We start from the raw sequence: 53,665 nt of genomic DNA, 5'->3' as shown, positions 1-53,665 counted from the left end.
TTTGGAAAGACGTGTCTCTTGGAAGAATTCTCCTTCATATGTGTCTGGGTTAACTTGAGGTTCATAATCCTCTTCCTTTGGGGGAGAAAGTCTAGCACGTGGCGGCACTTCATAAACGACATCCCAACCTTTCAGATTTGGATTAGTTTGGCAGGCCCACGGTAGATAGAATACTTGGGTCGCCTGTTGAGCCATAATATAGACATCAGGAACATCTAAATGAGTGCTTTGGTTGATTTCAACTAGCCCTATATGTTCATGAGTCCTTCTAGTCTCCTTCGGCTGAAACCAATAACATTTGAAGACTACGACATTCGGTGGGTTTTCACCATAGAACAGAAGTTCATAAATTGCTTCAACTCTCCCATAATACTCGGTACCTCCTTCGCCGATAGCAAATACACAACAATTTGTAGACTTTCGGTCGGCCATAGATAGCTCTTTGCCATAGGTACGAAAGCGATACCCGTTGATGTCGTACTTGTCAAATGAACAGACCTTATAGTCAAAACCATTAGTGACTTGTCTCAATTCGGCGTCCATAGACTCTGAATTAGCCTACAAGATTAATATGAAAGGATTGTTGCATTATGCACAAATTAGCGAATGAAATGAAATTGTCTAATAGAAATTACCGTTTGTTTGAACCAAGAGATGAAACCGGGATAGCCACCTCCTTGCTTTGCGAGAAGCTCATACTCTTCGACGGAATCCTTTTGGATCTCCGCTCCATACGAGAATATGGCGACGTATCGATTGTATGACATATCCAGGAATAAGAGTAGTTCAAAGGAAATAGAAGTTGCGAAACAATGTACCGAGAACTTACTCGATGTACGGCCGCACTTCTATCAGGTTGTTGAAGATATACAACGAAATGGTCCGCCATTCTTCGTTATCCAAAGATACTGGATGTGAAACACTAGCTGGTGCGAGATTCCCTTTGAATAGGCTGAGGTTGGATCCACCATTTTTAGGCTCGTCAGCATTGTACCGAGGCTTCGGATTATGCAAATGACGATTTTTGGCATCGTAGTGCGCTGTTACGAAGTTTGCCGCCTCCTCTGTGATGAATGCCTCAGCCATCGATGCTTCAATTCTACGTTTATTTTTACATTTTTCTCGAAGCGTCTTCTGCATCCTCTCAGTTGGGTAGCACCAACGATTTTGCACGCCCCCCCCCCAATCTTGCCTCGGTCGGGAGATGCAAAATCAAATGTTGCATTGGATTAAAGAAGCCCGGTGGAAAGATCTTCTCTAACTTGCAGATCAACTCCGGCGCCAACTCTTCCATTTCTTCTAGCACGCCAGGCGATAGTTCTTTCGCACAAAGAACACGGAAGAAATAGCTGAGTTCTGCTAGTACTAGCCATTCATCCTCAGGGATGAAGCCACGCAACATCACCGGCATTACCCGCTCAATCCATATGTGCCAATCATGACTCTTGAGACCAAATATCTTCAGTTTATCAAGATTCGCTCCCCTCTTTAGATTCGCTGCATACCCATCGGGGAACATCAACTGCTGTTGCACCCACAAGAGAATTTCCCTCATAGCTGGCCTTCCAAGATTGAACCATGCCTTTGTCTTCGTCCAGTTCTGCTTTCCTTTCGGTTCTTTCATGTTTTGTAACGGCCTATCACATAGTGCCTCCAAATCGACTCTAGCCTTAGTATTATCCTTTGACTTCCCATCTATGCCGAACAATGTACCAAAAAGTGCCTGGGCGATATTCTTCTCAGTGTGCATCACGTCGATGTTGTGTGGGCAAAGGAGGTCTTTGAAGTAAGGCAGATCCCATAAGCATGTTTTGTGAGTCCACGCGTGCTTAGTATTATACCCCTTGAAGTACCCTGGACGTTGTGGATCTGGCTCAAGAGCGTTTAACTAATCCAGGGTCTGTTGGCCTGTCAATGCAGGTGGTGCAGAATTTTTGACAACTCTACCCCTGATGAAGTTCTTCTTGTCTTTCCTGAACTTATGGCGAGGATCCAGGAACTGTCTATGCATGTCGAAGCAAGAAAACTTGCGACCGGCCTGAAGCCAACAAAACTCAAGAGCTCCCTTGCATGTGGGGCACGGGAACCTTCCATGCACACACCAGCCAACGAAGAGCGCATACGCCGGCAAGTCATGCGTCGAGTACATGTACCAGACACGCATTATGAAGTTCCGTTTGCTAAAGGCGTCGTATGTCTTGAACCCATTATCCCAGGCTTCTTGCAATTCGTCCTTAAGCGGCTGCATGTACACATTCATATTTTTGCCCGGATAGTTGGGTCCTGGAATTATCAACGTCAGGAAAATGTTCTTTCTTTGCATAATCTGTCCGGGGGGAGATTGAGTGGAAAGACAAATACGGGCCAACAACTGTATTGGGCTGCCGTCATACCAAACACACTGAACCCATCCGTGCTGATGCCGACTCGAGGATGCTTCGGATCTGCCGCTTTGTCAGCATGTAATTCATCAAACTTTTTCCACGCAACACCATCCGATGTGTGTACCATCATCAGATTCCCATCTGCATCTAGTTCGGTTCTTTTGCCTGTTTTGTGCCATGTCATCTGTCTGGCCGTCTCTTCGACCATGAAAAGACGTTGAAGTCTTGGTACGATTGGCATATACCGAAGAACACTAACGGGGATTTTGGTCTGTGTCTTCTCACCCATACCGTTGTCTACCACAATATACCTGGAAGACTTGCAAATGGGACAATAGTTCAAGTCCGCATAGTCAAGCCTAAATAAGGCACATCCTTTCTCACAGGCATGTATCTTCTCATAGGGCATCTTCAGTGCACGGAGGATTTTGTTCGACTGGTACAGGTTTGCAGGCATTACATGGCCTTTGGGTAGAAAGCGTCCAAATACTGTCATAATTGCGTCATAGCATTCTCTGCCCAAGTTGAACTGAGCCTTCAGAGCCATTACTTGTGAGATGGCATCCAACTGACAAAGCTCAGTGTGCTCGTGGAGCGGACGTTTCGAAGACTCCAACATTTCATTGAAGGCCTTTGCAGATTCCTCCATCTCCTCGTCCAAATCCCGAGCATCATCATAGCCTTGCACCATGTTTTCCATCCCGGTACCATGCTCGTCGGTGCGACGATGATCCACCTCAGCTCGGTCACGTTGGGCAGACTCACCATGAAATGTCCACACCGTATAATCGGGCGTAAAACCACTCTTCTGCAGGTGTTTGCCCATTTCAGCCTCTGTCTTCTTTTCCCAATTGCCGCACCGGAAACAGGGGCACCAGGTTTTCTTTTGGCCATTTGCAAATGCGGCTTGCACAAACCCCTTAGTTTTTGTGAACCATTCAGCGCTCCATTTGTTCTGACCAGTGTGACTGGTATACATCCACGCACGGTCACTCATCTTGACTTTCAGAGCTACTGGACACACAACAATTATATATGTAATTCACCATGTATATATTCATCAGTTGATCTACTTTGTCAATTTTATTACGTCCATGCAACCTACACTCTAATAGGTAATGATAGGTCCTAATCCCACCCGTGTATGTGTAGATTGGGTTCATTTTCCCATGCTATGCTCCGGATCCGACGCAAAATTTCGGCAGCACCTCCCCGCTGTTCTCCTGATACACGTCTCTGCAATAAACAGAGAGGATGTGTACCCGGAGAACAACAGGGGAGGCACTGACGAAATATATGCGTCGGATCCGGAGCAAAGCATATGGGAAAACGAACCCAATCTACACATACTCGGGCTGTCCATGGATAGCGTTGGACAATTCGAAAGAATCAAGGTTATAAATATGCAAATGCATGCATATTTATAACTATGACGCTTTCGAACGGGAGACACATATTGGTTACGCATACTGATGATTCAAGACACATATATAGCTAGCTATCAAGTTTCGTGGGAATAGATCAAATAATTAATGGGGGAGGAGGACTTGTCATTTGTGCTCACCCACGAACGAAGGGGCAGACCTCGTCAAACGCACGGTGAGGTCGTCGAACACCAAACCTCGCAGCGATGAAACAACTGCACATTTAAAACTACACGATCAACACAATTATATATGATGCTTTTCATAACAAAATCGAAAAATATATGACCTAACTAATAATTCACAAATATATGACCCCGTCGGCCTCTGGAAGGCCAAAGAACACCTTTTCGGGAGGTGTTGGGGGTCGGGGTGTCCTGTTGGTGTCGGGGTGCCGTGTCGGGGTCGGGGGGTCGGGGTGTCGTGTCGATGTCGGGGTAGTGCCGTGTCGGTGTCGGGGTGTTGTTTCAGGGTCGGGGTGTGGTGTCGGGGTCGGGGTGTCGGGTCAGGCTCGGGGTCGGGGTGTCGGGTCAGGCTCGGGGTCGGGGTGTCGGGTCAGGCTCGGGGGGTCGGGGTGTCGGGGTCGGGGTCGGGGTGTAGGGGTCGGGGTGTCGGGGTCGGGGTCGGGGTCGGGGTGTCGGGGTCGGGGTCTCGGGGTCGGGGTCGGGGTCTCGGGGTCGGGATGTCGTGTCGGGGTGCCGGGTCGGGGTCTGGGTACCGTGTTGGGTCGGGTTTTTTTCCTTTTCTTCTTCTTCCTCTTCTTCCTTTTCTTCCTTTTTTCCTTGTTCTTCTTCTTCTTCCTCCTCCTTTCCTTTTTCCTCTTCTTCTTCTCCTCCTCTCCTCTTTTTTCTTCTTCTTCTTCCTCTTCTTCTTTTTTCTTCTCCTCCTCCTCTTCTTCTTCTTCTCCTCTCCTCTTTTTCTCTTCTTCTTTCCTAAAAACTAACTAAACCTAAACCTAAAACTAAAAAAACAGAAAAAGGAAAAAACTAAATCTAAACCTAAAACTAAACTAAAACTAAACCTATAAACCTAAAACTAATCCTAAAACTAAAACTAAATCTAAACTAAACATAAACCTAAAACTAAAAAAACAGAAAAAAGGAAAAAAAGGAAGCAGAGACTCACCTGGGTGGAGGAGGGGGGCGGTGCGGCCTGGGGTGGCGGAGGAGCGGGGCGGGGCGGCCTGGGGGGGCGGAGGAGGGGGCGGGGCGGCCTGGGGCGGCGGCGCCGGGCCCGGCCGGGGCGGCGGGGCGCGGAGGTGCCGGGGCGCCGGGGCGTGGTGGCGCCCAGACGGCAGGGCAGCGGGGGCGGCGGGGGCGACGGGGCGGGGGGCGCCGGGGCAGCGGCGGGGTGGTGGGGCGACGGGGCGGGGGGCGCTGGGGCGGCGGCGGGGTGGTGCAACGAGGCGGTGGCGAGAGGTGGGAGAGAAAGAGAGAGAGAGGAGGGTGTGGGGCGCGGCCGTTAACGTTACGTGGGGCCCTCCCTCTTTGCCGTCCGCCACCCTTTGCCGTCCGCCTTCTTGCTCTTTGCCGTCCGCTAGCGGACGGCAAAGAGGGGGGCCGTTAGGTTTTTTTTTTGCAGCTCATCAGTGGGGCCCCTCCCTCTTTGCCGTCCGCTAGCCGACGGCAAAGAACTGGCTGATGCTAAATTTGGTCTTTGCCATCAGCCAGTTCTTTGCCGTCTGCTTTTTGGAAGCTGATGGCAAAGAGATTCTTTGCCGTCTGCTAGCGGACGGCAAAGAACTGGCAGATGGCAAAGTAGCTGATTCCAGTAGTGATTGTCAAAAACAATAAATGAAGCAAATAGTTATAAAAAGATAATATATACCACATATGAATCATAGACAGGACGAGGGCCGACGGGGGCGGATAACAAAACCATCGCACTATATAATAACAAGTTATAATAAAAGTTAGAAAATTAGACAAGTATCTATCTAAAGTAAGAATTATTTTCTTTCAGAAAGAAGATAAGAACAAGAGGCTCACCACGGTGGTGCCGGCGAAGAGATCGGCGCGGGCGATCGACGGCGGTGAAGACGGGGACGGGACATGACAGACCGCTAAACCTATGCAAATCTCGGGGAAAATGGAGCTTGGAGGTCGAGCTTCGAGAGGAGAAAGCTTAACTAGCGTGGCTCGGGCATTTCATCGAACACCTCATGTGCATAGGAGGTGAGCTAGAGCACCCAAATGCCTTCTCCTCGCCGGCCAGAAAAAACAGAGCACTGTGGAGTGCTCTGCTGCGGCGACGGGGTATATATAGGCAACTCATTTGTCCCGGTTCGTGGCTGAAACCGGGACTAAAGCCCAGCCTTCTGTCCTGATTTGAGCCAATAACCGGGACCAATGTTTGTGGGCCAGGAGCGAGGCCCATTGGTCCTGGTTCGTGCCTAGAACCGGGACAAATGGGTCCATACGAACCGGGACCAATGCCCACGAGGCCCCGGCCGGCCCCCTGGGCTAAAGAACCGGGACAAATGCCCCCATGGGTCCTGGTTCGTGACTGAACCGGGACTAATGGGCTTGCCCTGCCCGAACCAAAGCCCTGTTTTCTACTAGTGCTAGAATCCCAACAAAAAAACTGGTTGGGCTTCTAGGATAAGCTGGGTAGGGGGCGCTTATTCTAGAAGCCATAACTCATGTTGTGGATGAATGCAACTGGGTAAATGTGGTTTAGTGCATTACAAAGGTATCTATAACTTTCGAAGTTTTCATGACAATTTATACTATTACATATCAATATTTCATATTTACTAGACTAACCTACTAATTATCAGCCAAAAGCCATAATTGCATTTTTTTTCTCTACCCGTGGTTCCAGGAAACGTCAGGATTGAAAAATAAATCTATAAAAAAGTCAAGTGATCTTAACTTTCGGCAGATGAAGGCTTGTGAAAGGGAGCCAGTGGGCCCCATGCGCCCTAGAGCTGTTGCGTGCACCATCGTGTGTGTGTCACCAGGAGCTCTGATGCCCTCCTTTAGGTCGCTTGCCTATAAGTACCTGAAGCTCAAAAAATTATGAGGGATTTTTTGTCTCCACAATGTCATGATATTCATGATCTGAGATGGAGCCATATTGTAGTTCTTCTCAAGTATCCTGCCTGAGGGGGACTTCACTACCATTTCATAAAAAATGCCTCCCCCCTCCCCAGGTGTGAGTAGTCCATTTGCTTGGACTACAGGTTTGAGTAATTGCTATGTAGCAAGATCTCTTTTGTGCTTTCATGATCACATCACATGAGCTACCCTACAGAATTGCGTCATCTATACATTATTCTCGCAATGAAAATTTTGATATGTGTGATGAATAATTACTTTATGATTCAACTTTTGATGGTTGCAAAATATAATTTATAGATGTACGTTGCTCTTTATTATATTAATCTACCCAATTTAGCCAGTTTAACGAACAAACGATAGATGTTTTTGTGTGCATTATGTCTAGTACTCCCTCCGTAAACTAATATAAGAGCGTTTAGAATACTAAAATAATGATCTAAACACTCTTATATTAGTTTACAGAGGGAGTAGATCCCTATTTGCGAAGCATTTCAGATGAAAGTAAGAGAAGAAAAGTATAGACAGTCTTGCCTCACTAAGGACTAAAAGATTGCTTCATTTTTCAGCATATATACAACATGCGGTGAGAGGAATATGACTTTCAACTATATGTCATCATGCTCATGATGTTTCATGCAATGATATGTTTTATTACTATAAATACTTGGGGTGTATATGAGGGTTCGATTACCTTGGTGAGTATTAGCCATTAGGTTTTTTGTGTTTCAATCTACTGAAATTATGAACCTACTACATTTATAACGCAATCCTATCACCATCTGGGGACCAACGCCAAAACTAAAACCCTTAGCCTACCCTGATCGGTCCGAAATAGCAGGGTCCTCATTACCTCCCGACGTGGAAGGAGGAAGAAGAGTAAGTTGACTTGAGTGGAGCCTAAGTTGAGTCTTTCGACGGGTCGAGATAACAAAGGATATGTGCCTATAGATTCCATGCGATTGGACACTTATGGTGGTTGCAGTAATTGATTACTATTTTTAGTTGCTTCGATTACTAAAATTAACAACAAGCAACTATATTGGGCAAAATATTTGAACGGCATGTATGAATTCTTCCATCTATCCAATGTAATATCACACAGGCTTCTTTGGCAGGTTAGTTCTATCATGTAGCATCACCTTTTCAGTTGATCGCTTATAAGGGGTGAATGTAACTAAATTAGTAAAAACACACTTAAGTTGACATATTAGTAGCAATTAGCTAATTGCTCGTGCGTTGCAATGGGGACATACATAGATTTGTAAGATTTGATTTGATTTAAGTATGTGTAGGGGAAGACAAAGAAATTTTATTTAGTTGAGACTTGGTAAGATTTGATTTAATCTGGGTAAGGGTAGGGGAAGACAGGAGTCACTACTAGGGAAAAGCCTATACACAGAATTTTACCAGTAACGCTGTACAAAATCAAGCGCTGCTGCTACTTAGTAGCAGCGCGCGTAAATAAACCGCGCTACTGCTATGACTTTAGCAGTAGCGCGTACTAGCGAAAAGCGCTGCTGCTACGTTTGAACTGGGCGCACATGGCTAGCCCAACCTAGCAGTAGCGCGTATAATGGCCCAGCGCTACTGCTAATCTCCTTAGCTCCAGCGCGCTTACGTGTAAAGCGCTGCTGCTAACGGAAATAAAATGTAAAGAAAAAAGGAGAAAGGAATAGCAGTAGTGGGTTTCAGTAAACGCGCTATAGCTAACTTAGCTATAGCGCGTTTCCGGAAACGCGCTACCGTTACTTTCACTTAAACAGCGGTTTCCCCCCACCCCGCCCCCCGGCCACCAATTCTTCCCCAAATCGTCCCTCGCCCTCGCCGCCGTCTCCTCACCGCCGCCGCCCGAGGCCGCCCTCAGCCTCACCGCCATCGCCCGAGGCTGCCCTCAGCCTCACCGCCGCCGCCCAAGGCCGCCCTCCACGTCACCGTCGGTGCCCTCCACCTCACCGCCGCCCGAGCCCGCCCAGGACCGCCCTTGCCCGTGCCCGAGCCCGCCCTCTCCGCCCCTGCCTCCGTCACCGAGCACCTCCCCGCCACCGTCTCTCCCCTCTCTGTAAGTCCCCCACCCCTCCCCCTCACTCATCTCTCTCTGTATTTTAGAGAAAAAATTAGATGTTAATTAGATGTTTTTCAGTTAGGGCACTAGAGTTTTGCTAGGTTAATTAGGTTAGTAGTGCTGCTAGTAGTATTGGTACAGTAGGTTAATTAGGTGATGTTAAATGAATAACCTAAATGAATGAAATTAGTAGTTAACTGAATTTTTTTTCCTTTCATCATTATAGAGCACTAAAGTTAACTGAAGTTTGTTCTATTAGTAGTTAAATGAATTTTCTTCTACACTGTTTGCACATGTGGTTGCTCGTGTATATTTGGACACTGTTTGCAGGGAATGATGCTTAGTGGCCTATGTTTTGCCAGAATGTTGATTCATTTCTTTTCTGGCAAATTTCAGGTTCTCAATTTGTCCACTTTTTAGCAAAGCTCATGCCAAAATTTTCCGTGAATTTTGGCATGACTTGTGCTACAAACTAGGACATATCGAGTGCCCGTGATTTGCCGCACCAGGAAGGAGTCAACATTCCTGCAAAACAATAGGCCTTTTTTATGTCATTATTCATTTTATTAGGTCTAGAATTAATTGACTAGATTTAATCATAGGAAACATGGCTAGCAACGATGAAGGACAAGGTTCTGGTGATTGCGACGACGCCTACCGGGCGGCAGACGAATTTTTTAGCCTTACCGATGATCAACCGATGTTATTGCTGGGCCCACCGATGGCATCAGGGACTGAGACCGACACACAGACCGGTGCTGAGACTGAGACCGGCGCTCAGACTCAGACCGGCGCTGAGACTGAGACCGGCGCTGCCTCGGGGAGCAGAGCCGGTGTAGAACCGAAAGCAAAGAGGCAACGGGTTCCTAACAAACTCAGGACTACTAGAGTGGTGGTCACGGAGGTGGACGACAGCAATTTTGAGCCAACGGCGCCCGAGGAAGCGCGTCGATGCTACGGCAATCAAATAGGCTGCATCGTACGGACAACCGCCACCATCTACGATGAGAAACTACAGAAGATAGAAAATATGAGGAGCTCCCTCGTAAAGAAGTTTCACCAGATATTCTTGTTCCCGGGCCGGAATGAGAAGGATTATAAAGATCCAGATGAGGACCCAACAATGAAGAAGATAAACAAACACCCCATGACCAAGTTTAGCGACGCGTTGGCCGCCTGGAAAAATCGAGTGAAAGCAAGGATCATCGACAAGAAGGAACCCTACTCCGAGATTGTAAAGGATAATCCGACAATCACGGAAGAGAAGTTTCAAATATTCAAGGAGGCTTGCGAGGCCGAAGATGCCAAAAATAGTCTAAGTACATGAAGGGGCTTCAAGACAGGAACATTGGGAGCCACCACCTCGGAAGCCATGGTTACGGCGGAAAGAGGTCCAAATGGGCCAAGGAGGACGCGGAAGCCGCGAGTCTGGGCATCCCAGACCCCTTGGCGGAGTTCACCGTCCTGCAGGAGCGTGACGTCCTCAGGGCCCGGCACCGTTGGGACCCGGTGAAAAAGGTTTACGAGACAACACCGGTCATTACGGAGTTCATGAGACTGCTGGTAATTTTAGTTTCTGATCAATTCGACTGCACACGTTAGTCATATTTGTAAACGATCGTTGTGCCTTTTGCAGAGAGAGCGGCACAGGATTGCGGCCGAAAGCGACTCGCCGTCTGAGGCATTGGCGAGGCCCAAGTGGGACACTCCATTCAACCGGGCGTTGAACATATTGAAACAACAACCGGTGGATACTCGACCGTCGTATGGACACGTGCACGGTGCGGAGACGGCGACACGTGGAAGAAGTACTACCGTGAGACCACGGAGGAGAGAAAGGAAAAACGGAGGTTAAATGAAGAAAACATCGACAAGAGGGTTGAGATTGCGGTTGAGAAGAAATCAACTGAGACAGTCGCAACAGCGGTAGCTGCCGCAAAACAGGTGGCTTTAGATATTTCTACTACCTTGGTTCCGGCCGTTTTCAATTGGAGCAGACAAAATCCAAAAAAAGATGCAGCGGACTTTCCCCTTGCTGACTTCTTGGCGGGGAGCAGCTCGACTAGCGTTGCACTAGCACCTGCAGCTGCACCTGCTCCCGCACCGGCTCCCGCACCGGACGTGCTAGGCGGTGCTTCGTCTTTGGCTGAGCTCGACGCCCTCACGGTATCTGTCACACCGGCCCCCTTCAATATAAATGTATAATCTCCCGTTTTCGTTGCCTTTCGGATGTCTCACGTCGCAGACTTTTCTTTGCAGGCCGACGAAACCCCGTGCACCATATTGTCCACCATCGGCGACCAGAAGGTGGACGTGGGGAAGGCGACGATAATGGAGCCGAAGGAACCATTGGTCCACAGCCGGCCGATCCCCCAGAACGTCTTCAAGGTTTCCGTGGCCAGTGTCAAACCGGGCCACGAGAATTTGCCTCCTCCAGTACTAATGGGGGATGACGACGAGACACCACAGCGGCTTGGTGATTGTTGCAATGCTGGGTGGGTCCTGTTGTGGCCAAAGAGTCTGCTTCGTCTGGAGGCGGCCGGGAGCACACCCACGAGCACGCAGCCTCAGCAAGGTATAAACATCAACACCCCACGTACCCAATTATCGTCGGGTGTCGGGTTGGGTGATAGCGGACGGGGTAAGGAGGAGGCTCCATTAGTCGCTGATGACGTCGCCATGGATGAGGATGAGGACGACGATGGCGCTGCTGAACAGTATGTCTATACTAATGCCTCCTCAGGGTTTGAGCGTCATGAGTCGGTGCCTGAATTGCCGTCTCAACATATTATGGACGACCTTCCGGTAGTAAAGAAGTTTAGGAAGAGAGCGAGGAAAGGCAAAAAAGCTATTTCTATGATCTAGCCGCCTCAGCAGCCTCGGCTTCAGGACCGTATAGATATCCCCGGTGCGGATAAATGGCATATCCCCGGTCAACCAATCCTACCTGCAACAGCGCTACGGGCCAGATTCGGCGATCTAAAGAGACTTCATGACGATGTGCTGCGGGTAGAGAAAGACCTCATCGCCTCGAAAGATCCAGGATACCCACTCTACGTGGTTAACGTTCCGCGGCAAATGTCGTACGTCGACAGCTTCCCCGCGGATAAGTTCTTCCTCCGATTCGATTACATATTCGACATGTTTCACGTGAAGAAGCTGGATTTTACGTTTGTCCGCCTTTATGCCTTGCACATGAACTACATCATCGGGGTTGAGCAGATATCTCATATCTATGTCGCTGACCCGTACTACATACACGAGGGCTTCTTGGGAGTCTGCGCAAATCATCGTGAATACGCGAGGGATTACATCGTCAGTTTCATGCTCACCAATAAGGACAAGGGGGCGATTCTCGTGCCTTATCATCCCGTGTAAGTCATCCGCGCTGCTATCCTTCCTTCGATTTCAATCATTCATTTGCACGGTGGAGGCTAATTAATTTGAGGACTTATTTTGCGCAGCGGCGGGCGCGCCGTCCTCATCATCCTCTACCCCTGATTCTCCTACGCTCTTTACTTGGACACGTCGAAGAACATTCACAAAAAGGATTACACCCACATCAAGGATGTTCTCGACAGTGCTATGTATCACTACCAATCACTGGGTGGAGAGGTCAGGGACAAGAAGATGAGGGGCGGCAGGGTCGCCTTCGGCCATAAGACCAACTTCTGCTGCATACAGCAACCGGACGATTCTCTTAATGATGGATTCTATGTCCTACACCACATGCTGGAGTACAGACGGGATCACCAGAACCTTCGCATGGCACCTTCTTCCGGCGATGCCCATATTCTGCAATGGGCAAAGGAGATAGGAGATATCGAGGATCATCGACTTCGGGCTGAGTTCTATAACATCCAGCGCGAACTTGCCCAAATCATCATGAAGGAGGTCGTCGGAAAAATAGGGATGTTCTACGGAGAAGGACAAATGTCGCGGGAAGACGTTCGAACATGGATAGCCTCTCAGCGTCTCGACCTGAAGCCTTTCACTAGGCTCGGGGACTATCTCCCTGACTTGGATGGATGGAACGACATGTTGGAGTGATTGTCGATATATGACAATGTGTCCGTTTAGTCCATACTTTCTGTATGACAAAACTTTGAGTTATGCACGGTGAAACTTTATTTGTGATGTAATTAAACCGTCCTCCTCCTCGACAAGCGAAAATCACTCTAGTTAGGGCATTTTGGGGTACGATAAACTTTGTTATTTACGCTTATGATATGTTGTTTTTATTTTTGCCAAGTCTGTCTCTTTCTGTTGCTCAACTATATATGTTGCATATCATCGACTCATGTGATGATGCAGGTGCATAGATCATAGATGGCGAAGAAGTGCTATGCCAGGAGTATATATACGACAAGTGGCCGGAGTGTCAGGCCCTTCCGGTTTCCGAACGACAGGCAGTAGTTAGTTTAGAGGTTCACGCTAATGCAAAAGAGGGATACGAACTCATGTTCTCAAAGTGATAGCTCTTCTCGCGTATATCATTGTTTAGATGGATGACGATGTATTTGCATATCATTCAAGACTTGTATCGCTATTTTCGAGATGATGACGAGAGACCACTTTGTGTTGGATGATGATTATGATGATGACATGATTTGATGAGACTAATTGTATGTATATGCTATGATTACATTTGTATGTGTATGATATGCTAAAGATTATTGTATAAAGCCTATTCAAATACAAAACAAATATGCAGGAAAAAAACTAATAAATAAACTAGTAGTAGCGAGGGGGGAAATTTAGCAGTAGCGCCACATTGTCAGTAGCGCGTCCCAGCAAACAGCGCTGCAGATAATATCAGTAGCGCCCTTTCCCAAAGAGCGCTACAGCTATTCATGTATAGCAGTAGCGTGGGATAACCGGCGCTACTGCTATACGTTAGCTGTAGCGCCTTATTAGTAGCGCCGGTGCTCGCGCTACTGAGAGGCCCAAAACCCTCGCTGCTGGTAGGCTTTTCCCTAGTAGTGAGTTTTCATGATTTAGTTAAGATTTTTTGTAAAATTTGATTTTATTTGATTGAACTAATGCATGATGAGGGAGGCGGAGTTGGACGTACCGCCATACAATCGCCAACTCCCCTTTAATATATAGTAGAGGTTAGCGCTATATATGAAGTTAACTAATAATACATAGCTTAGTCGTAGTCAAGTGGCATCAAGCATAATCGGTAGAGGTACAGTGCGTATAAATTTGTACTTCTTTCATTAATAAAGAAACATTGTATGTGCTGCTTAGTCCTTAACTGCATTCGACTGGGTCTAACTACACCTGGAGACCAGGCCATTTGATTAAGAAAATACAGTCTGGATTTTCGTCTCTTCCCAACAGACTAAAACCTTCTCCACTTGTGAACATGTATCACTGAGCATATCCGTATTATAGCTACGTGATGACGTGGGGTGTTGTGGATATTGTTCTAAACAAGGAGACGGTGCTGTTCAGCTTAGTCGTTGCACTCCAGCTGGTTTAAATTACGCTAGGTGGTCCGGCCATTATGATATCACAAGATAATCTTGCAATTTTGTCTGTTCCAAATAACAATGGGTTATGCTTTCTTTGCAGGGGCGCATGTGACATAGCCATACATAGGTGTAGATCTTATCTGGCCAAGCTAACGAACCAATAAAGAAGGAAAGGAGCAGGACTTCATTGAGGAAATGATTTTTGGTTCTTGAAATTCAAGTGATTCTCCATTTTTTTCTCTCTAAAAAGTCTTGAAGGGGTCCAGTGATCGTTGCTTGGAACGGCGGTCTGCGTAGTGGGTTTTTTTAGAGAGTTTTTTAGTTGTTGTTTTTTTTTTGAGAGATGGTCTGCGTAGTGGTGGAACTACTCAAAGGTGAAAGCAGGCCAGCATTGTAAAAAGAAATAGTCTTGAACCTTGGAGCCCACCAACTTAGCAGACTAACCCATGTACTACTAGTTAGTCAGCCCAGTGTTGCAGACACACAACCAGCTTGGTCCTACAAGCCGATGACAGATTGTCACAGCATGTTTTTGGGGGTTATTTCCTTTGTTTTTTCTTTGTAATAATTTGCTTGTGTGCATCCTCACTGGCCAAATGTCTAGACTAGCTCTTGACATTCTGTTCTTGTACAGACTGGGTATAATTTTTAATGAACTTGGTATCAATATGTTACCTTTATCAAGAAAATATGCAAAATGCAATAGGAACCTAAATAATTTGCCAATGATAAATTTAAATGTCATACATACCATGGGTTCAGAATATTAGAATCAGATTTAATTATTAACTCATGGCCTACTCACAAAATAGGTTTTTTTTTTTGAACTTTATATCTAAAACACCAATCACAGTAGAAGGCCAAACGATATAAGGTAGTGCGAAACCCTGAAAGAAAGCATACAAAGATATAAAAAAAGCAAAGGGTGGCGTAAACACAATGAATGAACCGACCAACAGTGTCTGGGCTCCATGACAATGCTCCCCGAAGGATAACGGCATAAAGCATCGCCGCTTTTGAGCTCGCACAGACAAGGGTTTTCACCTGAAGCCCCGATCACCTAAAGTCTCTAGCCGTAGGCCCCAAGCCGCCGCCAGCACAGAGTGCCAGCAGTCCACACCAACGCCAAGCCCAGTCAGGCACCGCCGACGAGGTGTCATGCACCACCCGCAGCAGCCGAAGACCCTGGCTGGTCCAGATCGAGTTGTCGCCGCTTCCACGGACGCCATAGCCGCACATCCCACCATGCCAACACCCAATGCTCGCGACCCCACCACCAGTGCCCGCCACACCCCACGGCAGCGCGTTGCCACCGGTGTGCACCTGCCACCCCTGAATGGGAGGAGAGGAAGCCCCGCTGCAGCTGACCGGGCTTCACCCAACGACGACAAGATGGCTAGCCCCCCCCCCCCCTCCCCCCACCCCTGCGCGGCACTTGCAGGAGGTGTACCATGCACAGCCATGACGACCATAATTATGCACATCAAGAGCGAACTGAGTGTAACATAGATAGTCAGCTTCCTTGTGGTGGAATCAACCCATCAAGGTTCAAGTCCTGAACTTGACATTGGTGGCCGCATTTTTCTTGATTTATTTCAAGTCCTCCGGCGATGTGCGTTCAGTGGTAGTGGACGCTCCCGTCGAATATGAATACGTCTGTGACGAATTCTTCAATATGAAGGTGATGTGCCGGCTCAGTCTTTTGAAGATGCTCATAGGCGTAGGGTGCATACGTGCGTTCATAGAAAAAAAATATGCACAATAAGCGACACGTGGTCCGCGTGGGGAAAAAGAGGGGGTCCATTGACCACTTGCACATGATTTTCCTCGCAAGCCGCTCCATGTTTCAGCTTTCTAGATGTAGTCGCCCAGATCTACACATCAACTGCTCACTTGTGATTAAATAAGCTACCAACAGGTTAATAAAGTAGCTCTTTGTCGATGCTTGCCCCGACTGGCTAGGCTGGAGAATACTTGGGAGAAAGGACCCGTATGTACGTACGTACATGTGTCGATCCTATCTTTAGCCAGTAGTATAACGTGAATCATGCCATGGTTGCCTATCGGAGTAGGTGAGTCGCCACGTCGGCCATCGTCGGCGCTGATAGCTCATGACAAATGCAAGCATACCCATTCTTGGCAAACTTAAAACTCAAATTTAGCAGTCAAGGCCACACATCTTTTTTGACATATATATGGTGAGGCCTCGCAAATGCAGGCACCACTAGCCTTTTTGGAGACGAAAGCACACGGCTTACAATAAACATCGAGCAAAGCAGCATCGAATCCCACTAGGTTTATAATTCTTGAAAACATTATCTTCCCCAAAGCTTACTCAATCGACCTCGTGAGACATGCCTGCATGCCTTGGCCATAGACCGACAGGGAGACATGATTGCACACGCCCTCGTGCAGCATACTCCAGCTGCACATTTACAATTAAGTGGGGAAAAAAGCACATCATTAGCTGAATGTCGTCACGTACTCCCCTCTAGCGCCCGTTTTAACAGGGATTCAATAACCAGTCTCTACTGTGATCTCGTTGATGCCAGGTCCATGGCACACTCAACGATCTTTCAAGCATGCATGCTTCGGCTTCAACCCAAACAGCGTGTTGCACCTCCACCTTTTGCACCGACCAGCTCCAATACCCATAAAATATCGCAAATGATGAAGATCTTTTCTGTCAAAAAAGAAAAGGGGACCCAGCAATCCCAGTTTGATTTAGCGCCGGAAAAGAAACAGATGGAGCAACATATTTTTGTCTATAAACATGGTAAATGTTTGTAATGTTTGACTTTTCGAAAAATCAATACACACTACATTATGGAACGGATGGAGTAGTAGCTATGTAACAAGATCAATTTTGTGCTTTGTTGATTACATCACATGACCTACCCTACATAATTGTGATCATCTATACTTTATTCTTGCAGTGAATATTTTGATATGTGATGAATGAATGATTACTTTATGATTCAGCTTTTGATGGTTGCAAGGTGTAATTTACAGATGTATATTGCTCTCTGTTATATTAATCTACCCATTTTAGTCTGTTTAAACAAATGAACAATAGACGTAGTCGTGTGCATTAAATGTAGTAGATCCATATTTGTCGTGTATTTTTCAAGACAGTAGGGGAGGAAAAGTGTGGACAGTTTTGCCTCGCTAAGGATAAAAATATTGCTTGATTTTTTGTCATATGTACAACAGGAACATGAATTTCGACGGTGTGTCATCAAGCTCATGATGTTCTAAGCAATGATATATTTATTACTTAATACTTTGGGTGTATATGAGGATTTGATTACCTTGGGTGGAGTATTAGCCACATTAGGTTTTATGTGTGTCAATCTACTTAAATTATGGACGTATTGCATATATAATGCAATCCTAATTAACTTATGCCATAATTTTCCATGATTTCTTGATTTACAAATTACACATGTGTATGCTTATTTTTATGTGTTATTGCTTCCATGCGAGATGCTACTTCTGAACCTATGAACCCCCGTCCAGTTGACTCTGTGATAAAATTATCCTAATCACTTTTATATGAACTTTTAATTTCCAGTTACTTAAAAATACAAAAGATTTCATACCACATTATGCACTAGTTATGTGTTGCAACTACCAAAACTAGTTAGATTGGCAACCTGACTAGAAGTGTTGTGGTCACAAGTAGATTTTTAATTGTATTGCAGTGCTATTTGACAAAAGCTTGGTTGTGATATTTTTGGATTTGTACCTCGGTTTCTTTACGGCGGGAAGCTTGCTTGCTAGCTAGAAACCCTTGCACTTGATGGCCCAACAACTATCATCCAATTTATTTGTTACTGGGTCATCAAGGAACTTATGGTGCTGTTACACTGAGGTAACCTATGGTCCTACTTTACATTAATTACAAAATTTGAACGTAACTTTATGAAACCATTCTTTTTCATAGATGCATGTTTCATATGACTTTTGTTACCTTATGTTCTGCTTCCAAGGTTTCATTTAGTATCCACACATGTCTGGATGTCATAGTGGTTCAAAAGCCACTTGAGCTATTTCATTATTTTCTACAATGGATTCATTATTTTACGTCAATTTTTATGTATTTCAGAATAGTTTGAGTTCAACACCCCCCCCCCTCTCTCTCTCTAGGTCCATCTTGATCCTTTCAGGAGTGAGAGGAAGAGAAGGGAGAAAGGGGGAACACCACCACTGCCTATTGCAGGGGCTTTACCTGCCAACATCGACCAGCCGCGACGAGGCGAAGGGCGTCGAAGTTGGGGGCAACAGGCGCCATCCGTGTCACCAGAGGAGGACGACGCAGGGCCAGGTGTTTTTTTTTTCAATTACGACCTCATTCACTCGACACTATCAAAAGTCAGATATACTTCAACTCAAAAAGAGAAAAGTCACCTGTACGTGGGACATATTTTCTGCCATTATTACCTCATAACCAACTCAAGACTGTCAATACTCATACATTTGGGATACATTTTGTACCATGCACAGCAAGGAAGCATGGCAATCATAATTATCCGCAACAGAGCACCACACACACACACACACACACACACACACACACACGTGACAGGAAAAGAGGGATTCATTGTCCTCTCGCACATGATTTTCCTCGCAAGGCGCTCCAAGTTTAAGCTTTCCAAATTTAGTTGTCCAGATCTGTACGTCAACTGATCACGGGTGATTAAATAAGCTATCAACTGGTTATTAAAGGTTCTCTTTGTCGATGCTTACCTTGACTCGCTAGTGGCCGGGGAACATTTGGGACGAAGGACCCGTCAGTGTGTACATGTGTCGAGCCTATCTTTACCCATCCGTTACAACGTGACCCATGCCATGGGTTACCTATTGGCGTAGGTGAGAGTCCGCGTGCTTCACCGCGTCGGCGCTGGTAGCTCATGACCAAACCGACTCTTTTTCCGCAAGCTTAAATCACAAATTTAGCAGTCAAGGTCACACATCTTTCTTGACATATATGATGAGGCCTCATAAATGCAAGCACATAGCTTTTTTGAGGCAAAAGCAAACAATAAACATAGAGCAAAGTTAGCATCAAATCCCACTAGGTTTAATTCTTACAAGACAAGATCTTCCCCCAGGCTTACATAATCGACCTCGTGAGACTTGCCTTGGCCAAAGAGAGACAGGGAGACATGATTGCACACGTCCTGGTGGAGCATACTCCAGCCTCACATGCGTAACTACAAAGTGGAAAAAGAAACACGTTTGAGCTCAACGAAGTGGGCACCAATTAACTATCATCAAGAAAACAAAGAGGGCGTCATTAGCTGATCAGAGGTCATGGCACACTCAACCAACTTTCAAGCACGTACGCATGCTTCGGCTTCAGTCTGCACAGCGTGTTGCAGCTCCTCTTTTTTGCACCGACCAGCTCCAACGACCATAAATTATCTGGAGCGATACCAAATGATGAAACTGTTTTGTGTCAACAAAAATTTGGGACCCCAGCAATCCGAGTTTGATTAGCGCCGAAAAAGAAACCATTAGAGCAGTCCCAACTTGATGGGTTAGACACACCGCTTTTCTCTCAGGTTTGCTCAGCAGCCGGCAGGAACTCGAGGACAAGTTGGTGACTCCCTCCCATTGGCGCCATGGTTGGTCTGCCTCGTCTCGTGTCGTCTTAGGGTCATGGAGGCACGATGGACCCCGGTCCTTGCCGGTTGGAGGGTTCCTGCTCTGTTTTACGTGTTTTTTAAGGTCTGTTAGGATTTATGTCTACTCAGATAGGCAAGGCAGCAGCGACTTCAGAAAGATTGAATAAAGTTTTCCCCGCTTGTCTAGCGTTGTCAGAGGGCGTGCGGAGATGTGTCTTTGGTGGATCTTGCGGGATTTGGTCGGTAGTGGTCTTTGGTGGATCTCCTTGTATCCAATCTTTCTTCGTGTGTTTATAGTTTGGACTCTTTCAATCTATGCTTCTCTTCATTTCATGGTTGCTCTTCTAGTGCATTGTTCCTGCGGGGCCTCAGTACGACGACTTTCCGACTGTTTACTACAACAATGTTTTTTCGGCTCCGGTGAAGGAGGGGCGATGACAGCAGGGCGTCTTCGGATCGCTCTAGTGCTCGTAGTTGTCGCTACGTGGTTTACGGACATGGATGTAATTTTTTTTACTTCTGGGGTTCTTTATAGTGCCATGACAGTTGATGAATGGATTAGAAGATTTTATGCACAAAAAAATAAACCATTAGTGCAAGTATAGCTGAGTCGCTAAATCCCGACCATCTTCATTGTCCATACATGCTCTGTCCGTAAAAGGCTAAAGTTATAGTGCATTGTATAAACATGCCTCTAGACTATATTTCGTATTTAGAGGAAGGACAAGGTTTTTATGATGAACTCTATCGACAAAAATTTTGGTGTCACAAGCATTTTAGGACGCACCAGATCTCCTGCCATCACCCACCTCACTGCGCTGCCACCGTTCTGGTCATCTAGATTCGACCGTCGGAACGGTGCCATCTAGCAGAATTCGCCTCCACACACATGTTCCTGTGGTCATCACACCTTGCTATCATCCGCTTGTCTACCGCCATGCTCGTTCCATGGGAGCTTAACGCAGGCGTGTGCCACCGCCACCGTTCCTTCCTTCCTGAGCTTGGTGAGGATGTCACTGTCAAACAAAGACTGTCCGCCAATGTCAACTCCATCTCCCGTGCCATCTAGCTACCCATTTGTGCTCCTTCCCAGACACACCTCCTTCCTTGTGGTTCCAAGCTCTAGATGCCTCCCCCGTGTCACCCTGACCGGAGCATTGGACACACCCGACCTCCCCTCTCCTACTAGACCAATAAGGAGCTCGACATCCTCATAGTGTTCGACGAATTTCTTGAAGGTATATTTTCTTCTATTTGTGCATATTTACTCATGTAGGTTAAAGTCGGTGATATTGGATTCATGATTTGTGTCGATGAGCTCGATGGCGGAGGAGTTTTCGATGATTCCGATGTTGATTTAAACATGAAGAGGTTATTGAGTTGAACCTAGCTCAATGGGAGATGGTGGTCAACAAAAATAGGAAACATGTAGTGGCCCTACCTGGCCGTCTGACAATTTGCTGAAATAGAGTGGCCGGCCATGCACGACTCATCCACAAACTACTTTGCACCAAATCTCGTGCACCCGCCACATATCTTCCGACGACCTTCCTAATGCCAAGAGAGATCTTTGGCACAATGTCGATGTCGTAGAAGTTAATGGAAGGTACTTCACGTTTTAGAGGAATGCAGCTCGGCAGATCTGGTTTAGTGCATTCCAAAGGTATCTATAACTTTTGAAGTTTTCATGCAAAATTATGTTGTTTTATTACAATATTTAATATTTTACTAGACTAACCTACTAATTATCCGCCAAAAGGCATAATTACATTTTTTTTATGTCCATGGTTCCAGGAAACTTCGTGATTTAAGAAAAATCATGAGATCTTCACTTCTGGAAGACGAAGGCTTGTGAAACGGAAAGGACATGGGAGCTAGTTGGCCCCATGTGCCCTAGGGTAGGGGCATGCTCCATGGTGCGCTGGCTCACCAGGAGTCCCCTGATGCCCTCCTTCATGGGGCTTTCCTATATGTACCTCTTGAACCTTGATGAATTTATGAGGGATTTTTCTTCGCTGTGACATCAAGATATTCATGATCCTAGGTGGAGCAATGCTATAGTTCTTAGGTATCCTTCCTCAGAGGGACTTGTCCAGTGGATGGCATATGTGCAACAAACATACAAGGAGGTCTGGAGGTATGCAGCAAAATCATGATAAAATAACATAGCCAACCAATTGCGAAAAAGATTACCTTTTGAAGGTTATCCCAAACCATTTCCAATGGAACTTAATGTAAAAACAAATCATGAATGCAATTGAAACAAAAAAAAGAAGCAAAACCGACAAATACCATTTGTTGACTTACTAGTTGCCTCCCTGCGATGTATTCTCCTTGTAGGTTGGCTTTGATGCGCCATGCTCCACTCCGACCCCAAGGTATGTCGATATGTGTTGCATTTATTCTGACATCTGACTGAATGTAGGGGCACCTCAAAGCGAAGGTCCGTAGGACTCCTAGACGCTTATGGTCCACCGGTATTGTGTAAGAAAATAAGTCCTCACCATTGAGCGAGAATCCTCTTATTAAGCTGCAAGAAGAGGGTTAGATACATATCTTTTAGAGACCTTTCAAACAAGACCAAAGTTGAATATGTTTTCAGAACTAAAAAATTAACGTTTTGAAACTGGAATGGAACATTGATGAAATTTTCCGAACCAATTCTTATGGATGTAAGTTTCATAGTAGTTTGGTTTGTTTTTCAGTAGATTTTTGAAAATTAAAAAAATATGTTTTGGAAAATGAACAAAACTGATGAAACCATTCTTTTCATAGATGCAAATTTCATATGATTTTTAGTGGATTATGTTCTACTTTCATCTCTATGTGGTCATCACTGCAGCATGTGGATGCGCTTGCGCTTATGGCCTCTTGGTGCAGCCGCCTAGAATCAGTTGTGGAGAGTGTATTTAATCAGTTTAGCTAGCAAGCCACTTGTAGAATATGTGGATGAGCTATGTAATTGCGGGTTCGGCCGGTTGTGGTTGTGTTTTACTTTTTATTTGTTTTACAATTTTAAACTTGGTGACTGTAAATTGATTCACGTCTAATAATATGGTTGTGTGCATCCTGTGATCTAGAGGCCGGGGCAATCCCCTTTTCGAAAAAACTAAAAATGCTCCGGTTTTTCTTTTTCATGTATGCATTTCAGAATAGTTTGAGTTCCTCTTGTGGTTATGTCAAAGTTCCACTTAAACTTTTTGAAAAATAATCGTCAACGTAAACTTAGTGAAACATAGGCAAAAGAAGTGGGCTATTTTGCAGGACAGAAAAAGACTTGACAATGAAAGTTGGACCAAACTGAAGGATTATTTCCTAGAACACATGTGTATGGATCTCACAAAAATGAACTCTAGCTAGACAGGGACGGGGGACTTGTCTTTTTGAAGGTAAAGGCCCAAGGTTTGAGTTGGTCAAACCGTTTGTGCTATAGTCACACAATATTATTCTCGGCCGGCCGGAGCATGTCGTAAGGTAATGTTGCTTCCAAGCAACCCACGTTAGCCAAGAAATAACTTTACTACTAGTTAGAGAGACCCCCGCGCCCCGTCGCGTCTTGCGCCGCTTCTTTATATACACTTGGCGATGGACCACCATCCTTCAACACAAGCTAGCTAGCTAGCAAAGCAAGTCTCCAAGCTTCGTGAGTGAGGGAGAGAAAGAAGGAGAAGGATGCTAGAGATGAAGCCCTGCAGAGCCATAGCTCTGGTGCTCGTTGTAGCAGCACAATGCGCCGCCCTGGCCACCGCCGCCGGTCCGAGAGTCATCATCGTCGGCGCCGGCATGTCCGGTAAGCTATACGATACATACATGCATTTTGCATGGACATCGATACATGCATGGGGGAGGTTGGTTTGAGTGCACATGTAACTGATGCAAGTTCTTGTGCTTGGTGGTCTTAGGGATCTCGGCTGGGAAGAGGCTGTCCGAGGCCGGGATCACCGACTTGCTGATCCTGGAGGCGACGGACCGCATCGGCGGGCGCATCCACAAGACCAAGTTCGCCGGGGTGAACGTTGAGATGGGGGCCAACTGGGTGGAAGGGGTGAATGGAGATGAGATGAACCCCATCTGGACCATGGCCAATGGCACCGGAGGCCTCAACCTCAGGACCTTCCGCTCCGACTTTGACCACCTCGCCAGCAACACCTACAAGCAAGAGTATGTGCACGTGCTGGTTTTCGAATTTCAGTTTCAGAAAAAATTCAATCATAGCCGAAATCACCATATATTTAGTGATTTTTCTGCCAAAGGGCCGAAGTATCCGCTTAGATTTAACTTAGATCCAACCAAATATTATGAAAAATATTTACATTTGTTTCACAGCTGAGCTGATTAATTCTTGCGGATGCAGCGGTGGTCTCTATGACGAGAAAATTGTTGAGAAGATAATCGAGAGGATGGATGAAGTGGAGGAGAGCGGGAGCAAGCTCTCCGGCACCTTGCACCACAGCGGCCAACAGGACATGTCTGTCATGGCCATGCAACGCCTCAACGACCAGTACGTATCTATGCCGTTCATCTTGCTCCATGCCCCTTGCAGTAGCTAGTGATGTGTGCTAGCTTTTAACCATGAGCTCTGGGAGATTTGTTAAGGATTTAGAGCGAATGGATCTGATGGTGTGACGTTAACACATATTCATGCGCTAGAAGGCAATGATCCTTCTAACACAGGATTTTTCACAAGTTGGAGTATATGAAAATTTCATATGAAATATAGTTCAAATGAATTAATTGCAAAAATTCTGATGGAACGAAATCCTATGAATAAACCTACTCCCGTAAAAAAAACTACTCACATAAGAAAAAAATCCTGGGGATAAATCCTCCACAAATCCTTTGCCAATTCTTTGAATCATATACGGGCCGTAACCGGGGACTGGGGGTTGAAAGTCTTTTTTGTTCATGCTAAGAGGAGTCTATTTCCAAATTGAAAGTCTTACATGCACCTTAAAATCCGACGATGACTCTTGCTCGCCCTTATCTCTAACTACTACTCTATGTACATGTCTCCACCAATGCCTGGACTCACATATATATTCTTGTCCAGCAAGTGCATTCCAGCAAATTGCGTAGCACAATCATGCAGTTTGCAATACTAAATCATCAATTCCATAAAATTTTAGCAAACGGCAGCCACTGCCGAGTCCAAGAGCCGAATATCATTAAAAAGTGCCTCAAGTTTTTAAAAGAAATCACTATTTTTTTTCCGTTCACCCACTCCATTTTCGTCTACGGCGACCTAGCATCGCGAAAGGCAGTGTGACCTAGCAATAGCATCATTAGCACCTCTTGCTTCTGATCTGATCGAGCGTGACAGAGCAAGATTATTCAAGTGCGACATCACCAACTATTTTACTACTCCTAAAGCTTCCTCACAGCTGTACAAAATACCGCCTTAGTTAAAGTGCTAAATATCTTAATGGCAACTGCACCCTCCGGCCGACCGTTGCATCGACCGGATCGGCGAGATGCGCACGCCTGCTTCTCCCTTTTGCAAGCAAATTGTTTGATGATCTCCAGAGAGAAATGTATTTTTATTTTACCGTGCATTGATTCGTGCAACCTTCCCTTGCGTGTCCCAGTATGCCTTCGGGCCCCGCGAGGCCGGTGGACATGGTGGTCGACTACTACCAGCACGACTTCGAGTTCGCCGAGCCGCCGCGCGTGACGAGCCTGCAGAACACGCAGCCGCTGCCGACGTTCAGCAACTTCGGCGACGACGTCTATTTCGTGGCGGACCAGCGTGGCTACGAGTCCGTGGTGTACCATGTCGCCGGGCAGTACCTCAAGACCGACCGCAAGTCCGGCGCCATCGTCGACCCGAGGCTCAAGCTCAACACGGTGGTGCGGGAGATCAGCTACTTCCCCAGCGGCGTCATGGTCCGGACCGAGGACAACAAGGTGTACCGGGCCGACTACGTCGTCGTCTCCGCCAGCCTCGGCGTCCTCCAGACCGACCTCATACGGTTCAAGCCGCAGCTGCCGTCGTGGAAGATCGTGTCCATCTACCAGTTCGACATGGCCGTGTACACCAAGATCTTCCTCAGGTTCCCCAAGAGGTTCTGGCCTGAGGGCTCCGGCAAGGAGTTCTTCCTCTACGCCAGCGGCCGGAGAGGGTACTTCCCCGTGTGGCAACAGTTCGAGCAGCAGTACCCCGGGTCCAACGTGCTGCTGGTCACGGTCACCGACGACGAGTCGAGGAGGATCGAACAGCAGTCCGACAACCAGACCATGGCCGAGGCGGTGGCGGTGCTGAGGAAGATGTTCCCCGGGGAGGACGTGCCGGACGCCACCGAGATCCTCGTGCCAAGGTGGTGGTCCAACCGGTTCTTCAAGGGCTCATTCTCCAACTGGCCCATCGGCGTCAACCGCTACGAATATGACCTCATCCGGGTACAGAAATCTACTACATTTGGCTTGCATTTCACTCCTCCACTGCACAATAAACTAAACTAATTTGACACTCTTCTCTGATGTAATTCAGGCTCCTGTTGGGAGGGTTTACTTCACGGGCGAGCACACGAGCGAAAAGTACAACGGATATGTCCATGGAGCGTATCTTGCAGGTATACATACATCAAAGCCTTTCGCCTCATGCTCTGCATTGTGTGTTTTAGATGCCCATTCTCTGCGTTGTTTAGAGTGTTTTGCTTTCACTTTTTGGTTTCCTGAGGTATTCACGTGTGATGTGTCTGCGTTTCCTAGGTATCGACTCTGCTGACATCCTCATCAACTGTGCCAAGAAGAAGATGTGCAAATACGATGTCAAGGGGAAGCATGACTAATCTCAAGGTAACTACACAAGTTACTAACGCTTAATGTCCTACTAGTACTAACAATTTAACCCATAAAAGTTGCGCCTAACCGTTGCTCCCCTCGTGTGTTGTAGGTTAATCACGGAGTCACCAGCTGAAACACCAGAATTGACAGGTCAAAAATGAGTCCGGGCGCTGGATTATTTTGGTGTTCATCTGCCTTGGATCGTTGTTCGACGGTTTTCTTGGGCAATCCATATTTTTTTTCTCTTTGCGACATGTTTGTTGTTTGGGTCAGTTAGCATTTGTTCTCATTTAATTATTTATGAAACTTCTAGGAAACAAGAGTTGCCGATAATGTGTATTGCCCACTTGTTGTGCAATCACATTTTACTAAAATATTTTGGGAAGCAATGTTATATTCATATGCAATAAAGAGGGATATAACATTGAATAATTGACCAAATATCAAATATATGGAAAGGCAGTTCGATGAATAATCGAGGTTAATTACTTTTGAAACTCGAGACAAAATCTGTGCCATTTTCATTAATTAAGAAAACGTTGGTGCCCAGATAAGTTGAGAAAATCAGGAGAAAACCAGCCAACACCTAGCATGATGAAGGAAGAAGGCACCGCCAGCCTTCTAGAAATATATATTATATCACACATAGGGTGAGCCCCACATGCTCTGCTTTGAACCATCACCCTCAACATTGCTCATCCTCAATTGCTGCACCAGGCATGAAACCTTTTTTTTAGAACCACCTTGCATGAAACTTTGCTACTGAGAACTGGGAACTAATCCTAAAGTGCTGAAAGCTTGCAAAAGCATGGCCTGAAAAGCCAAGCCTGGGCCTGGTCCGACCACACAGAAAATGGCTATGTTCATATTTTAAAATAACAAATAGATCATTCCCGGTATTAAGATGGATGATTATAACTATTTTTATGGAAAATCTGTAATCATTCATTTTCGGCTTTATTTGGAATTCGGTGGAAATGTGAGGCCCGAGATCGGCCTGGATATTGGGTCAGGATGTAAAGGGCGTTGGATCCCACTTGTCCCAAAAATGCCACCCATGAAAAAAAAAAGCCTAAATGGCGCATTTGGGAATCCATTAAAAATATGTGTCACATATGGGCAGCCCGACAAAGCCAACCGGCGCCAGCAGGCTGACCACAACATCCAAATGTGTTCGCCTCCTTTGCCCAAAACATCCGCCGCCGCCATCTCCACAGCCACCCGCATCCTCCCCCTTCCAATCCTCTTCATGGTCCATGTCACTGTCGTGTGTCTCAAAGAGGATGCCATCCAAGGGAAACACCGGAACCGCGCCGAGCTGTGTGGGAGTGCCTCTTCTATCGTCTCCCCAATCCCGTTGATGCTCTATTCAGCCCCTCCTCCGCCGCCGTCCAAGAGAATCTCTGGGAGCGAGCGTCTACAAATCGATGACCACTACGCCACTGGAAAGCTTGCGTCAAAGTACATGCTTACAATATTTGATAATCTAAACTTTAGACATGTGCTGGTCTTTTTTGACAATTTCATTTTTTTGTATGTGCTTTTTTTGTTTCGGATTTATTTTATCTTTTTTCAGATCTTGGGTATTCTTCGGGTTTTCTTTTTAAAGTTTTGCATATTTCTTTCTTATATAGGTTATGTAATAAACAGTATAAGTATTTTTGATATTGTCGACATATTTTCAATTTACACTGAACATTTTATTGTGCAATATTTTTTAAAATGCACTTTGAAAATTATTGTATAATATACTGTGAACAGTTTTGTTATATACATTGATTTTTTTTAATATATAGTCATCTTTTATAATTATATGATGAATATTTTTTAAATATGTGATGAAGTTTTTTAATATATATTTCAGTTTTCTATATTATGCGATATTTTCAGAAAATACAAATTGAACATTATTGTATAAATACACACTGAAAAGTTTTGTTATATACATTGAACATTTTTATAATATACACTAATCTTTTTAATTATTTGATGAACATTATTAAATATACTATGAAGTTGTTTAAATATATATTGAAATTTTTATATTATGTGATATTTTTGGAAAATGAACATTGAACATTATTTTTATATTATGTGTCAAATATGGGCAACCCGACAAAGCCCACCGGTAGCAGCAGGCTGACCACAACATCCAAATGCATTAGCCTCCTTTGCCCAAAACATCCGCCGCCGCCGCCGTCTCCATGGCCACCCGCACCCCCCCTTTCCAATCCTCTCCATGGTCCATGTCGCCGCGTGTGTCTCAGAGAGGTTGCCGTGCAAGGGAAACACCGGAACCGCGCCGAGCAGTGTGGGGTGCCTCTTCTATCCTCTCCCCAATCCCGCCGATGCCCTCTTTGGCCCCTCCTCCACCGCCGTCCAAGAGAATCTCTAGGAGCAAGCTGAGCCTTGCGCGAACGCCTCCTTTTGTCCGCCGCCGTCCAAGGGAATCTCCGGGAGCGAGTCGAGCAAGTTGCCGCTGCTTTGTAGATTTTGTTATTTCCTATACTACTATGAATGCTACTCTGAATTTTGATGTTGAATCTGGATAGTGGACACTATTTGCTCTGTACTGAATTTGTTTATTTGGTCCGTACTGAATGATCGGAGGGGTACTAAATTAGGCATATACTAGTGGCATTGCATATCAGTTTGATTTGTATATATCATTTTGCTTTGCAAATATGTGGCACTATGTGGACACCATATACGCCATAAAATAATAATTGGACTACAACATAGACCCGAGTTAATTGCTTGTTGGTAACACAATTGGGGCAGTCTCAAAGAATTGATACCATTTTTCAAAAAAATTGCAAGTCAGTTCCAAGTCTGGGTGCGCGTCTACAAATCGATGACCACTACGCCACTGGAAGGCTTGCGTCAAACTACAGGCTTACATTAGTTGATAATCTAAACTTTATTTGCTAGTCTTCTTTGACAGTTTCATTTTTTTTGTAAGTGTTTTTCCGGTTTCAGATTTCTTTTATCTTTTTCAGATCTTGGGTATTATTCGGTTTTTCTTTTTAAAGTTCTGCATATTTCTTACGTATATAGGTTATGTAATAAACGGCATAAGTATTTTCAATATTGTCGACATATTTTCAATTTACACTGAACCATTTATTATGCGATATTTTTTAAAATACACTCTGAAAATAATTGTATAATATACGATGAAAAATTTTGTTATATACATTTTTTAAATATACAGTGATCTTTCATAATTATATGATGAATATTTTTTAAATATACGATGAATTTTTGTCTAATATAAATTACAATTTTTTATATTATCCGATATTTTCAGAAAATACACACTGAACATTATTGTATAAATACACACTGAAAAGTTTTGTTTTATACATTCAACATTTCTATAATATAAAATGATCTTTTTAATTATTTGATGCACATTATTAAATATACTATGAAGTTGTTTAAATATATATTGAACTTTTTATATTATCGGATATTTTTGGAAAATACACACTGAACATTATTGTATAATATACTATGAACAATTTCGTTATATACATTGAACTATTTTTCATATACAATGATCTATTTTAACTATATGATGAATATTTTTTTAATATACGGTGAAGTTTTTAAATATATATTTAACTTATTTTCTACTCCCACTGTTCCAAATTAGTCGTCGTAGTTTTAGTTCAAATTTAAACTAAAACCACGACGAGTAATTTGGAACGGAGGGAGTACTATGCAATATTTTTTGAAAATACACACTGAATATTATTGTATAAATACACACTGAACAATTTTTTTATATGCATTGAACATTTTATAATATACAATTATATTTTTTAATTATCTGATTAACATTTTCAACGTACTATTAAGTTTTCTAAATATGTATTGAATTTTTTTATATTATGTGATATTTCTGGAAAATATACACAGAACATTATTGTATTATACACACTGAACATTATTGTATTATACACACTGAACATTATTTCATAACATACAATGAAAAATTATGTTATATACACTGAACATTTTTTCAATATTCAGTGATCTTTTTAATTATATGATGAACATTTTTTAAATACATGATGAAGGTTTTTTAATATATATTTAACTTTTTATATTATGTGATATTTTTTGGAAATATACAGTGAACATTGTTGTATAAATACACACTGAACATTATTGTATAATATGTGATGAACAAATTTTGTATTCATTGAACATTTTTTAGTAAACAATGATCTGAAAAAACATTGCATAATAAAAAGTTCAGTGTAAATTCAAAATATGCCGACAGTATTGAAAAAACTAAACCATCTATTGCAATAACTATATAAAAAAGGAATGTGCAAAAAAAAGAATACCTGAAGAATACCCAAGATCTGGAAAATGATAAAAAGAATCATAAACAAAGAAAAATACATACAAAAAAGGGAACAGTCGAGCATGTCTAACATAAGAGTATAAGAACATATAAGCCTCTTCTTGGACGCAAGCAATACCTAGCTCAGCGCACCTATCCCGACACAACTCTTTTTTTTTGCTGGTTTTATTATCTCATAGGAGCCTTTTCGCAAAGAAAGGCATCTGTGTGATTACATATAAAATAAGGGTCTTTTGCGAAAGAAAATGCCATGTCAGCCCCTAACATGCAGGCCCCGCTGGTCAGCTTCCCGGTCAACAAGTGTTTATATGGACTTTAGAACGATTTGTAGTTGCCCGCCCTAGACCTTACTGTCTTGCTTTTGTTTTGAAAGTGGTACCATTTTTTTTGGAGGGATGGTACCAATTTGTTGAGTTCCCCAATTGCGGTACCAACGTTCAATTAACCCCATAGACCCGTGTATGTATCTGGTGCGCCGGGGCAATTGATGCTACCGGTGCGCCGGTCACCCGTTGCACATTCAAAAATATTTGAAAAAACCCGGAAACAATTTAGTGCATTGGCACAACATCAATGCATGTTGTCACAAAAATTCAAATAAAAAATTGAAACATTGCTTGAGATACAAAAATGACAACACTGAATAGTACATAACACAAGTAAGGCTTCAGTTTTGGCCCATTAGCACATTGATGTCAAATTTATCATTTTTGTATCTTGAACATTGTTTTGAATTTTTATTTTAATATTTGTGACAACATACATTGATGTTGTGTCGATGCACTAATTTTTTTTGGATTTTCTCTAACATTTTTGAATGTGCAACGGGTCCGGTGCACCGTAGCACCAGTTGCCCCGATGCACTAGATACGTTCCCCCATAGACCCACATAAGAAGTGGTGGTTAAGCAAGTCTCCCACCAAAATCACTAATTGAGGAGTACTCAATACAAAGATCACTCCCATCTTCCCATGTTGTGACAAGTGGCGCGTTGCATGTCCGCCACTTGTCGTAACCTAGGAGTTTCCTCCTTTTTGTAGATCCATTTATTCAAAACATTTTATCTCTTAAACCGTGTCTCCAAATCTAGAACCGTTTTCACCATTGGATTCCTTGTGCCGAGATCTTCAAAACTAGATCTCATGTTGATAGGTTTCGAAGAACTTGTTTTTCACGAAAAACCAGAGAAAAAATCAAACCGGGAATAATAGTTTTTTCCCTTTCCAGAAGAGGCACGCTTGTGCCTCTCGTGAAATCACAACCTTGCCTCTCATGGAAGCAAAATCGTGCCTCTCGCGGAAGGAAAACAAAAGAAGAGAAAATGTGTTTTATTCCGTTTCCGAGGAGGCACGGCCGTGCCTCTCGCGGAAGAAAAAAATGTGTTTTTTCGTTTTCGAGAGGCACGGCCGTGCCTCTCGCGAAAGCACAACCGTGCCTCTCATGGAAGGAAAAAAACAAAAAATACGTTTTTTTTCGTTTCCGAGAGGCACGGCCGTGACTCTCGCGAAAGCACAACCATGCCTCTCACGGAACGAAAAAAACCAAAAAGCATGTTTTTTCCGTTTTCGAGAGGCACGGCCATGACTCTCGCGAAAGCAAAACCGTGCCTCTCGCGGAAGCAAAACCGTGACTCTCGTGGAAGAAAAAAAGAAAACATGTTTTCTCATGCAAAAATAAAAAATTAAAGTTTTTTTATCCAAAAGTTAAGGAAGACTGATAGAAAACCGAAACGTCGATTTTTTTTCCTCCAAAAAACCCGTTTAAAAAACCGAAAACGTGTGCGGGAAAATGAAAAAAATTCCGAAGGAAGCGCCCAAAGCGCGACAAGTGGCAGGCGGAGAGCGCACCAAGTGACGCTGATAGTTGTGAGGCTCCCGAAGAAGGGCTCGTCAACTAGTTGCTCCTGAAGTCCCACGAAGTCCAGCGAGTTGTCCATTTACATTCTGAATGTTGGGCTTTGGGCCGGGCTGTGTCTCTTAAAAATGTTCTGTGGTGACCCACACCGGTTTCAATTGGCCGATGGCACTCGCGGCTGCTGCTTTTTTTTAATATAATTAACGATCTGTTGCTTCATAATACTCCCTCCATTCTAAATTTTTTGTCTTCGATTTATCTAAATACAGATGTATCAAGTCACGTTTTAGTATTAGATACATCTATATCCAACCGTGAGGTAGCCAAATAAAATTAGACGTCCTACTTTTGTCCGTGAGGGCCGGCCTGATTTGTTACCGCATTTTGGCCGTGAGGTAGCCAAATAAAATTAGTGCACGGCGCAGCTAACGAAAGACAACTGCACTTATATTAGGGAGGAATTCGACGTGTTATTATTCTTATTTTGTTCCAACCATATCAAACGGCTATGTAGGCGTCCTACTTTTGCTCTGGACAGGACGTCTAAGCTAGTCATATACTTTTACCATTTTTGAAATTGGTGGATGTAATTCTTAATGAAACAAAGTTAAACTCTTAAAGTTAATGTGAACCCGTTGCAATGCACAGGCGTTCTTCTAGTACTCATTACAAATATCACTCCCATCTTCCCAGGTTGGGACAAGTGGCGCGTTGCATGTGCGCCACTTGTCGCAACCTAGGAGTTTTCCCTTTTCTGTAGATCCGTTTATTCAAAACGTTTTATCTCTTAAACCGTGTGTCCAAATCTAGAGTCGTTTTCACCGTTGGATTCCTCGTGCCGAGATCTTTAAAACCAGATCTCATGTTGATAGGTTTTGACGAACTTGTTTTTCACGAAAAAACCAGACGAAAAAACCGAACCGGGAACAATGGTTTTTTCTCTTTCCGGAAGAGGCACGCCCGTGCCTCTCGTGAAATCAAAATCGTGCCTCTCGCGGAAGGGAAAAAAAGAAAACGCGTTTTTTCCGTTTTCGAGGAGGCACTGCCGTGCCTCTCAGGAAAGCACAAACATGCCTTTCGTTGAAGCAAAACCGTGCCTCTCGCGGAAGGAAAAAAAATGTGTTTTTTTCGTTTCCGAGAGGCACGGCCGTGCCTCTTGCGAAAGCACAACCATGCCTCTCACAGAAGGAAAAAATATAGAAAATGTGTTTTTTTGTTTCCGAGATGCACGGCCGTGACTCGCGAAAGCACAACCGTACCTCTCGCGGAACAAAAAAAAACAAAAAACACGTTTTTTTCCGTTTCCAAGAGGCATGGCCGTGACTCTCGCGAAAGCAAAAATGTGCCTCTCGCGGAAGCAAAACCGTAACTCTCGCGGAAGAAGAAAAAACACGTTCTTTCATGCAAAAATAAAAAATAGAATATTTTTTATCCAAAAGCTAAGAAAGACTGGTGGAAAACCAAAACATCAAAAAAAACCCAAAACCCCCGTTTAAAAAGCCGAAAACGTGTGTGGAAAAATAAAATAAATCCGGAAGGAGCACCCAGAGCGCGACAAGTGACGGGTGGCTGAGAGCGCGCCAAGTGTCGCTGATAATTGTGAGGCTTCCGAAGAAGCGCTCGTCAACTTTTCTTTTGAGACAACCTCGCGAAGCTTTATTAAATCGTCACCATGTTTACAGGGACGGAGGGTAAATTTCCGGGGTGTCCCAACCACACGTGTCGGCCACCACCGAGAGATAAAGCATGCTTCGCTAAGTTGTGAGCTTCATAATTTGAGCTCCTAAATTCATGATTAAAAGTGCAAAAATCAAAAAACGAGGAGTGTTCTATTATTTCATGTATAATGGCACTATAGCTCGACGAGTTGTCCATCTTCAGATCTTGTACCACCACCTTACAGTCTGAAGCCACTTGAATCCTTCGCTCATACATGTCATCTGCTAACTCTAGGGCTTCTCTGATGGCAAGAGCTTCCAAAGTCATCGGATCAACAATGTGGTTGAAACAAAGTGTTGAGGCACCCAAGAACATGCCGCTCCCATCTCTGCAAATAGCACCTACAGCCCCGAATCCATTGCTAGACACAGCAGCGTCCACGTTCATCTTTGCATTGCCAACCGTAGGAGCCACCCAAGTCTGAGATCGCGTTACAGACGGCACACGGACCCCCGATGATCTCTTGTTGACAGTTTGCAGGTCGGCCAAATATTTTGTTATGAACGTATGAACTGAATGAGGTGTTTGGAAGATGTTTTCATGAATAGCCTTCCTCCGTACCCCCAGAGGGCCCATAACGTGACCGCCAGTTGATCAAACAGTTCCCTTGGCAACACTTCATGCATGGAGAACAGCCACTCCCTCGGATTATCCTCTCCCCGATCAATCATGTGAGCCACGAGTTCTTCCGGTGCCAGTGCCCAAACACTAGCCGCCATCGGGCAAGAGATGAGAGCATGTTTCCATGTATCGACAGCCCCGCAGATCGGACAAGCATCTTCCGTTAACATATGCCGATGCTTCAAAACAGTGCCAGTTGGCATGGACTTTTGAGCGAGACGCCACACAAAAAACTTCAGTTTCGAGGGAACCTGCAGGTGCCATATCATAGACCATTCCTTGGTTTCACTAGGATCATACGAGGTCTCGCCGTGCTCATCATACACGGCCTCATGGGCGTGTTTTAAACGCATAATCATCCTGTAGGCCGACCGAACACTGAACCCCCCTCGGGTCTCTTCATGCCATGCCCAAAAGTCCTCGACTTGACGTGTGCATAGCGGGATCCGCAAGATAGCTTCCGCATCTCCCTGAGTAAAAACGGATCGAACCAGACTCTCGTTCCAACTAGTAGTTGTATTATCAAGAAGTTGTGCCACTTTAACAGGAGCATTTGGAACAAGCGATGTTACTGGGCACTTGAAATTGTCTCTGGGAATCCAATTATCACTCCAAATGCTCGTTGTCTCGCCATCACCTATCCTTTGAATAATCCCATGTGCCATAACCTCTCGCCCGTCTAGAATGGCTCGTCAACTAGTTGCTCTTGAAGTCCCACGAAGTCCAGCGAGTTGTCCATTTACATTCTGAATGTTGGGCATTGGGCCGGGCTGTGTCTCTTAAAAATGTGCTGTGGTGACCCACACCGGTTTCAATTGGCCGATGGCACTCGCGGACGATCTGCTGCTTTTTTTTTTTTGATAATTAACGATCTGCTGCTTCATAATATTACAGTGTCATCCGACCGTGAGGTAGCCAAATAAAATTAGTCGTCCTACTTTTGTCCGTGAGGGCCGGCCTGATTTATTATCACATTTTGGCCGTGAGGTAGCCAAATAAAATTAGTGCACGGGGCAGCTACACTTATATTAGGGAGGAATTCAACGTGTTATTATTCTTATTTTGTTCCAACCATATCAAACGGCTATGTAGGCGTCATACTTTTGCTCTGGACAGGAAGTCTAAGCTAGTCATATACTTTTACCTTTTTTCGAAATTGGTGGATGTAATTCTTAATGAAACAAAGTTAAACTCGTACTCCCACCCCCGCAAAAAAAAACTCATACTCCCTCCTGCCCTTTTTACTCTGCACATAAGATTTATCTAAAGTCAAACTTCGTACAGATGACAATATTTATCAAAAAAGAAATCAACATCTACAAAACTAAAGTTATACAGTATGAAAATTAAATTCATGACATGCCTAATGATAGCGATTTGTATTGTGGTTGTTAATATTTTTTTCTATAAAGTTGGTCAAACTTTACAAAGTTTGATTTCAGACAAATCTTAAAAGCAGAGTAAAAAAGACTGGAGGGAGTGCCATCTTAGTCAACTTTGCAGGCTAGAGAAACAGATTCTTATTTCAAGCTGCCATAAACAGAGACAACATGAAAACTACTATTGCATCTGCGGTAGTTGACTAATAGTAATAAAAAGACATATTACACATAAGAAAATTACACTTAAATGCTTCCAAGACGAGATGGCAACAAAGGCTCCTATTTCCAAATTAAAGTTACAATCTTCCAGCAGTAACAGGGCGTGCATGTTTCATTTCTTCAGACCAAAAATGGAGCCCATTAGCTTCTTGCCAGTTGTAGGCGGACGGGAGACCTGGAAGTTCATATATATAGCATGTTAGAATCATTTGAAATTTCCAGAGTAAACTATATATATGCTTATCCAGATGTTTGATTTACTTAGAAAATATATGTTTAATTAATACCGTAAGTTATGCATTAGAAATGAGAAGCAACAAAGTAAATTGTGCATTTAGTTGACACCAGTATTATAAACAAGATTATGCATATAATGGCCAGGTTGCATATATCTTATTCAAAACATTTTTTCTATATGTCGAGTGCAATATAGACGTGTGATATATATGATGCAACCTAAATAACGAACTAATGAATTCATTTTTTGGGAGAATTTAAAACATATGAATGTACCTAACATATAACATAGTGCATCTTCATGAATATGAGTGCAATTTCACTACTTAAAACATGTGTGCATAGGCAACATCTCCGAGGAAAGTGGCACTTATCAGCTTTTAGTTACCATAGAAAATGAAGTGATCAACGTTCCCAAAAGAAGTTATTTCTATAAAAAAATTAAATTATATCATCTCACAGTAGAACCTCTTAATTTGCACTCTGTAATATTACCTCGGTAACCTTTTGGCTTGAACGTAGTCCATTGAGCGAGTCAACAATTTCTTCTATGCGAGGTCTTTTTGTCCTATCAATCTCAACACAGTTTGACCCGATATCAATGCATGTTTTAACTTGTTGGAGGCTTTCATGATCCAGTGATGAATATTTGGATGTTATGTTCTCCAGCGTCCATTCTTTACGCACCTACAGAAGCGGAATCAAGATGCTTAGTTATAATGCACATACAAAATGTATGAAATATGCTTCCCTTCTGAAATAACCGAGTAATAATTTCTCTTACTTTATCAACAAAACTTCTTGCAGATGGTTGGTCTTTTTCGCGAGGATTCTGCTCTCCAGTGGTGATCTCAATTATCACTAGGCCTAAACTGTATATGTCTGACTGGGCTGATATTTCACCTCTGTAAAGATATTCTGGGGCCATGTACCCACTGGATGGAATTAACATCACAAGTTAAATCGGGAAAAATTGGATTGGGGAACGGTAATATATGATGTAACTAATGACCAGCTTATGTAATGAAATTTCATGATGAGCTTACTATGATCCGACAACTGTTTGCGTACAGAGTCTGGTTTGTTCTTGGCCAAAGACCCTTGAGAGTGCAAAATCCGCTATCTTTGGCACCATATTTGCATCCAACAGTATATTCTCAGGCTTCAAATCCATATGGACAATGGGAATATCCAACTTGTGTAGAAAACGTAAGCCTTGGCAAATCCCCTTGATTATTTTGAAGCGTACGTCCCAACCAATTTCTGGTTTAGTGGACCCTTTGGGCTCTGCATATCAGGTTACAAAGATAACATCGTAAGCATGTGATTTCCTAGCTCCAGCTTGGAATGCAACCGTGTTAAGGACTGAAACAGAAAGGCAAGATATGCTGTTCACATACCAAAAAGATTCTCCTGAAGGCTCCCATTAGGTAAATACTCATAGCAGATTAAGCTTTCGGTGATGTCCGCCTGGATGTATCTCTTATCAAACTGCACCAGTTTCTTCTGCGTTTCGCAGCAGAACCCGACAAGCTCCACTATGTTCTCATGCTTGAGGGACATCACATTCTGGACCTCTCTGTTGAACTGCTTATCTGCTGGCATTGGCGCGTTCTCCTGAAGTTTCTTCACGGCAATCACTCTGCCGTCATCTGGCACAATCCCCTGTTTAACCACATATGTATGCTCTGTATTAGTAGCATAGCCTAAATTAAGCGGAAGCAGAGGAAAACAGCAGGGGAGAAATCAAACCTTGTAGAGTGTTCCAAAGGGGCTTCCGCTTATCTTTCTGTCTTCGCCGAAATCGTTGGTGATTTTCTTGAGAAAATCGAACGGCAGCTGCTTCGGCAGCTCGGGGCCTGGCTGCTTGCTCTCTTGGCTACTACTATTACTTCCGGTCGCCATTTCTGAGGAGCTGAGAAACACGAGGAGCCACAGAATGCGGATTAAGTTCTCCTCTGTTTCCGTATGCAAGACTAAATTAAAGAGGTGAAACTTCACCGGATCTACCAGCACTCAAAATAATCAGTTCAAGATTCACAAAATTAGGCACTGACCTTGAGGGGAATACTCGAGGGATCCTTGCAGAGAAGAGGGGAGCGAGATGAATCGTTGCTGGGGGGAGAGAAGCGAGATGAATTTCTAGATAGCCGCCGGCTGGTGTAGATTTATACGGAGCAGCCAGCCCGAGGAGGAAGAAGGGTGGTATGTTGACCTGACTGGAGAGGCTGGGTTGAGTCCTCCGCTTGGGTCCATGTGGTGAGATGCCCAGAAAAAAGGGAAGCGCGTCTGTCAGTGTCACCACCTAGATCCCTTCGCCATAATTTAATTCCATCCACATGCTAACGCGTCGTTCCTGTCGTAGCCTACGTCCACTCGTCCACCTGTGCTTGCAGGCTTGGTAGGGCCCGCGGTTTTGGGCCGCATATGGCCGGTTGGAACTTTGTCAAGTTATTTTTCTTTCGAATTTGAACTTGGCACTTGGGCAAGTTGCATGGGGCATAGTGTAGTTAAGTTAGCCACGCTAAAGCCAAAGGCGTACGTATAATACTTCAGTGGCAACTAGCATTAATCAACAAAGTAATATGTGGCTGTTAGTTGGGCGCACTCAACTGGTATCAAGCATATCCGGGTTATGGAATGGATAAATGGTGCTGTGCTGCTTTGTAGCTGCACTCCATTGCATTTAAATTACACAGGAAAGTCAAGCCAATAGTTTGGTCTGGTGATTTTGTCTCTTCCAACACACAAATGTATACCTTCTTCGCAGGCGAGCATATGAATTAGCAATGCGTGTGCATCTTCTCAGGTCAAGCTAAATAAAAATCAACAAAGAATGGAAGACGCAGGACTTCAGATGAGAAATGACTTTTGGCTCTCAAAGCTCCGGTGAATCATTCTCTTTATTATTTCGAGAGAAATCCATATTACTACCTTGAACTAGCACCAAAGTCTAATATGCAACCTTGAACTATGAAATCATCTATTTTAGAACCTCAAACAGTCAAAACCGGCCATGTATTGGTTTTTGACTGGTCAACAGTCCCGTCAGGCGCCACGTCACCCATGTGCCAAAAATGAAAGTGCCTAGAAATTTTTAAAAACATTCTAAAAAGAAATCCGAGTTAAATTGATAAACCACCACAATACATGCGTCATTAGCAGAAAACCGCCACTTTACAATTTGTGACAACAAGTACCACGCGCGTCACCCTGCTAGTGGCAAAAACACTTATCCTAAATGCTAATTGCTTTGATGACATCACTAACTGGTCGGATCCGTTAGTTAGGCTGAGTTGGCAAAAATATGTTGAGGTGCGCGACGGTGCGTGCGTGGAGGTTTGCCAGTTCCGTGGGCACACCGCGCGGCCACCTCGGCAAGCACAGGCTCTTGGAGGCCACCCCGGTGGTGGAGGACATCGTGGGGTGACCCGATATCCACGAGCTCTAGGACGCAAGCGTCCTCACCGCCGCCGGCCAGGAGGATGGAGTGGAAGCGCATGGCGTACAACGCGGCGACCCGCACACGTGGCGGAGCACCTCGCCGTGCCCCCGCTCCGCGTCGAGGTCGGGGACGTAGTGGGTCACCTTGAGTGTGAACATGACACCGGTGGTTTGTGTGTGTCGGGCAAAGGGACCAGCTTGGACGATGCAACAACAACTCTTGGATGGGCGCGATAGGCAAGACCCATGTCAGGGACTGTCGGGAGGACGCACGGCTATGAGACGCATAAGGAGTTGGAGGAGTGATGCTTCTGTTCACCGGCGCAGTCAACTGGCAGTCGTGGGACTACGACGGCCGGCGCGGTGATAATTGCATTGAGGAGGCGCCCCGCTCCAGTACAGGAACCAGTACCTCAGAGGCTGCTGGTTCTGGTTGCTGTCCGCCATGACCACCATGAGCGTCATGGTGGTGCCCACTCAAGACGTGTTTGATGAAATGCCACGGAGAGAAAGGGCGATGAAGAAGAAGACCAAGTCAACATGTCTATGTGGCACTTTTTTGCTGACTCAGCCCAATGGACGAGTCTGTCCAGTTAGTGACATAATCAAATCAATTAGCACTTAGGATTAGTGTTTCTTGCGTGTTGCGGCGGTGTTTTGTGTCACAGATTGTAAAGTGGTGTTTTTTTATAACGACACCTATATTGTGGTGGTTTTTTGGATTTAACTCCAAAATCCATAGTATCCTTATATTTAATCTGTGAAAGTTCAACAAGTGTTGTCGAATAGAAAAAAAATAGATCAAAAACTCAAATTAAGAGCCTTTTAGAGTCAAAATTTGAACAAAAATGGAAAGTGCCAAGAAATTTTTGAAAATAAAACCCGAAATCCATACTACTGTTATATTCAATCTAGGAATTTTTTTACAACTTTTTCTCACTAGAAAAATAGAATGAAAATTTAAATTCAGAATTATTGTGGGTCAAAATTTGGCCAAGAAATGAAAGTGCCTAGAATTTTTGAAATAATACTCAAATAATCCTACTACCCTCTTTATTCAATCTGGAAACGTTCCAAAAAGTTTTGCCGAACACAAAAACATTGGAACAAAATTTAAATCCACAACCATTTTGAAAATTTTGGCCAAAAAAAGGAAAGTGCCCAGAGATTTTCGAAAATAATATCAAAAGGCCAAAGTACCCTTATTTTCAATCTGTGCAATTTTCAACAAGTTTTTTGAATAAAAAATAGAATGTAAATTTAAACTCTGATCCATTTTGGGTCCATTTTGGCTAAAATATGAAAGTGCCCATAAACTTTTGATAAAATTCTCAAAGACGCACACTACCCTCATATTCAATCTAGGAAAGTTCCAACATGTATTCAATAGGAAAAAATTGGAAAAAATTCAAATCTAGAGCCACTTTGTCAAAAGAATGGACAAAAAAAGGAGAGTTGTCAGAAAATTTCGAAAACAAATATCCAAAAAAAATCAAAACTACTGATATATTCAATTTGATAAATTTTCATAAAGTTTTTTTTTGAATAGAAAATATGGAATAATATTAAAATTTAGAGTCTATTTGGTTCAAAATTTAACCAAAAATGGAAATGCCCAGATTTTTTAAAAAAACTCTCAAAATCCACACTACCCTCATATTCATTTTGGTAAAGTTCAAAAAGTTTTGATGAACATAATTATTTTTATAGGGTTAAGTGGACATGGGTGACATGGCGGCTAACAATACCGTTGACCAGTCAAAAACTTGTCCAAGGTTGTTTCTTGTCTGCTTTTGGTAGTTTAAGAATTTAAAGTAGAGGGTTTCGTAATTCAGGGTTGTATATTAGACTTTGATGGTATTCTTTTTAGAGATGTTTTAGCAAAGTATGAGAAAAGCGAAGGAAGAAAGCATGGATGAACCGTATCTCAGCTAGTCCTACTCACAACGTGTTAAAAATGGAACCGTATTTCAGTTTTTAAGCAAATCTATACCTAATAATAAAGAACGGTGCGTTTCTCCGAGTTTGTGGTTCGTCCACCTACACTAAATTGTCCATAAAGTTGGATAAATTACCCATCATGTCATCCGTAAGTGAAAAAACTCTTCATTGATTGTTTATATGATTTGTTTGTTTATCATTAAAACTGCCCCTAAAATTGAAGTAAATTACCCACCCGCCACCTGTAAGTGAAAAAACTCTTCGCTAATTGTTTCTCTAAACTTTTCGTTTGTCATCGAAACTGCCCCGTAAAGTTGAAGTAAATTACCTACTCCGCCACCCATAAATCTATACCTATACCTATACCTACTAAAAAAAGGATGGTGTGTTTCTCTGCTTTTTTGGTCCATCCACCTACCCTAAGATGCCCATAATAAATTACACATAATGTCACCCATAAGTGAAGAAACTCTTCATTACTTGATTATCTGAGTTTTTGTCTGTCATCGAAATTGGCCCTAAAATTGAAGTAATTTATCCACACGCCACCTGTAAGTGAAAATAAACTCGTTGTTAATTGTTTCTCTGAATTTTTTGTCTGTCATCGAAACTGCCCCTAAAGTTAAAGTGGATTACCCACCCCGCCATCCGTAAAAGTGAACATACGTCAGAGGGCCCTCCATTTTTTTCAATCATCGTGAGACTGACCTTTTCTTTTCCTTCTCACACACGCATCGAGGATGTATAAAATCATACATGCATCAAGGATCAAGTACAACATCAAATCCATTCTAAGCATGTTAGGATGCACATGTCTTACGTCCACATGTACACCGATTGGTGCACAAATATTTAAATACATGTATATGTATGCAATGTGAATATTTGGAACTTGACTTGAAGACCATAATTTTATTATCACGTTGCAACGCACACGCCCTTTTGCTAGTATAACTATAAATGATGCTTAGCATTTTATAATACATGGGGATGCGGAAGGCATTACAGATTCACACTTTTTTTTTATCAAAAAGGAGGATATAGCCCTAGCATCGATTAATGAATACAATTATCAATAATTGCAAAGTTCATGTCTTAGAACTAAAATTAAAATGGTGCCAATGGCTCTGGCTTAATTGTTTGCAAATAAAAAAATGTGAGTACTTAACATGTGAAGTACACACATGGTAACATGGGCAACATGGTATTTAATTTCAAAGCTATTTTAACGCAATGGTGGAAACACTTGTAATTTGGACACTCGGTTTAAAAGTTATATCTGTCTATATAAAAAAAATTAAAAATAGGGTGCACGTACCTCACCAAAGCTCTCATCGGTCCTTTTTTGCATGCCTCCTCATGAGTCATGATCATGCCTTGTGGCGAGCAGAGGGATTACGCTTACCTAGCCTTTGGCAAAGGTACTTTTTTTTTTCTAGTGATTCGGGTAAATAAATTGGAAGTGTTTACCATGCTTTTTTATGTGGTAAACGTGCACTTGTGAGCAGTAGCCATAGAACTGATCTGATGTCCAGTAATTTAAATGGTTCACAAATTAAACATTGTTCAACATAACCAACCAGTTCTCATATTAGCGAGATATTCAAGCAATATTACAACAGCATGGTTAATTAATCCAGTAAGCTAAATGTTGTGCAATATTGAAAAGAATGAAAACCATCACGAGCAACAAGAGTAACAATTTGGGGGAAATCAAAGCATGGGCAGCCCAACTAGCGATAACCTCAAATTTATCCCCTTCTGGCCATCTTGTGGTCAAGTTATTGTAGCTATATAGTTTTCCTGCTGCTATGATGTTTTGAGATTTGATACCTTGTAACATATGGAATTTGTTTGAAAATATATCAAATATATATGAGGTGTACTAGCGTGTGGTGATGTCAATATAGGGGTCTGAATCTACAAATTCTTCTATGTCATCGGCAGTAGATATGGTGCCTCTGCCAGTGCTAGGATCTGCATCATCTCATCCATGCTCTGCGTCGGCTGCTCTGCCTCCTCGGTGCTCATTGTGCTATCATCAGCCGGGAGATTCTTCAAGAACCATGGATGGTTTCTTATCTCAGGCACCGTGATTCTCTGTATTTCATAATCAGCACGATAGTTATTCGGTAGTAGTATCTGAAAGGAAATAATATAACACTATGCAAAAATATATGTACTTCCTCGAACAATGTTGCATACACATAGCAGGTACTCACAGCAGCTGGGTCAGCAACAAAGATCTTGGAAATGAGGTCCCGGCACTCGGCAGATAGGTGCAGGTCATTTGGAACTGAGTATTCCACGCTCTGTATCCTCTGGCAATATGAAGTTCTCGTTAGTTTTGTGATCAGAATGGATAGAGATGGAACTGAGAGTTAGATGCTGAAACAGAGAAATTAACCTGAATTATCTTCCTAAAATTTATTGGCTCGTCGTCAGGACACTGGAAGGGGTAGGCACCGACTAGCATGGCGTAGAGGGTCACTCCACAGGACCACACATCGGCGATCTACATTGAGAAATTAACAGAGAAATAGTTCCCGATTGTATGAACTTTCAATCGAATCCATGTATGTATGTGTAACATATTAACATTGAACTGAATTCCAATATGTATGTATGTATGTGTACCTTGCCACCATATTCCCTTTGCTGAAAAACCTCAGGAGCGATGTACACACGTGTTTGGTCAGACGCTCTGGGCGCTCCCGGCTGCGACTGACGCTGCGAACCAATGAAGCAACAGAGGTTCAGGCAGAAAGTACTACTCCGAGTTTGACATCTAACTCTAAGCAGAGCAAGTATGATGTACTCCCTTCGTTCGGAATTACTCGTCCAAGAAATGAATGTATCTAGATGTATTTTAGTTGTAGATACATTCATTTTTGTGACAAGTAATTCCGAACGAAGGGTGTAGACTATTGCAGAAGTGAAAACGAATTCTCTATCTTTGAGTACATTTGAAACGCCAGGGCCGCATATCTTGAGGCGAGGAGGCCCCGCGCAGCCCCCATCCAGCAGAATGTTTTCCAGCTTCAGGTCACGGTGGCAGACTTGCTACCAAAAATTTAGACGGCACAGTTTCAGTACTCCCAGCCTAGCTACCTCCATTGTTTCCACAAGAAGCTGTAATTGGCAGTGGAAGAGTACTAGTCTGTACCATGGAGTGGCAGTAGCTGACTCCTGATACCAGTTGCCGGAACAGCAGACGCGCCTGAAAAAATGGCAAAAGCTTCGACGGTTGGTGGAAAGAAAGGAACGCCATGGCGAAAGAATTGGTAGGTAGGAACCAATAATGGAGGAGTTGACCCGGCGGACCTCGTCCTCGCCGAACCGGCCGGCGTCGCGGACCCGCCGGTGGAGGTCGGGGGCGTGCTCCGAGACGACGGCGAGGTGCGTCGGGGTGAGGACGACTTCCCTGAGGCGGACGACGCTGGGTTGGCGCAGCGACCGGTGCCTCATGATCTCCCGCCGCACGGCCTCGTCCACCTGCTCCCCTCGCGGGATGTACGTGACGGCCACTAGCTGCCCGTCGGCGCGGCTGCGCATGACGTCGGAGCCGGGGATGCCGGTGTACTTGTACATCGATTCCTGAGCTCAGCGTGGACTCAGTTTTGCTGTGGGTCGGGCAGAAGAGGAGCAATAGGCCTATGAGTCAAAGCTCCCCTTCTCGGTCTCTTTCTCCTTTTTTGTAGGGAGTCTCTTTTTAGGAGTGTCAAGTCATCAACGGCTCAACCAGACTTTAAGCTTTTTGCGATGCTTGAGGACGTTTGCCGAGTGTCGGCCACAGTGCACTCGACAAAATTGGTGGACACGTGGCTCCCGATTGTGGTTTTGTGTTTGTCGAGTGTCGGTCAGATGAACATGCAGTAGGTGTTGTTTCCGTCAGCTGGCTGTCAATCACATTTATTTTACCGATTACCCATTTACGACACTAGGCAAAAAAGTTTGCAAGTGTCCAACGAAAAGAATTTGGAAAAGACCACTATACCAGGACTATTCTCACCTTGAGCTCAAATGAGCCCGTATGAACAGAAAAATCATTAAAAAATCAAAAATAAATACATCATGACATTTTTTGTGTGCGGTACATTGACGAATGTTCTGAATGCTTGCAAAATTTCAGCATGAAATGAAATCACACTTGTGGGACTGGTAGAAAAAAAAATCAATGCTCCAAAAATGCAATTTTCAAAAGCGTCTTGGAGTACTGTTTTTGTTTTTTTTCTGCAACTTCCACAAATGTCATTAGGAAGTAAAAATTTGGCAAGCTCTTAAAAACATTTGTTAAAGTTTACCACAGAAAAATTTGAGATTTTTTTGAATGTTATTTAATTATTGTTTAAAATTTACTGTTCATGCGAGCTCATTTGAGCTAGCGAGCGGTTGGGGCCTTTTCGTTATACCAGTGCAACATTCGGTGTACTTTTTGCCGAACATTTATGACCCTTGGCAAATTGCTCGATTCCAATAGTGCTTACATAAGTAAATTTGTTGTCCCTAAATTTATCGCCTAGTGCAGATTTGGTCCCTCGTCTTTAAAATGTGCTGATTTGGTCCGAATAATGGCGAGTGGACATGCCATCACGCGCGGGCGGTCGGTATCCACGCCGCACGTTGCCGCGCGATTCGTGCTAATTAAATACACTTCCGTCGTATAATGATCTCTCCTCTGCGTATAGCAAACGGTATAGACGCGTATTCCCAGCTGACACATGCAGTCGTGCCCCGCGACGCAACACACGCATTGAACTCTGCTCGTGGCCAGCATCTTAGCCCCAACGGCCACCCGCGAGGTAGCACACGGTGTGGACTGGGTTCTGGCACGACAGCATGTCAGTTTTTAAACGACGGGACCATCATAAACTTTTTCAGCCTGGCTCCATTCGTTTACTGTAAATGGCTGACAGGACGTGAAGGCACCCATCATCTTTTAAATGCAACATGCAGACTATTCTTTATTCACCCCGTAGCTCTAATTCTTGCGACTTTGTTCGTCTGCATAGCTAGCTGAACCCAACCATGGACGTATGTAGCTTCTTGTGAAAAAACATAGAGATGTAGAATAGTTCACTGACTCCTCCAACACCAATATTGTGAATGGTTGTCGGGAAAGCTTGATGCCATTGCGACCTAGCTTGTCCTGTTGGTTCTTCAAGTGGTAGGTTGACGATGGGTCTACACTGCAGTCTTGCATGTGAGGAGCGAGATACCAACTAACGAGCAGAAATTGCACGTAGTGACAAATTCTTGCATGCACTTGCCATGCAGAAGATAACCAAGTGCAGCTAACAGGGATCAGGATTTCCAGAAAGTGCCATGGTTTCCTTTATTATTATTCTCCAAATGGATTTTTTTAAACGGGAATAAATATCCTACTACCAACAGCCATTTAATTGATCACAAAGGAAAATTAATACCGGCCCGCACCCCCATCAATCCACCCATGACTGTCCTGCAGCCCATCAGGACACCCAGGAAGTATTAATTGCTGCATTTGTGTGGGATATTAAGGTATTATTAATTGTTCTGAGATATTAAGGACAGTATAACTGAACCACTTCCGAGTTATCTCAGACCATGTGCCTTTTCGTCCATTGGATCGCATGAGATTGGCCGTCCGAATGCTAACTGATCGTCTGTCCTTAAGGAAAGCTACTCCCGCAGAAAAATCTGAGAATTCTGGTTAATCGGGCCTGGCACCCGGATTGCAGCCCATGTAGCTTTGAGGAAACCACGATCCAGCCGTAGGACTGCGCGAGAGCTCCACCCCTCCCAATGCGTAACCTAGGTCCGCCGCCGTCGAGAGAGAGCGCACAACCATCTCCTCCTCGATCGTTCCCACTGGCCTTGCCGCCTGTACCACCTCACCTTTGTGTTTCGATGTTCTGTGCTTGTCGAATCAAAGGGGAGAGGAAGATGAGAGATGAGAACCGAAGGATGGAGGGATGACGAGTCGAGCGGGAAACAAAGGCGCCCGCACTCGGCCGTCGGCCGCCCCTCGACTTCGACGATGTTTGAGGGCCACGTATGATCTCCATATCTCTCCCTCTCCCGCTTCCCCGTTTCTCTTTCCGTCTTCGATTAGGACGAGGTTAAGCACAACGAGCGGCAATTGCGTGGGTGCGTGCGTGCGTGTGTGTACGATTGCGCTGCAAGTTTGAAGTGGTCGGACGCTGAGCAGTTGGTGCAGAACTATGGGGGATTTTGGGTGTGAGCTGTCACACTTACTTTCCGTCCAACTTGTAGTGTTTGATTTTATTTGAAGTGTAAAGAAATCTGATATTTTCAGGGGCTCAAGCTTTGCTGTAGAGTTCTCAACCTATTAAAATTAATATATCATTACTCTTGGAGGTGGTCATCAATATCTCACTGCTCAGATAGTTTATGCCAATCTCGTACAGTTGATCATAGATGCCACAATACTATGGACATCAATATCAAGAATATATCGTTATTCTTAATGGAGGCGGATCAGCTACAACGAAGGTCCCTTTTCTCAAACCTTCAGAGTTTTAAAAAGTTCTAAGATGGCCGTACAAATCAATGGTTACTTTAATCTGAGAAGTGGTTGTATGTAAAAACGATATTAATTCTTTGTGTTCCGAGTCATGGTGTGAAACGATCCTGAACAATACTATGGACCTCAATATCAAGAATATTTGTAAGTTGCAAGTGATGTGTTTTTTTACTGTAGGTGTTTGGTGATGAGAGACATGATGAACATTCCGAACACATTAATTGCGAAATAAATTTGGTTCTTATGAGATATCTGAAATTTCTATGGTGAAGTGGCATCGAAGTGACTTATTTCTGCACCTTCACGAGGAATATTCTGACACGGAAAAGAATCTAACTGGACATGTTTGCATGCTCGAAAAGCTTTTGCAGAAGAAAAAGGAAAAGCAGGCAAGTGAGCTAATGGCAGCGGCGCTCGCCACAACTCGTCAGCTTGCTCCGCGGCTTGGGTGTTCCCAGGCGCGATGGCCACCATGCTTCTGCGCCACATCCACGCGGCTCTTCCTTCACCTCTGGAAGTTTATCTTTTTGTAATACTAAGATTTTTCATTGATTTATTGTTTGTTACTTTCAGGTGAGCAGAGAGGAGGTATTCCAGTTTCATGGTTCAAAGGGCTGATGTTTTCACTTTATTGTCGCACAAATGGTCTAGCTCTTATAAACTGACAGCAAATTTAGGTCCAAGAATCAAGCTTATTTTGTAGCTACACTCAATCAACTGAGCAGACTAGGATGTATGCACTTAGCACTTGTGTGGATGCAAAGAATTCCATAATGATATTCCATATTCCACTAGAAGAATACTTAAAAAAACGACATTTCCATTCTTGGAATTCTGTGCATAACAGTAGTTGCTTGCATTAGAATGTTGTAAATTTCTGTCGTGTCCCTTTTTTGCATGATCTCTTCTCGTGAATGGGGATTGATGCCACAACGATATTCTTCACTATTTGTGTTCTAGCAAGCATGCCTGCTATTGTGCACTGGTTCGATTGTTTCAGAGTCCGCCATCTATGAGGTGCATCCTCAATCACAAGTACTATTTTAAAACTTCTACCTTTCTGAAATGAGTTATATCATCTCACATTATATTTTTCTTACACTTTGTGGTACATGTGCTATTCTTATCGACGAAGTTGCCTTTTCACCTTCAAATTTGCGTAGATTTTCCTTCACTACAATTCCATTGTCTTGTGGTGAGCAGATCTTGGGTATTTGCTTTGTTCGTAACTTAGTGTTTGTAATCAGTTTTGGCTCATGCTTATGATGTTTTCCAAATTTAATTTGTTGCAGTTACAATCGCCAAGTCCTTGGGGCGGAGAAAGAATTATTAACCATCTGCTGCATCCGGTGTATGCTCGATTGTGGGTCTTCTACAAATTTGAATAACTTGCTGCTGATCTAAATTCAGTATGATGTTAATAACTTCCTTGCATGAGTTTGAGAAACTAAATTTGCCGTTCTATCACATGCGAAATATTAATGTCATATATTAGATTATATCAACACTACTTCTTCTACCTACAAAGAATAAATACGTATATTCGAAGTTAGGCAATTTGGCTTCAAGCTACCTTTTCGATTTGGCTTTTGTGTATAAATTTACTTCACACACGAATGCAAAAAGAGCACCATAGTAGGGATGATAATGAAGTTTTCCTTAGTTGCCTAGGCTCGGTCCCTGTACTTTATGATGTTGATATATGGCATGCCATACTAGGGTATTACTACTAAGTGCTTCTATGTAGTGTTCTATCAAAAATTTGATCTATGATATGTGAGATAAATTCGTAGTGTTGTTTCTCCGGTTCTATACATTACTCGGTATGGCTGAGTAGTGCAACAATTTGTAACTTTTTGGTACAATTTAAATTTTGATAAAAAAATCATAGCCGCCTTTTTGCACTTTATTTATGTACAATATTTATGAAAAACTATTTTTATTCTATTGCAAAAATGGACGGGCGCGGCAACGCGCGCCATCGACGATCTAGTGATTTAGTACTACATATAAAGCTCTCAAAGATGTGAAGGCGTCGGGGAAAATACCCGGAGCATTACCTACATTCAATGCCACCAAAGATCAAAGCTCGTGGTCGCCTGCCCAGCAACGTAGCACGTACGCCTGACACGTGCAGGGATACGAACTCAGCCATGACACACTGGGCAGAGGGAGTGGGAGACAAACATAAGGTGAGGTCACATTGCCAGCATTTGATTGGGGGTCATTCACAAAAAAAACATTGGATTGTGGGTGAAGAAGCACCTCACATTAAACAAGCTAGAGAATTTACGGTGTATTTGGTAGCATGTATGGACCTAGCCTAGTTATTCTCCTCTCATACATGCTGAGTGTAGACATGCTGAGTCCATGCATTTGCTGTTGTTTGGCAGTGGTGTATGCGCTGAGACATGCTAAGTTGTGCCTTTGTTTGGCGACCTGCATGGGTTTAGACATGCTGAACAATTTCGAATTCCAAATAATTATTTTAAACGGTGAAAAAAATTGAGAAAACATGAAAAAAATTAAACATATTTTGAAATTCTGAACTTTTATTGAGAATATAAACAAAATTTGAAATTCTAAACATTTTTTGAAAATTTAAATAAATATTAAAATTCTGTTTTTTAAGTTAAACATATTTTGAAAGTGAGAACTTTTTTGAAAAAAGATAAAAAGTTGAATTTTGATTTTTTTTCAAAAAATAAACCAAATTTGAAATTCTTAACTTCTAAAAAATTTAAATAATTTTCGAAATTCTGAATTTTTTAAAAATTTAAAAGATTTTTGAAATTCTAAACATTTTTTGAAAATGTAAACAATTTTGAATATTTTCGAAAATTTAAACAAATTTGGAATTCTGAACTTTTTCAAAAATTTAAACAAAATTTGAAATTCTGATTTTTTTTGGAAAATTTAAACAAAATTTGAAATTGTGAACCGTTTATAAAATCCAAACATATCTGGATGTGGTCTGATGGGTGGGGACGAGGGTCGATGCTAGCATGGCTGCCTCCATGCACCCTCTCTGGGGTGCATGAAATGAACATAGTTGAGGGCCCTTTTTGCATCAGTTGAGCATAGCTCATGTGAGCTCATGCACCCTACCAAACAAGCAAAAGTGGGTCGGATCGGATTGGCTGAGATGAGGTTGCGAGCTCTAATCCACTTTAGCAAATCCAACAAAAGATGCACCTTTGTTCTGGCAATCAGTATGGCAGCTGCAACTTCAGAGTAAGATCAATACATTTTTACATTTTTATTTACAAGAGCCTGCCTTTACGAAGAAATCATCCATGACACGGCATGAATGTGGACGCGGTCTGCCCCCTCAGCAACAGACTGAATGGAGATGGTGGGCACCATTTTCTGAAGTGCAGACATGCGAGAGATCGTACTAGCAGCAAGGAAAACATGGAGGAGACCGTCTACAACTGATCAAATTGCGCAACCACCATGCAGACTTTGGTTCACTCAGCCCTAGTCGTGCACTCAGCACTTGTAAATTTCTGTTTGGTGAATGCACATTAGACACATATATACTAAGTGCCTACATGAAGTAAGATACTTGTGAATACCATGTAAAAGAGCACTGTATTGTCTTCAACAGTTTTCCCCGCAGGATTAAGAAAAGTAAAGATGATTGTCTTCACGAAAAAATAACTCTTCCTCTTCCGTACGACGAAGAAGAGCATAAAGAAGAAACACTATTATAGCAATAGCGCCCAGGATCAACTGCTGAAATTGTTTGTTTTGACGATAGGTGCACCAACGCGGTAGTTCATATATAATTTCATTGTTCCCATCTCTAGCAACCGGTTCTTCACCATGGATCTCCATCATTGACACTGTCTGATTATCTCCAATTACAACCCTAATAGATAAAGAATAGTTGGTTTACATGTTTGCCGTAATAAATAAGGAAATGAGAATAACTTATGTAGACAAGTATATGCACAAAAATAGCATAAATAGATTAAACCAGCACAGAACATTCTATTATAAATGAACATATGTCCATATGCACGGGATTTGTACATCTAAAAAATATCCCAGTAAATTAATTCACTGTGCCACAAAATGCAAATTTAGATAAATTACCAACAAAAAAATGGAAACATATTATCTATGTACTATGCAAAAAGCAAGATAAGAACATCCCTTTCTTATACTATCATGTAATGTCTCTTGTTTTCCTTTGTAGTACACATGTAATGTCTCTTGTTTTCGAAATATTGCAGGTGTTTGACACTTCACTCCACCCAAGTATCAATAGTGTTTAGTTAACCGCAGTGGAGGATCTAGGATTTGATGATGTGGGGGCAACCATGAACAACATTCCGATGGCTAGGAAAAAATATACTACACTGCACCAAATTGGTAAGATGGACAAACATTGCACTAGTAAAATAGATTCTGTACCCCTAGATCCTTTAAACTCATCTTTCACACACCAACAAAAAGACTCTCCTCCCTGTGAAATCTTGCTCTAGCCTATCGCTGCCGCCATCGTCATCTC

At 43.5% G+C, this 53,665-nt stretch overlaps 3 protein-coding genes and 1 pseudogene across 6 annotated transcripts in view; 1 reads left to right on the top strand and 3 right to left on the bottom strand.

Annotated features, from left to right (window-relative positions):
* Window positions 1-23,622: 23,622 nt before the first annotated feature.
* LOC125525230 (polyamine oxidase 1-like) lies at window positions 23,623-27,257 on the top strand. The gene is made up of 7 exons (XM_048690234.2): window positions 23,623-23,832; window positions 23,945-24,203; window positions 24,397-24,543; window positions 25,628-26,438; window positions 26,530-26,611; window positions 26,751-26,837; window positions 26,935-27,257. Exons 1-6 carry the CDS (start codon window positions 23,715-23,717, stop codon window positions 26,828-26,830), a joined length of 1,497 nt encoding a protein of 498 aa, XP_048546191.2. The 5' UTR covers window positions 23,623-23,714; the 3' UTR covers window positions 26,831-26,837; window positions 26,935-27,257.
* Window positions 27,258-36,902: 9,645 nt separating this feature from the next.
* On the bottom strand, window positions 36,903-39,535 carry LOC125523095 (cysteine-rich receptor-like protein kinase 6). 3 transcript variants are annotated; one of them, XM_048688141.2, is made up of 7 exons: window positions 39,293-39,535; window positions 38,988-39,150; window positions 38,636-38,900; window positions 38,282-38,522; window positions 38,020-38,170; window positions 37,731-37,922; window positions 36,903-37,173 (listed from the first exon to the last, which is right to left on the bottom strand). In XM_048688141.2, exons 2-7 carry the CDS (start codon window positions 39,138-39,140, stop codon window positions 37,111-37,113), a joined length of 1,065 nt encoding a protein of 354 aa, XP_048544098.1. In that variant the 5' UTR covers window positions 39,141-39,150; window positions 39,293-39,535; the 3' UTR covers window positions 36,903-37,110. The 3 variants fall into 3 exon arrangements, with proteins under 3 accessions (XP_048544098.1, XP_048544099.1, XP_048544100.1); XM_048688142.2 differs by having other exon boundaries at window positions 38,988-39,193; window positions 39,293-39,511; XM_048688143.2 differs by having other exon boundaries at window positions 38,988-39,142; window positions 39,293-39,511.
* A 4,593-nt stretch (window positions 39,536-44,128) lies between these two features.
* Window positions 44,129-46,345, bottom strand: LOC125523543 (serine/threonine-protein kinase SAPK10-like; annotated as a pseudogene). The gene is made up of 7 exons (XR_015609892.1): window positions 45,945-46,345; window positions 45,787-45,840; window positions 45,585-45,683; window positions 45,258-45,350; window positions 45,028-45,135; window positions 44,843-44,941; window positions 44,129-44,720 (listed from the first exon to the last, which is right to left on the bottom strand). The product of XR_015609892.1 is annotated as a serine/threonine-protein kinase SAPK10-like (transcript).
* Window positions 46,346-52,603: 6,258 nt separating this feature from the next.
* LOC125529131 (uncharacterized) overlaps window positions 52,604-53,665 on the bottom strand; it is a 10,203-nt gene continuing 9,141 nt past the window's right edge. The window contains exon 18 of the mRNA XM_087534135.1: window positions 52,604-53,020. Within this exon, the coding sequence (XP_087390261.1) occupies window positions 52,771-53,020 (250 nt within the window). The 3' untranslated portion in view covers window positions 52,604-52,770. The remainder of the gene's footprint in view (window positions 53,021-53,665) is intronic.

Source organism: Triticum urartu, chromosome 7A (genome assembly GCF_056163025.1).
Source record: "Triticum urartu cultivar PI428250 chromosome 7A, HENAU_Tu73, whole genome shotgun sequence".
Classification (NCBI taxonomy): Eukaryota; Viridiplantae; Streptophyta; class Magnoliopsida; order Poales; family Poaceae; genus Triticum; species Triticum urartu.
This window is presented reverse-complemented; position numbering and strand designations above follow the sequence as displayed.

What these genes read in the sequence shown, in the direction of transcription:
- LOC125525230 (XM_048690234.2), top strand. Translation starts at nt 23,715, where the DNA reads ATGCTAGAGATGAAGCCCTGCAGAGCCATAGCTCTGGTGCTCGTTGTA. An exon ending in AGCAACACCTACAAGCAAGA is followed by an intron (nt 24,204 to 24,396) that starts GTATGTGCACGT and finishes TTGCGGATGCAG; the next exon opens with CGGTGGTCTCTATGACGAGA. An exon ending in CCATGGAGCGTATCTTGCAG is followed by an intron (nt 26,612 to 26,750) that starts GTATACATACAT and finishes TGCGTTTCCTAG; the next exon opens with GTATCGACTCTGCTGACATC.
- LOC125523095 (XM_048688141.2), bottom strand. Translation starts at nt 39,140, where the DNA reads ATGGCGACCGGAAGTAATAGTAGTAGCCAAGAGAGCAAGCAGCCAGGC. An exon ending in CAAACAGTTGTCGGATCATA is followed by an intron (nt 38,171 to 38,281) that starts GTAAGCTCATCA and finishes AATTCCATCCAG; the next exon opens with TGGGTACATGGCCCCAGAAT. An exon ending in CAAGCCAAAAGGTTACCGAG is followed by an intron (nt 37,174 to 37,730) that starts GTAATATTACAG and finishes ATGAACTTCCAG; the next exon opens with GTCTCCCGTCCGCCTACAAC.